The sequence below is a fragment of the Ammospiza caudacuta genome, chromosome 4 (assembly GCF_027887145.1).
Source record: "Ammospiza caudacuta isolate bAmmCau1 chromosome 4, bAmmCau1.pri, whole genome shotgun sequence".
NCBI lineage: Eukaryota > Metazoa > Chordata > Aves > Passeriformes > Passerellidae > Ammospiza > Ammospiza caudacuta.
In genome coordinates this window covers 58624470-58696139 of record NC_080596.1, presented here as the reverse complement: position 1 = coordinate 58696139, position 71670 = coordinate 58624470, and the positions used below count along the sequence as shown (strand labels likewise).

General features: G+C 43.0%; 2 protein-coding genes across 3 annotated transcripts; both read right to left on the bottom strand.

Moving 5' to 3' along the window:
• Positions 1–9938: 9938 nt before the first annotated feature.
• On the bottom strand, positions 9939–13774 carry LOC131557265 (coiled-coil domain-containing protein 42-like). The gene is made up of 7 exons (XM_058804336.1): positions 13698–13774; positions 13251–13356; positions 13022–13126; positions 12325–12522; positions 11360–11581; positions 10508–10666; positions 9939–10061 (listed from the first exon to the last, which is right to left on the bottom strand). Exons 1-7 carry the CDS (start codon positions 13772–13774, stop codon positions 9939–9941), a joined length of 990 nt encoding a protein of 329 aa, XP_058660319.1.
• Positions 13775–43232: 29458 nt separating this feature from the next.
• Positions 43233–70466, bottom strand: LETM1 (leucine zipper and EF-hand containing transmembrane protein 1). Of its 2 annotated transcripts, none has more exons than XM_058803281.1 (14): positions 70284–70466; positions 65941–65998; positions 62326–62782; positions 57607–57750; positions 56797–56934; positions 53673–53876; positions 53101–53220; positions 51901–52032; positions 51114–51284; positions 50331–50486; positions 49437–49571; positions 48683–48870; positions 46680–46818; positions 43233–45850 (listed from the first exon to the last, which is right to left on the bottom strand). In XM_058803281.1, exons 1-14 carry the CDS (start codon positions 70360–70362, stop codon positions 45701–45703), a joined length of 2271 nt encoding a protein of 756 aa, XP_058659264.1. In that variant the 5' UTR covers positions 70363–70466; the 3' UTR covers positions 43233–45700. The 2 variants fall into 2 exon arrangements, with proteins under 2 accessions (XP_058659264.1, XP_058659265.1); XM_058803282.1 differs by lacking the exon at positions 70284–70466 and adding an exon at positions 67946–68068.
• Between the last annotated feature and the right edge of the window lie 1204 nt (positions 70467–71670).

Sequence of the window (71670 nt, the reverse complement as noted above, 5' to 3'; positions counted from 1 at the left end):
GTTCCTGTGTGTCTGTGTCCAGACACACTCTCAACTCCTTCGCCACATAAAGGGACATGAAAAGAGAAAACCAGGTAATGTTGTTTTACAGCACTCCCGCAAGCTTTTGCAAGGACATGCTGTAAGTGACTGTTAGTTTGGATTAGTTCATCAAAAGACCTTTGTAAGGTGCCCATTCTTTGCACATCAATAAAGAGTGGCAAGAGGTGGATTATTTTGATGCTGTGTTTGTTTCTGAGTTTGATGTTTGTCCCCCATGAGCACGTAAGTATGGTAGGAGCTGCAGGTTCAGCAGGTTTTCCCACCTTAGGTAGGTGAGTAGGTTGTCAACTATCACCCAGCCCACAAATGCCTTTCCTTGCTGCCTCTCAGAAAACCACATCTGTGCCTTGTCTCCCTACAGTGTCTTGCAGTGATATCTCTGACATGGTCTGACTGCAGAAACAATTCTGTCCTTTCTGGAACTCCATATAGCTCCACATCCATTGCCAAGCTCTACACAAATCTTGCTCCAGCATTAATTCCACTAGAAAATACAATTTTCTGTCTGCTGTCAAGCTAGGAAGTTTTACCTTGGTTTTGTCAGGAAAGTATTTTCCTTCCATCCATGGACTCCATCCATTGCCAGCCTCCCTGCCCTATCCCATCCAGGGAGTCCTCTCCAGATCAGGAAAGATATACAACATTCACAACTGGAATACTTGGGGATTTTTTCATGCTCCACAGTTGCCAAAATAAACTCTCCATGAGATAGAGTCAAAAAAATTACTAACAGAGTGAGTTATGCTCTGATTGCTGCATTCCTCTCTGCTTTCCCTGGGGCTTGCCTGCTGCACAGCCCTTCGAGGAAGGGTTCTGCAGGCTGGGTTTGTTTGTGTACCCTTTTCAGGATTTAACTCTAGCAGCACCTTAAGGCAGCTCATGAATGAATGGGTGGATTAAGGAATACAAAATATGAACAAACAGTGTTCTCAGCACAGCCCCTGATGTGCTTTATCCCACACTTGTTGGGCCAGGCTGAGGGCAGGGGGATGTATTTGTGACCCACCAGGCTCATGCTGCATGAAAGCAGCATGTGTTTTGAATTCCCCACTGTTTCATTTTACTGAGTTTTTCCTTCTCTTTCCCTGCACTGAGAGGAAAACCAAAGCTCTCTCATGGTCATGATGTTCCCTTTTCTTCATCCTCCTGAGTCCCCTCAGCCCCTCCCGAAACATGTGGCCTGCAACCTGAGCTGTGGGCTATATAAGGCCATGCTACTCATCCCACTCAATTTTCTGCCTTTAGTCTCCACCCCATTCCCTTCCCTCACCCCTATTTGTTTTCCCAACTGATGACAAAACCTTTCCTCACCTGCAACTCTTTCCTGGTCAAAGCAGTCACTGAAAACACTTTACATGACCTGCACTACCCAGAGCTTCTCACATCATCATATTCAGCTTTTTCATTCCTGTGGCTTTAGTCACTTTTTCAATAGTTGCTGCACCCCTTTACACGTGTAGAGACCTGGCTGGCTGGTTCATTCATTCCCTAACCATCTTAGTGGGTTTTTGGTGGAGTCTGGGCCACACTTTGCCTCTCTGGGGTGACATGGTGAAGGACCCACACAGTCTCACTGCTGTTGGCATCTCGCTCTCTGTTCCCCTGGGAACTTCCAGCCATACAGGGGCTTTTTGGACAGCAAATTGTATTTCAGTGGCTTGAAAGACCATCCTATGGAGAGATGTCCCAGGTGTTTCTCTCTTCCACACGCCTAATGTCCGGTGCTAGACCAATCTTATGACTCTATGTTCATTATATTTTATGGACATCTCCTACTAAAGTCATGATTTAAAGCCTAAGGATTGACATCACTCCTCTGTCCCTTCAGCAGGCTCAATACAGGTTTCAAGTTTATAAGGGCAATGCCCTAGCATCAAGTAAATACTAAAATCTACTTTGTGCTGGGCAAGAATAGCTTGGTGCCACATGGATGTGACAGTCACTCCCCTATCATGGCAAGGTGATCTCCTTAGCACTTTAATGCACCTAAATGTGGCACCATTCCTTCTACAAACAGCTCCAGGGGCTGACTGGAAAAGCATCTGCTTCCTGCTGCCCCATCTCCATGCTGTGGCCAGGCTGGGGGCACAAAGTGCCAGCTGGAGTGAGTGGCTGAAACAGAACCTGGAAACCAGGAAACCTGGGACTCTCTGGGACAGATCCCTTGGGAATACTCGTGTCAGGCACTCCTCAGTACTGCTGCCTGCAAGGAATGACTTTTGATGTGTTTCACAGCACAAACTCGCATCTCTCCATCAGTTGACCACATCCCCTACCTCCCATTCTTTCTTCCAGCTATTTATTTGTCCCAAATAACTTCCATGGCTGGTAGAGTAAAGGTGGGACAGCTGTGGAAAGCAAATCCCCCGTGGCACACTGAGAGGGTGCAGACCTGTTAGCACTGCCGGGAGCTCATTTCCACAGACTGTGCACACTCCCTGCCCAGAGTCTGCCAATTTATGAATTAACACCTGTGTTCTGCAGAAAACATTGGTGTTGCAGCTGGGATTGGAACCCAGGCAAGGCCCTGCTGCCCCACACAGCCCAGCTTCCCTAGCAGTGGACACTTGCTGAAGCAGAGAGGTGGATTACCCTGTCTAAGAATGAAATTGCAGCTCACCTCTTTCCAGGGCTGGTTTGCATGGAAAAGTCTTCCTTTCCCCTGAATTTGCCTTGGTTTGCCTGCTTTAATGGGAAAAGTGCTTTTTTGTTTTAATGGGTCATGAAAACAGTTCATGTCCTCTAAAGTATTAGGGCAGTTGTAACCTCAAACAATGATATTTTAGTTTTCCATTAAACACCTTTATGTGCTGTTTTTAGGAATGGACAGTACAACCTATATAAAAACTTAAACTACACAAACATCAACTTTCAGAGTGGAAAGAGGACAAGTTTCTAAGCACACCACAAGCCAGAAAAAACACTCTCAAATTAAATGGAAAGACACTGGATTGTGCAAGCCCTTGGGAATATCCTGGATATCCAGTTACCATAAGGTAAATATGAATTGGAACCAAGATCAGGTTTACCTAATCTATAAAGATTAATCAAATGAACTCCTGAAATAATTCTGGGCTTTGAACATGGGATAATTGGAACCAAAGCAAGCATTTTGTTCCTCAAAGCTCATTTCCTTCAGCCAACAGATTTTCTAAGCCCAGGAGCAGAGTTGTGCCTGTAGTGTCAGTGGCTTTGCTAACAGCATTTGGGTTAAGAATCCATTTCTTGAGAAAAGAGCAAAAAATTTTGAGCTGATAAAAAATTTCTGCTTATGAAAAAAGTATCTCTGGCAACAGCAAAAGAAGCTCTGAAGATCAAAATAGTGGTTCAGGAGCCTGATCTGTCCTGAAGCAACTCTTTGAATAGTCTGAGGATTCTAAGATTTGCAAAGCTGAACTAATTGAGGTTTGTGACAGCACAGAGAGGCCAATCAGTGTCACTCCAGTGGGCACACGAGGGTTACCTGAGGTGTTGAAATGCCTGAAACTGCCACTGGCAGAGGACAGAATACAGTTTACAACCCTGCATTTTCATCCATTAAATAGAGCAGTCATGCCACTACCCTGGCTCTCTCTGGTATGAGAGTTAGACTGTGATATTTGCTAGTGGACCTGACTTCAAGAGGGAAAATACATCCCAAGTTTCCAGTTGTAACTATTTGCAATCTGAGATCCAAGCAGGAGCCCCTCAGCAAAGCATCTTCCTACAAACCAAGCAAGAATGCTCCCACCAAGTATGTTTAACCAGTGTGAAGGGACTCTATAAAAGGAAAACTAGAAATTTAACCAAGACAAACAAAATGAATGGCAGATAGAAAATAAAAGCAAATATGAAGGTCTAATTTTATGTATCACTGGAAAATTCCACCAGCTCAAGTGTCAAGATCTGTGTATAAATTCAGTGTAAGCAACAAGAGGCTGATTTTCAAGGCTGCTCTTGCTGTTTTTACCATTGCCATTTGAGCATCTTTATTTGGTTTAAAACTATGACACTAAGAATACAATAAGCCCATGAAATTAATTTTGACTGGATTTGATAGATTAGAAAATATACCTCGTGCAGACATAAATCTGTTTATTACAGCAGAATGACATTAATTTTATTTTAATGCACAGACACACACACCAGTGCCTTGCTGAGCCCCAGAGCAGGAGGTGAGTTAATGTCAGTTCTGATGCACCCAGGGACACAGGCTATTATACAACTTTTTACACCATGTGACCCAAATTCACCAGCCACAGAATAGGTCATAGAAATTATTTGGTTTGGAAGGGGCCTTTAAAGATCATCTCCAGTCCCAGCAAGCAAATTCAGTTCTGCGTCTCTTCTTCCATACTGACTGGTAGTTACAAAGGAAACTATTGGGTTCTGCTGCCAGAATTGAGCTTTACCAGTGCCACAGGGCTGCCAGCCCTCTCTGAGGCACCACAGAGCAGGTCCTGTCTGAGATGCATCCAAAGGAGGAGGAGGCACAAGGAAATTGGGTGAGAAATTCCCGGTGTTAGTCTTTCTAATATAAATTATATCAACTTGAAAAATCCTGAGCAATTGATGCAATTCTCAAATCAGAGTTTTGGCATATGGAGCTTGCTAACTTTGCAAAATAATAAGATAAAACCTTCAAAAACTCACAAAATAAACAAAATAATAAGATAAAATCTTCAAAAACTCACAAGGCCAAAAAGAACAGCAATAGCTCATGCTATGGCTATATGAAGTGGCTCACACTTCAGTGTGTAAAATCAGCTGTGTCTGCTCTATCAACATTCATTGAAGGAATCACAGGAAGTAAATAATGGGAGAAAAGTTTCCTATCTCTCATTAAATGCAAAGATTATTTAATAATATTTGTCTTAAACAAGTTTACACACATTTGTGTGGGTCTTTTTCCCAGTTTGAAAACTGCCCAGAAAATTTCATCCCAAAAGCTGAAAATTGTAACAAATTGCTACCCAAGTTAGAATGAAAACCATTATACAACTTCATCTTTGTTATATTAATTTACAGCTCCTATTCCCTTAGGCCTAGCAGAATGCCAGAGTCTGGTCTCTTATCAGTCTTTCCCCAGGACAAGAGGTTCCTGTGGTCCCTCATGTTTAGATATAAAACAAAAGTGATGTGAATTTTGGTTCAATTTTGAAATCCTGTGTGTTCAACTCCTCTTCCTGTAGCATGGTTAAGAAAAGCAAGAGCCACCAGACTGGCATTGCATAAAAGTTGTCTTTGCCTGCATTCATGAGCCTTGAACAGATGTGTAGGCACATCGAGGCATGGTATGAGGAGCTGCGCACAGAGAGAAAAACTGCGCCATCAGGAACATACAACGTGCTATGGATCAGCTGTATACTTTATATTAACATTTTAACAGATAGGTCTTGTGACATGAACTGCAATGAGGGAGAATGGGAGCTGGTTAAATCTACCCAAGGTACCACGTTCATGGAGAAAAGCAAATTCTCACAAGCTTTATCAAAAGCTTTATCACAACCCTACTGGTGCACTCCCAAAGACATCCACATCACCCTTCCCTGAGGGAATTTCTCCGTGCACATCTTCTGAGCTTCTCTCTCCTTGTCCACCAGAGGCCTCCTGTCCCACCCTTCACTGGCAGCAGCAGGAGCACTTCATACCTCTGAGATTGCTCCAGGTGGAGAGTGCAACAAAGATGTACAGCCCCAGGGCTCTAAGATTTGCCCCAGGTGGAGAGTGAAACAGGGATGCACAGCCCCAGGGCTCTAAGATTGCTCCAGGTGGAGAGTGAAACAGGGATGCACAGCCCCAGCCCCACCCTCAGCCCTTTGCCCATCACCTACACCTGGCAAAGGTAAAAATGCTCTGGGTTCACCATCTTTAAGGCAATTCTCCCCAGAAGCTCCCACCAGGTGTTTCTAATCTCCTCCTTTCCCCACCATGCACTTTATGTGCACACATTTGAATTAATGAAAAATGAATCAAAGCATCTGCATTGAGCAGGGCATGAGTGAGAGGACTGGGAGTGGGGAGAGAAGGGCAGGTGTGGAGCAAGACTGCAGTGCTTCCCCATCCAAGGGGGCAGAGAGTGAGTGGTGACTTGAACATCTGTTATTCAGCATTGTGGCTTCCTCCTGAATCTGCAATTCACTCAGTCTTGTGTGGGAATTCCCACAGGACACATTTTGGAAGGGTTAGTGAACAAGTGTGAGCAGCTGTACATGCTCACTTTGAAAGATTATCCTTTCCTCTCCAGGACTTTACACATATTTAGATTTAACTCTATCTCATCATCAACTTTCTGCTATACAGGCATCCCTCTCTGGCTTTAAAATAACCATTGGCTGTTACATAAACACTGGGTTGATTTTTTGCAAGCAATTTAACTTGTTTCCCCCCACTTTCCCCCTACCTTTTAGAGTTACCCCCTATGTGCATCTTCCCAGCAGGTGCCTGGCCCCATGTGTTTGCAAACCCACATTCACAAAATCCAGCCCACATGCACTCAGCATTGCTCCAGCCAACACCTCATGCAGTCTCTATGCTGAGTATTGCTTCCAGCTGCTCCCCCTTCCCTTCAGCTGAGGCACAGCCTTTTTTCTGCCCTTCACAAGGAGCTCTTGTTGCAAACTGGCTCATCAACCAAGTACTCATGCTGCTGGTTGCCCCTGAGTAGCTATGTTGCCAAACTGACCGGCAGCTATTGCTCATCCAAAGCATGTCTCTCAGGTAGCCATCAGAGACCTCCAAATGAAGTTTCTCCACCCAGTACTCAATGCCAGATGAAGGGTTGGGTGTTTTATCTTCCCATTTTTCAAGGACCTACTCAGGACCACAAGTGACCTTCAGCTGTGATAGTGCCACAATAATGGCAGCATTTGGAACTGCACACATCTTAAAAGCAAGGAAAGAAGACTTAAAATTGACTTGATTTTTTCACACTGCTGTAATCACACACATATCTCAACAACAAAATATCAAACCCTAGATGTTTTGAACAGTACAGACTATTTCTGTTGGAAGGGACCTTCAACAACTATCTAGTTCAAGTTCAATTCAGAGCAGATATCTGATTGGGTGCTTCCTTTTTTTCCTTTAAAGCCACTTGAACAAAAATTACAGCACTGTGCTCTCTACTACACTCTGATCTTTCAAATACTTCACAGCCAAGCCCAAGAACACTGCAATTCCCATCACCATGTGCTGTGCCCACAGTGGACTGAATTTCATACAATCATAGAATAGTTTGAGTTGGAAGGGACCTTAAAGATCATCTAATTCCAATCCCCAGATATGGGCAGGGACACCTTCCACAAGACCAGGTTGCTCAAGGTTCCATCCAGCCTGGCCTTTGACACTTTCAGGGATGGAAAATTCTCAAGTTTTAAACCAAATTCTAAGCAGGAGTCATCCTGTCTCCCTCACACACATCTATCATTCCATTTATTTTTACTATTTTTTCTTCTGCAAAATATACAATAAGGCAAAAAAGTTATAGAAAGAGGATTTTCTAAAGAGACCAATGCTGTGTCATTTCCTAGATTGCATTATTTTCTTTCTCTGTCCTATTTCAGAGAAAGCCACTTTCTTATCCCTGCTGCTGCCAACCTCCTACTTACAAGAGAATGAATCCAAAATAAACTCATTAATTCCAGTGAAGATACATTGGAATTATTTCAATATAACTCCAAGAATATTTTTTTCCTGATACTCCTTAACCACTGCACGGATTCCTGTTATGCACTCAGATTTCAGTTCCAGTCTGTGTCCAGCACTCTTAGTAGCCCAATTAATATAAAAAAAACCTTAGTTATACTAGAAATTAAAGAAGAAACAAAGGCCTTTTCTCAGTTAACAGTTGGTCTTCACCTGAAAGAAAGAAAGTGTAAGGCTTTTCTTTCCTTCAATTTTTTAATTTAAAAAGAGGCATTCATTAATTCATTAAAAGCCTCCCCCAAAAAAAACCAAAAAAAAAAAAAAAAAGAAATCCCTAACCACCAAATTAAAACAAAGAAATAAGATTCTCTATAACAGCCTTAGATTTCAGCTTTATTTCCTAGCTCATGGCAGTGTGATGTGGGGAGATGCAGGCAACCGGACCAGACTCATGTGAGGATAGGAGGATAGTGAAAGAAACATTATTTTTGGAGGGGTAAGTTCTACATTTCTGTAACCTCATTTTAAAAGCATAACTATAAAATGGAAATATTTCCATAATAATCATATTCCCAACTAGGAGGATGTTAATTAAAGGCTTTAATTTCTTGGCTTTAACCTTTACCATGAAAATACATTTTTAAAAAATCAAAGGTAATAATCCACATGATCATTCAATCTAATATATTCAATTTACACCACTCTGAAATTTCCTGTAAGAATATTCAAACATGTTATTAATTCCAGTGTTGGCACAGGGCTCTGAAGTCCCCAGTTAGTTCTCTTCTGTAAAAGATTAGGTGCTGAAATTTGTCCCACTTTTTATTTATGAGCACAATGCACTGCAAAGCACACAGGATAGCAGCAACAGCTGCATTTCAGCCACATGTGATCCCTATGGAAATTGGTATTGCTCAGAAGGACATGTACCAACACACAAAGAGGATTTTTTCTTCCTAATTACCCACCCGCATGCGGGAAGGCAGGGTGTGTATATCAGTACATCTCTGAAGGTTGGAGGAGAGGTAATACCCAGGATTAAAACTGTTACAGACACGTTATTTCTTGCCATACAATGTGGAAATATCAAAGTTCACACCCTGTTTTTTTGGAAGATCAAACCGAGTGGATGGCAGAACCTGCCTGGCTGAAAAGAGCCAGTTTGGGATTCATGCTCACTCACATGCTCACTACGCTGAAGAACTTGAACTGCTTTTTGAACACCAATTTTTAATTCTTCCAAATTATCTTTAGGCTATCACCTTACAAAACCAGCAATTGCAAGGACACTGCACCACAGTGAGGATGAGGAAAGTGGAAACATCCCTCTGAACAAGTCACCACATTGAGGATGAGGAAGATGGAAACATCTCTCTGAATGAGTGGTGGGTGTTTTGGGACATGCCCTCAAAGCTCATTCCTATGCTCCATTTCCAGCCCTGCTCCTCCCAAATCCCACCCAAAGCCTGGGGACAGCTGAGCATCACACAGCATTTCTGCATTGCACATTTCCCGTCTCAGAAGTTTTATTTCCTCTTCTTCCCCCAGCTCAGGACAGAAGAGCAGGGAGCAAGAGCATGTGATCACTGGCCTCTTGCCTCAAAATCTGTAAGCTCATGTCACTGAGGCCTTGGTGCATAAAAAGGTTGTCCCCAAAAGAATGTGGAGCCTGACTGACCACCACAGTGTGTCCCCAGAGCCACTGTTAGTCCTCTTGTTTTGCTTTCATCTTGGTGGCACACATGATGAGCAGCTAAATGCTCAGCTTTGGCTCGTTCATCTGTCACCTATGTCCATTCCCCACATTTTCCCTAAGATCTTGAGGGGGAAGGTGAGCTTTAGTCCATAACACAAGGCTGTGCAGAGAAATCCACATCCATGGACGTGCTGGGTGTGGTGGTGGGAACTCTCTGCAGCTCTCCTGAAAGTACAGTCTCCCCACCTCGTTGTGACATGTCTCTCAAATATCTAAGAGCTTAGGTTGAGTGGGATGCCCACATGTGAACATTAGTGCTGATCCCTGTTTGAAACCATACTCCTGTCCCAGCCTGCTCTCACAATCTTGCCAGCTTTGCAGGAACACTGTGTCATACAGCCAGAATTCTAAGGAAGGGCCCCCAATGGTGCCTGGGGTGAAGCTGTGCGATCGAGTTGCTCTGATGTGTCCAATCCTCCCAGGAAATGAAGGGACTTCTTTATTATTGTTTTGAGTCTAGGTTATCTGTAGGGTTCTCTTGCCCTCCTCTTTCCCTTCCCACCCCACTGAACCTTCACTGGCTGGACAGGTCATGATGCCAGGTCCCTTTTGTCTTCAGAGCTGTAGCAGCCCTCTGGTGCTTCTGCATCTTGATATAGAGCTGGAAGTCTTTAAGGTCTTGGATAAACTGCTGTATCTAGGGTGGAAAAGAGAGATGGCAGAGCTCAGGGCAGGGATGGGAACAGGAGTCACAGCGGGGGTTGTTGGCTCTTTCAGATGGCAAATGCCAACTATCAAACTGAGCAGCAAAAAAAGGTATTTCCCTTGCTTGATCTGCACCACCAGAATGGACTTTTGTGGGTGAGCTTGAATTCAGGGCAAGGGTGAATAAAACCAATGCTGGCCATCGCTTGGTCTGCATCCTCTGCCTCAGCCTGCCTGGTTCCCACTCCTTCTGCCAGGCAAGGACCCTGCCCTACATCGTCAGAAGAGTCAGGTTTGCCTGGTGTGCCCTGCCCCTGCGCCATGCCTGAGAGAGAGCCCCTCTCTCAGGAAAAGGAAGGTGTTTGTAGGGTCTGGGGCTCTCCCCTCCCTTGGGGCAGTGGAGGCTCCTTACTGCTCCTCCTTCTGGCTTGGCTTTACCATGCTGAGCTGTAAGGAGCTGGTACACTCCAACGCACTCCCCTGTGCTTGCAGCCGCAGGTTGGCGGACTGGAAGAGGTTGTGGATGGCCAGCTTGATAGTCCACAACTTCCTGGTTTTCTTGGAGGTCCTGTCCTGGATGTCAGCCCAGCGAGCCTCCTGGAAGGAGAGGGCACAGGCAGCATGGGGACATGCTCTAGAAAGGTAATGCTTTCAGCACCAGAGACCCTGGCTTGGAGACACTAAGTTCTATACTCCAGACTGGTCTGCCATTTTTCCTTCTCCAACCCCATGGAGGGGGATGAAATTAGGGATCTCTTCCAATCCCAGAGTGTGGCAACGTTCCTCACTCGGCATCACTAAATGTGGTGTTCACAGGAGTCCCAGGACAAGGAGAGAGATGAGTATCTTGACTCCATGTTTCAGAAGGCTGATTTATTATTTTATGATATATATTATATGAAAAGGATATGTTAAAATTGCACTAAAAGAATTGAGCAAGGATTTTATCAGAATGCTAGAAAGGAATAGAAAAGAATGACAATAAAATCTTGTGACTGCTCGCAGCCTCAACACAGGTGGCTGTCATTGGTCCTCAAGTAAAAACAATTTCACATGCTGGGTAAAACTCTCCAAATCACATTCCAAAGCAGCAAAATATGGGGAAGCTGAAGCTTCTCAGCTTCTCAGGAGAAAAGATCCTAATGAAAGGATTTGTCATTAAATATGTCCGTGATACCAGAGACTGTTACTGGACTCTGCTGTGACCCCATGGCTGCAGGGTGAGCCATCAGCCAGTCTTGACAGAGCCAGGCTTGGAGATCTCCCCCTGCTCACCCCACAATTCCTTACCCAGAGGGGGATGTCACTTTGAGCCTGATAAACACGTAGTTTGAGCTGCCCCAGCTCATTTTGGTACTGAAGCATCTCAGCTTCTTTCTGTGCTTTGTACTGCTCCAGGAACACCTTGTCTTGCTCAGTCAGCTGCTTGTGCCCCTGTTGTGACTGCAGAAGGTCCTTCCGTGTCCTCACCAGCAACACATACTCTGAAATGACTTCTGAGATGTCCTCAAACTGCAGCACAGGGTTCCTGGTGTTAGTGACGCTCTCAGCTTGCAGCTCTCATGTCATTTGGCACCCTGCCTTTACTTGGGCCAATGCCTCTCCCTCCTGAAAGATCTCCCACCTTCCCCAGCCCTAACTGTTCTGGGATTCTGTCCTTCCCAGTTGGTTTGTTGGGCATTGCTGCATTCCAGGTGTGGTGGGCTCCCACTGTGCCACACCACAGCTGTCACTGCCACAGCAAGGGGATGTGCTGCACCTTTTCCCAGGTGAGCAGTGCTCTGATAAAGCACAAAGAGCAACTGCAGTGTCCAGAGCCACATCCCCAGGACTTGGGAGGCCTCAGCTGGGGTGGTTGGCATGTGAGTGATGTCCTGACATCCTCAAGAGAGAGCACAGCTTTTTGGCAACTGCCTGGGGACACTTTCTGGGCAGCTTTTCCTTTCTCCCAAACAATTCATCTGACCTTAAACAGTGACAGAAGGGTGTCCCCATTCCCCTCAGCCTTAAGCTTTCCCCCCTTCTCATGGCTTTTCTTTGCTTTTCTCAATCTTCCACTAGCTGTTCTGACTCTCCTACTGTAACTCTGCTCCCTGTGGCTCACCTTGGTTGCAGGCTGGTTTTTCCATCCCATCTGAGGTCTCTAGTTTGAGCAAGTGTCCAATGTCCTGGACTTACCCTACCGTCTCCAGTTTTGGCATTTATCTAAGTCTCTCCCCAAGGCTGTGATCTGTCTCACTTATGTCCAAACTCACCTGTGAGACCTCCACCACATCCTCCAGATATTTCTTGAAGATGGAGTACTTCTGCACTTTTTTGCAGAGTTTACAGTGTCTTTTTCTGAGGGTTTCCAGTTCCATCTTGGCTCTCAAAAGCTCACCATCGATTTTTAGGTTCTCCTCTCTCTGTTTTCTGTCTGTCTTCAGAGCCTGGATTCGTAACTCTTCACATTTCTGGTGGTTTCCCCCAGCCCCACACATGCACATACAGAGGGAGGGAAAGGAAAGCAGGGTAAGATGGAGCTGGATTACTCACCAGCAGTGGTAGGACACATCTTCAGCGAAGAGAGGCCAACTCTGGACCACCCTGTAAACATTTCCTCTCTCTGTTTCACAGGGCCATCCCTCTTGCATTGACCCTTTGGTCCTGGAGACCAGTACCCAGGATGGCAGACTGACTTTCAGACCTGCTTGGATCTGCACCCTGGAGACATCTGGATGTCAGCAGTGGGGACAAGGCTTACACCCTTCCTGGGGAACATTTGGGGCTGGCAGAAGATCTCACTGGTACAGTACAAGCTCTTTTCCACACAAGATTTCTCAGGCCTTCCCATATCCGTGGTACAAAACCTTGCGCCCTGACAGTCCTGTTCCTCTCAACAGGAGTGCAGCCCAAAACCTTCTTCCCCAGGGGAAGGGAGGGGTTGTGGTGCAGCTCAAGGATCTGGTGTACCTGCACAACACTTCCAGATCTCTCCACGTGGGCTTTCAGCTGGGCCCTCCTGGCATGCAGGTCCCTCCAGCGGTCAGCAATGACTTTCATCTTCTGCCTGAAGGCCTGACAGCACCACAGTGAGGGTGACATGGCTGCCTGCACCCAAAATCTGCCACCTGCCTCCCAAAAACTCCAAAAAACCACAAACCATCCCAGCCATGCACCAGTACCCACCCATCTTTCTCACCTCTTCTTTCTCTGCCATGACCTTTTCCATCTCTTGGACTTCTTTCTTTTTCCTTAAGAGCTGCATAAGTGAAGACTGGGAGTCCTCCTCTGTCACTCTGAGTTCCCTGCAGGAGGAGTTTTCCTCGAGGTTACACACTGACTCGAGTTCCTTGGCAGGGTGGATTGCTTGGATCCTTGGATTGCTCTGTGTCCCAGGTAGGGTGATGGGGCAGAGCCCCCCAGCACCACCTCAGATCCCATCTGGCAGCACAGCATCCCCTCCCCACCCCAGCAAGCATCCCAAGGCAGAGCAAGGGGGTGTTACAGGGAGGAATAGAACTGGGGAAGGGGGTACAAGAGGAGGCAGAAGTGATAGACATAAGGCATGGGGGTTTCCCATGGTGAGGGACAGAGGCATGGAGAAGGCAGCAGAAGAGGATGCAGGCTGGAGGAAGAACCCCCTCACCTGAGGAAGGATGGGAGTTTCACCTTGCACATCCTGAGGAAAAGGGCTGACATCTCCTTTTTGCTCCAGGTCTCCATTGCTCCAGCCACCAGCAGGAAACAGAGCCCAGGTGCTGCCAGCACTGCTTCTCTGCCAGCTCAGCTCAGGGGCTGCCCCTCAGTGTGGGAGGCACCAGGCAGGAATGAGCCTGGGAGCCTCTGGCCTCTGCTTTCCTGAGACCTTCCTTGGCCTGTGCAGCCCTGAGGCTACCCCAGGCCTGGAGAGAGGCCCTGTGGCTACTCCAGCCTCTGGGATGTTTACTTGGCAACTTCATAGTTGCTGGGCAACAGAATGTTCACTCAGAGTTAGGGGGACTGACCACCCTGTGCAGGACCAGGAGTTATTAAATTCCCTTCCTCACATCTCTTAGGGTTCTTCCTCTGCTATAATTTGAGCTCTGCTGCGTGTTTCAGTCCCCTGACAGCCACATTCCTCTGTCCCAGCCCTCAGGGCACAGGGCTTGCTCCTTCTCTCCCCAGCACCAGATGGAAACACCATCTACAGGCACATCCTTGGGGATGTTTGACCACTCTACTGCCATGGTGTAGTGCCCTTCCCTCATAGCTCAGCTCACTGAGATCAGCTGCACAGCATTTTCCCTCTCCTAAGCAAAAAACATCCCCTGGGCCCTTCCTCTGTTGGGCCTGGCAGCTCCTGTGCATGGCTCTATAAACAGCAGCTACTCACTTCATAAAACCAACAAATTTCTCCTGCCTGCTCCCTGTGGGAGTCTCAGCTGCTGAGGTACCAGTCATTGGTTTCTCTGTGTCTGAATTGAAGGCACTTGAGACAGTAATTCATGTTCAGACTCAGGTGTTTATTATTTCTTATCAGTAAAACAGTCTCACAACTATGAGTTCTGCAGTTTTTCATTAGAAGGCACAAAATGACCAACAATCTCTTGTTACAAGGGCTTTTAAGACTAAACTATCCAATTAAGAAAGGACACCTAGATTATTTTCCCTTTTAACCCAATAACTGATCCCACAGATCCCACAATGCAGACTTTCCTGCCCAATTACAAAATGCCACCCAAACCCAAGAAGAAGAAGAAGAAGAAGGAAGAAGCAGCATGAAGAAGAAACTCAGGACAGTACCCTGTGCCCTCCATCTTGCTTCCATCCACAACATACTAAAAATCCCAAAACCTAAATTTCTCACCAAGTGATACACCTACACACTTTTGTGGATTCTAGGCCATCTTGAAGTTTAGGAAATTTTCTCCATGAATGGGTGTCCAAGTCAGTGCTGCCCTGGGGGTCAGGGCACCCCGGAGCAGACAGAGAAATATTCCCAGTGCCCTGCATTTCCCCAGCTCCCTTATGGGCTATTTAAATCCTCCTATTCAAGCAGGTCAAACTACCACTCCCAGAGGCTGGCTTTCAGTTTCCTACTTCCCTTCTTCCCCTTCCTGAAGCCCAGGCCTTCCTGCAGAAGGGTGCCCAAGCTTTGGTGTGTTGATGCCTGTCATGCATCGGGCACACTGATACAGCCAAATTAAACAGATTTTATGAGTCCTGCAAGTCCTAAAGTCCTGCAAAAGCACCAGGCCCATGTGCACGTGCTTCACTTTCAGAATCTAACAAGAAGAATGCCTCTTCCATTCAAAAGGACTTTTTTTTCTCCTGTTAGTTAGGATAAAAGCTCAACCTAGAAATGAGTTACAGGGATTGGGCTGGATAGTTGAAGGGCTGATAGTCAGATTGGAGGAGTTGCTTCAGCTGGGAGGAACCTGGGAGGAACCAGCACAAACAGACTCTATCAGCCTGTCCTGCAAGCTCCTCTTGGAGGTTTTACTCTCACTCATCCCAGTGCAACATCTCTGCCTCCGCCAAGATTTGCTCCAGTGACAGAAAAAGATGTGTTTGAGCAGAGAAGACATAGGAACAGCTGGGGACATCATCTGGACCCCAACACTCTCTGCGAGAAGTGCAGTTTCTAACCTTTTTTTGCACTAGGGTTGTGGATACTGGAAGAGGAAAATTCAGTCTTGGAAGTCTTCAGAAATATTACAGGATAAAGATCACACACCAGCATGTTGTGAAGGACAAGCTGTAGCTCCAGCCTCAGCATGGATGACTGGTAGGAATGGTGGTGTCAAGAAACTCTGACCAGTGTCAGGTTTTGGGTTTTTTTAATTTAAAAGTCTATAAATCTTCTCTTCTGCCTCTAAAACACCACTTTTTTCTATCAAACCCTTGCAGGCAACCAGAAGAATTAAAAGGCATTGAAGAGACACAGAACATGACTGAGCTGCTGATGTGGAGCCTGTGTGATGCTGTAAACATTAAGGTCACTGCAATGGGATGTCCCATGCCACCACTGACTTTGCAAACTTCGCTAAACATCAGCTTTCAGTTTGCTGATCCCATCTGTCCCACACACTTTAGATCCAGAAACTTTCCCCTGAGCTAAGGAAACTGCCCTCTGCAGCACCCCAGAGCACCTTCAAAGGACACTTTCCAATCTAAGAAAAAACTTACTCCTTGTTAAAAGCAAGCAAGCAGTATCCCACAAGCTGCCCACAGAACCTCAGCCTATTTTATTACCTTCCTAACAAGTTTGTCTGCTCTGGATAAATAGAAGCTCTCCTGACAAGTGGAAAGGTGTCTGGATGGAGAGAACAGGTTGTTCCAGGGACCAGCTGGTCCCCCAAGTCCTGGTTCTCTCTCCCATGTCCTCCAGCATCTCACTGGGAACTTCCCCAAGTGGGACACAGTCTGCTCTGCCAGGGGCTGCAGGAGAAGCTGCTCGCTTGCAGGTGGAGGCATGTCAGGAGAACTGCCAGCAAGGCATTAAGCAATGACCAAGAAACAAACAAGAGTGCAAAATGCCCACCAGCTGCAGCAGGAGCAGTGTAGAGGAGCCAGCTAATATCCTACATCTGCTGCGTGTTGCAGCTACCCCAGCTCCTCCTCTGCTTTGCTCTGCCCACATCTCACACCTCCATGGGGCTGTGGCTGGGATTTGGAAATCCAAGAGGTGGGAGTTTTGCCTTGGTTTGCTCTGGTGTGTTATCACAGGCCCCTGGGAATATTTGGCCACAAACAATGACCAGCTGCCCTCGCCCAACCCAACTTGTGGCTGGCAGGCAGCATGACAACACATCGCCTGCAGTAGTTCTCACCATCACAGCCTCTTCCTGTAGGGAGATACAATATAAGAAAATAAAGGCAGTATAGTAAGTAATCTTACCCCATTAAGGAGTTGCAGCTGAGCCAATTATTAGAGATTGGGAACAGGCCTGATGTTAACAGGCCACAGCTGTAGCCAGTCAGAAGAGTGTTATAAAAGAGTGGATTGGTTGGTTGGGGGAACTGGAGTCAGAGGCTGCTGTGAGGACAAGGAAGAGTCAGTGCCTGGAGGAGTTGCCTGCGAGAAATATCAAGGAGGTACAAAACTCTGGCAACGTGGAACCCTTGCCATGTAATGACAATAGAACCCTTGTGATATATATGACAACATCTTCCAGTAGCCAAAATCTCAGCACTGGCAGAGACAATGAATGGAAATCAAGCTCACACATTCCAGACACATGGTCAAGCAGCCGGGGGCACCACACCATGGAGGAACAGGTATGGGGACACACGAGTGGCCACAACCCTGCTTTGCCCACAAGCCCATCCTGATGCTGTGGCCTCCAAGGAGAACCAGTGTGAAATGGGGCAAACCAGGCTCTTCTCTACTTTGAGCTCTACTAAAGAGCAGATTGAGCCTGATTCAGTTGTTCCTGCCATCTCTTCCTCACACCTTTTTTGGACACTTCTAGGGCAGACGAGCCCATTGAATTACAGACTTAGTGTTGATCCTGCTTGGAGCTGGAAGTCAGAGTGAAAAACTCCAGAGATCCTTTCCAGCAGGTCCCCTAAATTATCCTACAATTCTGATAACTCCCCATCAGTCTTGCACCCCACAGTGCCAGCCTTGGCAGGAAAAGCCCACCCCAGTGAGGACAGGGGCACTTGGCAGTCCTTTCCACAGTCTGGGCATGTGAGGCAGGGCTTTCTTCTCAACCCCTGGTACTTCTGGAGTCTCATGAATTTTTATGAAAGGCTAATGATTTAAATCCTTCTCACATATGTAGAAACCTTGCCATGAGTCTGAGCTTTTTGGAAGGGTTGTTTTGGGTTTTTTTAACTTTATAATAATTTTCATTTTACAAGTTCATAAATAAACTCTTCTTCCTTGCTCTGCTCCACCCCTCCTGTCTGGGTGTGGCTCTAAGCAAATGAGACCCTTGAATGAAAATTCACTTTTTTTCTTTTCTTTTTTTTTTTTTTTTTCAAGACTTGCTCATGTCTCCTCAGCCTCAAATATTTCATGCAGGTTGTGCCATGTATTTCACAAGCTAAGCCAAGCAAAACACTGCCTTCCATATACACAGCAAAAAAAAAATGTTTTTCAGGCTCAAAGCATTTCTGTCTTTGGCAGAATCTTTTCTCAAAGCATACCAAAGAAAAAATATGGAAATGAAATACAAAGAGTGGTTAAAATAATATTTTGTGTAGAGATGAGCCCAAACCAAACCCCAGATCAGAAAGCCAGATACCCCCCTAGATACCGTGCCTAAAATGAGGAGGTTTGTTGTGATACTTGGAGAACAACTGGAAAGCATTGCAGGTCTCCCAGCAAGTTTAATTTCCTAATTGAACTTATAAAAGACTTAACCCCTACCAGACCTCACAGCTAACACAGGTCCTTTTATATTTACACTGTAGATGATATTTAGGCAGGCTGGCCCTGTGTGGATGGACTGTGGGGAGGCAGATGGGGGTCTGGCATGGCAGAGAGGATCCACAAGGCAAAGGGGCTCTGCTGAACCTGGGCAGGGGACCCAACGCTTCCCTGGATTTCAGTGTGGTTATTTCTGCTATTTGGATCCAGCCCTCCGCTGACGTGGGCACTAGCTGTGGTGTAATTTGGGGTTTCAGACCCAGCATTTAGGACTGGATCCAAAACTCGAATGGAAGAAATTTGGGAAAGAGGCTTTTAAGAGTTTAATTTGAAACAGAAAACCCAAGAAACTATTTTTGCCCTGGTCTTTAATTGAACTATTTTTTTAATCCCCTAGTATGCCTGGGCTCTTCAGGCATCCAGCAGCAATGTCTCAGTATTAAATAGGACACTTTATGCTATAGGAGTGATGGATGACTGACAAACTCAGCTCCCTGTGAACCTACTGCCCTGGAGAGGTGAACAAAAAGCATGTTACAGCTCTGTGTGTGCACTCAGCAGCAGCCACAAGGAAAGCTGACTGTAAGGAAAGCCTATCTCAACAGCAGATTTCAGGAGGGTAATTGTACCTGCTAATCTATGAAGTCTCTCAGAATCTGACAATGCAATTACAGGCATCTTTACTTTCTGTATCCCAACAGAGAGTCCATGTATATGACTGTAAATAGGACAGTTTAATAAAGTGTGTTTTACTCTCTAGTTTAATATTTTTATAAATCTTAAAATAACCTTAAAAATATTTGTCCTAGTACTCAACAGGATTTGGGCTTGTTTTTCTATCAATTTAGTGGTTGTAACACAGGTCTTAAAATAGAGGGGGAGGGAGAGTGTTGTTTTGCTCCAGAAGCTGAGTGTGTACCCAGCACGTCAGCCCCATTGTACAGAGCTCCTGCCACCATCAGCCAAAACCATCCCAGCTCCCTCCCAGATAAGGAAGGACATGTCCTCTGCTCTGTTCCATCCTATACTGTGCCAGGGCTGCTCCTGTCTGGTACCCACAGCACAGGCATGTGTCCAAATCCTCCCCCCATCTTCAATAAGCCAGGTAGCTGCGCCTCTGTTCCTAAAACAAGGACTTGGCTGAAATGCTAAATACTCAGTGAAGCACCTGCTGCTAGGCAAAAAGAGACCTCTTGGGCATGAAGGGTCCACAGTGCAGGAGAAAGAACTTATTAAATTATTTTTTCATGTGAAATATTGTGGTTTTAATGTTTCAGGTTGTTGAATCCTATCCCAGCTTGACACTTGTTGGCTGCAGGGCTCACATCCCACCTCTAATGCATGCAGCTCACCCAGCACAATCCCAGCTCTGCCCCTGCAGTGGTGCCAGCATCTCCCTGCTCCCCTCACCAGATTCTTGCTGCCACTGATGCACAGGGACAGATTCCTGATCCCCTCAGCCTTCCCAAGCAGTTTTGGGAGCTGCAGGCATCCAGGCTCAAAAGCAAACTCTGGAAGGTGGTTTTGTAGCAGAGCATGTTCCTGGACTCCATCAGCAACATCCTCAGACTCAGCCACCTTTCAAAAAGACAAACTCCATGAACGCTGCTCTCACATACATACATGCACACACAAAAACAGTTATTAGCTTAATAGGGTGAGTATCAAAATGCAACAATAAATTATCTGACATCTTTACTGCTTAGAATGACAGATTCAAACAAAGCTAACCCTTTAATTATGTTTATATAATGTAATTTGGCAGAAGTCATAAAGCACCCCTTTGGCAATGCCAGATTAAATATTTTACATTTGCTTGGGCAGCACATTATAAGACTGGAAGCAGTATTTCTGCCCAGTGCTCTGCAGCAGTGACTGCAGCAGGGTGGATAAGAAGGCACAGAGGTTCTGGTCCTGAGATCAAGGGACCCCAACCCCATATCCCACTTTGTAGAGCTCCCCTTCCCACCCTCGCATCCAGGAGAATGGCACCACTGACATTTGCCAAGACCAAAACAAAAGGCCCTGCTGATGCCAGGGCACCAGTGGTGCCTCTGTTATTGCTGCTGGGGTTTCCCGGGCCCCTCACCTCTCTGCCCACTGCAGCTTCTCTGAGTCCTCCTTCTGTGTACAGCAGGAGAAGGGGTCCCACATTATGCCACAAACATTTTGGCCAATGGTCCTTCATGCCTGTGATTTCAGAGAGAGAATGAAGCACCGTGAGCTGCTCTGCAACAGGGCAGGGAACGGAGAGCAGTCTCCATGTCCAGATTCCCAGAGCCCATTTGCCCATCACTCCTAAGAATCTTCCCAAGAAAAGTGACTTCCCACATCAGGCTTCTGTAAGAAACTCCCCAAAGATCCCACATTTCAAGCTCCATGACTCTGTTCATCACTGTGGAACTAGAAATGCTTGTTCCCTCTTTCAAAAGGATGCAAATTAACACGGCCCTCCCTCCCAGAACAGGTCCCATGGAGCTGCCCCTCCACTGCCAGCACATCAGGAACGTAGATGGAGATGAAGCCAGAACAAAGCCCCTCGAGAACCAGGACAGCCACTCTGCAGGCTCCCCTTCCCGAGGGATTTTCCACAAGTCGCCACCATCATGCTGGGAATCTCAGTTTTGACTCTCAGCCCTCTGAAATCCACATGCCTGCTCTGACCATGGCCACCTACTCCAACATTTCTAAATTCTCCACTGCTAAGGACCACCCTTCTTCTAGAGACGTTTCTCTGGCTTGGTTCTGCTGCTACAGTGGTATTCACAAAATTGATTTTCATAAGTAATTACAGCACAGCAGAATCCAGTGCAGGGAGAATGTGGTTGTGTCCTTCTGCAGCCAGTGGGATGGAAAGCTGCATTCACAGTGTGCTGAAGCAGCCAGAATAAATTTACTGTAGCCCTGCTACATTTCTTAAGTTCAAACTGTTCCACACACACACACTTTGCCCAGCATACTCTTTGTATAATGTAAAGTAGGTATCAATTTCAATTGCTCACTACGAACATCAATTTGGATGCTGTAAGAGGTACCTAAACTTCTCTTCACTGTTATAATTAAGTGATGTTTGTGAAGATATCAGTAATGAATGAGGATACAGGACAGATAGCAGGAACTTGAACTCCTTCAGTAACATGTAGAGCCAAAGAGTATAGACTAAGATTCAAAATTAAAAAAAAAAAGCCAACCTAAAAATAATTCAAGAGGTCCACAAAACAATGTATAATATACAATTCAGAACAGAACTTTGCCTAATGTAAAGAGACCTTTGGAGCACTAAGCAGAGCAGTTTACAATTTCTGGAGTATGTCATGTTTGCATCAAAGTTTTAATTACAGAATTAATAAATCCATCCAGACAAAATTTCTTTGGTTTCTTCAAAGACAGACTTGACTGCTTTGCTAAGGCACTTTCCCCTTTTTGCCTTCATATAAATTACGGTGTGCAAAAAAATAAGTCAATTAAGAGAGAATAGGCATTATGAAATACTTCCCTTTGCACAAGCACACAGGCTTGCAAATCTCATTGAAATTCTGTTGAGTTGCATTGCCCACACAACTTGCAATCTTAGCAAAAGCCACACAAAAGACTTCCCTCTTCCCTCCCCATTGTTTACAAGAGCGTTTTGGGAACGGGGCATATATTGCTATGCAGGAAGGGAAACAGGGACAGGAGTGAAATGCAGTTTGTTGAGCTAATAAAACAGCAAGCCTTCCGTTTGTTTCCTCAGTCCTATAGAGTTGTTCCTGTTTAAGACTTACACGCTCCCCTGTTCACAGAGCTGGTGACAAACATTTTCACTGCTGACTGTTAAAGCTTGTGGGCTGGCCATGTTTTAACTATGAGAATGTTTCACAGCCGTTATTAATGGCAGTGGCTTAATTCATGATTTAAGAGGTTGATATATGACAACAAAGGGACAGAAAGCCCTAAAGAGACCTGCTGTACCTAACTTGCTAAACTCCTCAAGAGATTCCAGCAACCCCAGAAAAACATGAAATTCATCTAAATTCAGGGGACTCTGAAGTTTGCAGGGCATTTGGCCAAAAGCAACCCAAATATTTTCATATTCCTTTACATAAGGTTACCAGTACTGCCTAATTACATGAGTAATAAGAGACAACAAAGTCTCCTTCTCACACACTCAGAACACTCTTTCATGCAGCAAGGAACAGTATATATAAAATAATTAGGACGGACATCAATGAAAGCAAGAAGGGGCATGAGCTTGGAAAATCTGCCAAACCATTGGGGCTTCTGGCAGAACACCCTGAGTGTCTGGGATGTACTTATTCAAATGTGGGCATCAAAGTTTTCCAGGGAGACAGCCCATGCAGGTCAGCAGTCATGCAAGAGCACAGGACAGCAGCTGCCTCCTGCTGCCCCTGCAGGTGAGCTTCCCACTCCAGCTCCAAGGCAGCTGTGGCAGAGAAACTGAACACAGATGAGACAAATTCTGTAACAAATTGCTCAGGACAAAAGGTATCAGAGATTCCCATGCTCATGTCCCAGGAAGTGGAGTTGCTCCAGCTCCATCCTGACACTTCTAGGGGGGCCATAGACAATTTCTGAAAATGCGGGTATATACAGATGGGAAGAAAAGCCCAGGTGTGTAGGAGTTCATTGTTTCCTCCTACACCAAATATTCAGATGAAGTGAGTGAGGAAAAACCTAACTTTTCTTGGTTGTGACCTCAGACTATCAGCTGTGTAATGATGCTCCAGCAATTTCCAATGCCAATTCTCTGAAACCCATTGAAGGCTAAGGATACCTTCTGCTCAGCAGAAAGGGCCGAGTGTCACCTCCAAACTGCTTTTCTTGCCTCTTGGAAACCCTAGTTTAGTACTTCAATATTTTCAGTTTACTCCCTCACTCAGCTCCTGTTGAGGAGGAAAGAGAGAAGGGATAAAGAGTTCAATCTGGATCTTCAGCTGATTTCAATAGGACAGGGATAATTTGCAAGAGGGCATAATGCCACCAACAGGTGAACTCAGGTTTTTCCTGATTTACACCAGGGATGAGATTCACCATCAGCAGGTGCCCTCCTCAATTACCAGGTGACTTCAGGGTGGTTTATTTCTGAACCTCACATTTACACCAGAGTAACAGGAGAAGGTGTTCTCTTCTGCAAAACCTCATCTTTGTGTGGTTGTGTACCTGGGGACTTGGTGAAGCCTCTGGAAGGTTTTCAGGAGAAGAACCAAGAAAATAAATTCTCTTTTCCACAAGAAGTTCCTTTCCACAGGAGCAAGACTTTGAACACAGCCCCAGGTAAGAGGAAGGTGTGCTGAATTCTGCAGCTGAGCTGGTGGAGGTCACAGGAGGAAACTGGGGTACTTCTTTGGGCTGTGCATTCCCTTCCCTAAGCACTCACACACCACCCTGGTCTTCCAGGGCAGCCTCAACAGAAAGACGTCCCGTCCAGCAGTACTCAGAGCTCGGTGTCTGAACAAACTTATATTTCTTTGTTCAGTCCTCAGCTCAGTCAGACCTCCCTTGCCCTTTTTCCTCACTGACTGGCACCGTGTGCCCAGCTGGTCTGGCTCAGGGCAGGCTTAGGTGGGTGGTCACCCCCTGGCTGAGGCAGGGGTTTGTTCCCATGCCTGCAGCCATGCCCAGCCCCAGCAGCTCTCTGACTGTCAGGAAATTTGCAAACCAGAGAATTGTAGGACCTCTCCAGGGAAAGCACTTCTGGCACACCCACACGCTCTCTACGCAGCTGGAATTAAAATCAGATTTTATTTCCCTGTCTGGGTCAAGCAGAGTAAATCATCACTTCCCTGGTAAGCACAGAGCCTGGGCCAGCAGTGCCCAGCAATGAGCCCTAGTGACAGGGATCTGTATCCACAGCAGTGAAAGATCTCCTTTCACCCACAGTGTGTTTTAGCCTGTCTCTTCTTCCCCCACCCCTGCATGTTTTCTGCTTATAACAATTAATTGCTTCATTGCTGAAGGCAGCGTTTAATCCTGCAAGCATAAATTCTCACGTACAGTGATGTGATCAGTGAGGCTTGTGGGATTAAATCCTTGGGTCCACCAAAAATTTTCACAGGAGTGTAATTATAATCAGACATGCAGCTACATGAGTGTTTCAAGAGAAGCACATGTGCAATTGCTGGTGATTTGTTGCAGTTTTTAAAACCAGAAAAATTGTTCAGGATCAAGTTGAGTTGCCTGGGCAGAAGTGCACAGAATAAAAGTGCTTAGAGAAATCACTTTTAGGGATTCTCCTGTTGGTCCTTTACCTAGTGTGCCTTCAGACCCCAGGTCCTTTCTGAAGAAGTGCCCTTCCTCTACCAGGCTTTGCCTTGTTGCTTTCCTGACCTGAGCCCCTCCTGCCACCTCCTACATCAGTCCAAAACGTGAAAAAGACACTAAAACTTTTATCTGCACATCTCACTGTTTTTTCCTTACAGCCCAAAGGACAAATAAGCACAAACATGAAGTTAAAGCTTTACTAATGGCCTGTGTGTTCAACTGAAACAACCCATCAATGCTAAAATTGGGAGGTAAAGATCCTCATGATATCTCTGAGATCTCCTGCCTGGGACAGTGCTTCCTGTGGCTCAAGAAACAGCTTCTTGTCCTCTCCTGAGGGCACATATCTCCCACACTTTGTTCAGATCCCTTCTGATTCCTCTGAAGCTGTTTCTTCTTGGGGTGATACCCCAGCCTGAGGCAGCTCCCTGCTAACTACAGCCCAAACAAAAGGCAGTCATGGCAGGAGGGAATGCACAGGAGGAATTCCCACCAACAACCTAGTTTTTCATAGCAAGAAGAAACCACTCATGAAAGATGTGTTCCTCACAGCAGAGCCTTTTGCAGAACCTCTTCAGCCAGTCATTGTCCCTTGTTGTCCCCTGCATCCCCAGCAGCTGCTCCTCACCCACTACCCAGCTCTGCCACCAAAAACTTCCACATTAACCTTCTCCCATCACTGTCCCAACTCCTGCACTTACAAGAACCTGGCGGTGCCAGCCCATGCTGTGCCTGGCCAGGTGCCTAATGCTCAGGCAACCTCCCAGATGCTTTTGATCCACATTTGCAGCTGCTTTAGAGCATTTCTCTGTGAGGGCAGCTCTGCAGAAGCAGCCCTGACTGCACCCCTGGCGCTCTGGGGTTTGGGGCAGAGCTTTCTCCAGGTGAACCCACTGGGGATTGCTGGATGGATGAGACATTTCAGCTGGGTAGAGCCTCACTCTCTCTGCTGCTGCTGAGAGCTGCAGCTCTGGTGAACACTTCCTGAGACCTGTAGCTATTGTTCTGGGCTCTTCTTCAGCTTCACAGAAGGAGTCAGACCCTGGGGGTCACTCTTCCCCCCTAACCCTGGTGTTGGACCATCAGATGTAAGCCATGGACTGGGCAGTCTGCATTTTGGCTCCCTTCATGAGGCCACAAAAATAATCAGCTGCACCAAGCTATGCAAAAATCTCACTAATTGATGAGCTACTGCAAGTGGTGACTTCCAGGTAAGACAGACCTGTAAGGGGCTGTAGTGAGATGGGTGTTGGTCTCTTCCCTCAGGTAATAAGTGACAGGATGAGAGAAAATGGCCTCAGGTTGTACCAGGGGAGATTTAGATCAGATATTAGGAAAAATTTCTTTGCTAAAAGACTTGTCAAACATTGGAACAGGCTGTCCAGGGAGTGCTGGGGTCACTGTCCCTGGAAGCATTTCAAAAAGCATTTGATGTGGTACCTGGGAGCCTGAGTGCACAGCCAGCTGCAGATGGACTGAAACTATAATGAGAATAAGGGGAAACCTCCCTCCATCACACAGATTTTGCACCCTGCTGATGGTATCACCAGCAGCCTGTTTCATGGACTATGGGTAAAATCTTCAAATCAGGCAAGGAGCCAACTAAGTTTGATTTAATAGCAAGCAATTTGCTTAATGAAACAGAGTGACAAAGCAGGAAATATTCAGTCTCCTTACTAGAAAGACAATACTAATTAAAACAAGAGTATTGAAAGAGGAAAACATATTTAATGTTTCTCCATCAGTCTGAAAATAATTTATTGTTTAGATGCTTTTAGAAATATTTGTTCCCTTCAGACCATGCTGGGTTTTGAATAAAAATGGACTGAGATAATCAGTATTTAAACCTTTACATAGAAGGTTTAATTCCAAATGCACAAAAATACGCTTAAATATCACCTCTCCAGTGATACATAAAAATTTTGCTTTCTTAAAAATGGAATTATTTCTGTACTGAGTGGCAGCTGCTTGCACAGTTGATTCTACTGAGGATTTATGCCTGGTCCAGGCAGAGGAAAGGAGCCTGGAATTAACCTCTTGCTCTCTGCTGCTGGTAATTACCTTTGCCACAGAGCAGAGAGCACCAGGAACAGAGATTCCAAGCAGGGCCCTGCCATCAGCAGCAGTGAAATAAATCAAGATGTGACAGCATGAAGGGACAAATAAATCACCAGGAGAGAGGTGACATGGGGAAGGACAAGACCTATGAGCAATACAAGCAGATGAGTCTGTGGCCAACACCATCTGTGCAGGAGCTGCTTTGGTTGGCATCAGATGAACATCTGGATTTGGGCTGGGTTTGAGGTACAACCTGTGCTTTGAGGACAGGAAAAATGAGACACAGAGAAATAAGTTTGAGTTCCCAAGACCTCTGAGGGAGCAAGACACCCTGTCCTTTGTCTAAGCAAGGTTCCCACAGAGAGTTAATACCAGAGCTAGAGACAGCTCAAAGGCATCCCAGAACTTCCTCTTCTAACAGGAATTTATTTCATCCTTTACCTTTCAAATGTATCAGAAACATTTATACAGAAAAAAACTTATTTTTGAGCTTCTGCTGTACTTTTTGAAGAGAGAAAGAAGTCTCTCTTAAGATGTGTTACAGATATTAATAAGGAAATGTCCTAAGAGAAGCTACTTGGTTGGAAAGTAACATAGAGAAGGCATATTCCACTTAAAACAATACATTGGGTGTGGGGGAAATAAAGAGAAAATCTGGTTGTTTGATTTTTTTTTTTGATTGGTTGGTGGGTTGGTTTGATTTTTGTTGTTGTTGTTTTATTCTCTTTTGTTTTGAGGAAGAGAGAAGGAAAAGCAGAGAGGGATTTGGCTGTTGAGGGTATCTCATAGCAGTAGGTGGTAAAGATGCCTCAGTGCTCCTCTCTTGGTTTGGAAAGACAGGGGTGTGCTAAGGAAGGCAGGAGACTCCCCTAAAATGGAAAATGTAAACCCCCTCCCTCCAAATTGCTATAAATTTTAAATTAAGGATCTCTCAGGCAAAAATATGGGAATTAGAGTTCTTTAATAGGGAAGAAAATAAAAAGATAAAATAAACAATGCAGTAAACCAAAACAGCACTGACAGAGTCAGAATACAACCTGACACCCTGTTGGTCAGGGTTTTGGTAGCATCCAATTGGAAATGTGGCTGCAGCCCTCCTGGAGTGTCAGGGGTGGATCTGGTGGAGCAGGGACCCTGTAGAAAGGTGCAGTCTTCCTCTGAAGATCCAGTGGAAGAGGAGCTGTTCCTCTGGGAAATCCAGTGGAGAAAGCCATGCTGGTGTTCCAGAACCTCAAGATTATGTCCAGGTAGGAATGCTTGGCTCCTCCCTCTGGGCTCACATCTCCCAGTGGGATGCTGTAGTTCTTATCAGTCATGCAGTGACATTCAATAGCCTGTTATCAGCAGATGTCTCCCAGGAGGGAGGAATGGTTGTGGAAGAGATAAGGGAAACTGCCCACTGAACAGAAGACAATTGCCATACAGATGGCAAATAGAATATAAATTGTTCGGCAATCCAGGACAGCTCCCTTGTGACATTTTGGTTAGATGATGTGTTTGGAAGGAAAGTGGAATGAATGAAGCTTCTTCCCAGAACTAATCTCCCAAGGTTTTGTCTTTAATCTCTTTCTGTCCATACTGCAATACAAACTCTATGGAGAAAGTCCCAAGGTCAGCACAGCAGCTTTTGGCTGATGCCACGGTGTGTAACCACATCCCAGCCCCACTCAGCAGAAGCATCTCATTTCCTGCAGGATCTGGAGCAGGCTCTGGCTTCACTCATGTCCTCCTTGCTGCCAAGCCACGATGGAAACACTCACACTGGGCTGCAAGTTTCTCCAGCAGGAAGGACACAAGCACAAGGCTGGGATATTTTAGCAGGAAGGGGCAACTGCCAGGCATCTTGGTAGCTAGAGAAGAGAAATCTCTTCTTTGCTGGAAAAAGTGAACATGCACAAATGGGCTTGCTCAGCTCCTCTCCCCTTATCCCACCAAGGCAATAACTGGCTATTTTTTTGTACGACCAAGATGTTTGTTTCTGGTTTGGTTTCTTGTCAAGCACTTGAAGACCATGACACACAAATGTGGTGAATAGCAAATACCAATGATCATTGCAAGGATAGAAGCCACATAAAACAGGGGAAGGAGAAACATGGCAATGACTGAGTGAAGAAAAACCATTCAACACCTGGAAGACAACAGAGCCAGGATCCATTAAGAGGCCAATAGGGGGCCAATGTAACGTAAAATAAAAAAACAAACAAAAAAAAAACAACCCAAAACCAAATAAAAACCAAAACAAACAAACAAAACCAAAAAATCAACAAAAAACCAACAAAACAAAGCATTGAGTATTTTGGGCAAGATTCTCACTTTGGTTTTTGTGCCACAGCACTATTGAGATTAACATCTTTTAAAGTCCTAAGCAGCATCCAATGATTTTGTCAGTATTAGGTCTTGAGAAGAGGTTGTTAATGAGGAATGGGAGGATACGGTATTTTAAATTATTATTAGCTTTTTCTTGTAGCTACTTTGAAGAATCCATCTCTAAGTCACAGAAATCCCCCTGGAAACTGGTATGAGCTAAAAGCCTTAGAGCCAAAATCACAAGATGCTTCAGAAAACTGCCCATGAGGGACACACACTGGAGAATATACCAACCATTAATTATGGACAAAAGAGCATTCAGAGGTAAAGAAATCCATCTCACTGACCTGCTGCCCTGCTCCAGGAAAATATTTCTTACACTCTCTCCAGCTTGCATTTTGATTTTGTGGAATCAAAATCCTTCCTGACTCTATGCCCTTCTATGCCCTTCCTCTTGGTTTTTTTGGACAGAATTACAAAATGATGGGGTTAATAGAGCACAGAGCAGCTGCAATCTATTTGGATTTCACTGAAGGACTTGATACCGTCTCCTGAAATCTTATGCTCCAAATTAATTCAAGTTGGCTCAGGCAGGAAAACACTGTCATGCCAACCAGAAGCTGCCTGAGAGGACTGTGAACACAGGGCAGTGACAGGCAGTGATGCTCTCACTGCAGCACCAAGGGGCTAAAGGCTCCTCCTACCCTCATCAGACATCCAGCAAAAGAATGCTCCAGCAAAATCCAGGAGCACTGGCAGAAAGTCCCAGATGAAGTTAAAACAAAAGGAGGCTGCATCCAATTGAGCAGAGGTCAAGGGAGTTAAGAAATGCTGATAAAACAAGTCAGCTTTTCCATGGGAAGAGGAGGGGAGGAGGGTTGCATACCTATGCTAGGACAGAGGAGTTCATAAGTAACAGAGGGAAGAATCCAGCAGGCAGCAGTGTTAATGTCACTGCAGCCACCCAGCTGCCTGTCTGCCATAGTAACACTCATTTTAGGATGGAATAATCACTGCTCACTTCCAGAGTGAAATAATTCCTCTGGATTACACTCCCTCAGTTGGGTTCAGAGGTGCAGCAGCCCCAGAGCAGCTCTGACAAAATAGAATATTCCAGGCAATTTTGCTTGGTAGACAAGACCCAAAATTCAAATACTCTTGATCTATAAGGCAGAAAATCCATGTGGGAACAAGGAAAAGCTGATGCAATCAGTAGTCTGCTCTTCTTGTTGGTGCCAAACTCTACTGATCCATTCCACTGCTCCTAAAATTTAGGGAATATTGCTGCTTTGACAGGGGAGGATTTGCTTATGGCCAGTTGCATGGTTTTCAAGGGAAAGGAAGGTTTTTTTATATGTTCTTATATGTTTTGTATGTGTTCATCACACAAAGTTTCCAAATTCTCCAGCAGAAAATAAAACTACAAGAACTTCCCAGGCGTGTCCTGCCTGCTGTTTTCCAGGCCATGTACAACAATCTCACCTTTAGACTTGGTGGTATTTCAGTTTTACAGTATTCCATGTGAAGTTCTTCATCATCCTCCTCCCTGCCTTTCAGGAGAAAACCACTGCTGCTCTGGAGGAGCTGGAAACATTTTCCTGATTTGAATATTCACACAATGCAGTGACAGGCACTTCCCAAGGCACCCTGATGGCCGAGTCAATTGTTCAGACAGCTTTAAAAATGGTTTGGTCAATGAGCCATTGGTGTTCTTCCAATAAGTTGTTAATAAATAAATTCTCAGCTCCATCACCTCCCTGGATGTGATGGAGCATTGAGCTGTGTGTCCTGGAGGAGTTTTGGTCACCTGTTACAGGAGACTGCTCCCATCATTACTTTAAAGACTGAGCTTAAGCCTGTTTGAATTCACTGTAGGAGTAATTCCAGTTTCTCCTTCCAAATCCAGAAGCCTCCTAGCCATTCCCTTCAATACCAAGGTAAGAAATTTGGATGAGGCAGAGCTGGGATGCAGGGCAGGGTGGATGGCCCCTGGTGGAAAAAAAGCAACCTTAAAAAGAGCCTGATTTTGACTTAATTCCAGCTCCATAACCAGCCAGTTACTGGGAATGTGAGACTCAGCCTTCATCTCTTCCTGCCTAATATGAAGCAGATGTCTCCTGTTAATGAACCATTTGCTAATTAGTAACCACTTCATTTTCCTTCCATCAGTTTTGTTCTCTAGCTCAGACACAGAGAGGGCAGGCTGTGTAAACAAGGCAGTTCCCATACAAATGTGCTGCATGTAGAGCAAATCAAAGGCACTGAGGTAGGAAGTGAGCAGGACAGTTCCTGTTAAAAGATGGGACACTTGACAGGCATGTGGGACATGTCATTCACCCCTTTGCATGTCTTTTGACTCACTAAGTTGTGTTAGCCTCTGTATTTTGAACTCAAATCCTTGCTCATGCCTTGTCTGTTCACATCATAAATGCCACACAAGGGGCATGTCTCCAATTTCAGTATTTAGCAGGAAAAATTTGTGATATTTTCTACCACCAGTGAGACTGTAATAGGGCAAAGCTTCACAGCAGTGACTTTACACACCTGTGACTCTGGATAGGTGGTAAAATTCAGGCTCCAGAGATGAAAAATTATTCACATTAAATGTCCATTTTTCCTGGTGAGGGTTGCAGTGGATCTGGGACAACCCTCAAAATTGACAAGCTGCAGCCCCTGATGTGTTCTGGATCCTCAGGATCCTCATCCCTTTGCTCCTGAGATGCTTGAGTGGGAATGCAGAGCACACAGCAGCTGGGACACACCAGGACCCCTGAACCTGGGACCTCTGAATTCCAGTCCAAAATGTTGCATCTCAGTTCAATCAAGAGAGATTGTTTTCCTCTGAGCTCTGCATTAAGAACACAATGATGCTTATTAATTATTTATAGGAAAAGGATGACATTTAAATTCTGTCTGGGTCCCAGCCATCACATTGCATCTTTCTAATAGTTTCCCAACAGAAACAGATTCCTGTTCTGGCTGCCTTACTCTCCTTTCCCCTTTCCCCCTGATACTAAGGGGTCTTAAAATCTTAGAAAGCTATAGCCATGATGATTTTGTAATACACTGGAACTCTCCTTTTGCATCATCCTAAGGGGGACTTACACTAATGTGATTCTTGGAAATAACTTCTCCCCTCATAAAGCACACCAAACTGTAAACCTTCCAACAAACTCCTTACATTAAGGCATTTTAAAGTTTTATTTCAGTAATCACCATATTAAACAACTCTAGTCTTTATAGAGCTTTTCATCCCCAAGGAACCCAGAGTGCTTCAAGCCACTGCACATGAGCTACAGGCAGGGATGAATCCTCTGCCCTGTGAAAAGGTGGCTGCTCCCAGGGCTCCAGCCAGCCTGCCATGCTGTGGGAGAGTTTTGATTCATCTCTGCAGCTCAGCTGGTGCAGAAGTCCTGTTTGGATGCTCAAACAAAATGTCCTCCAATTCTGCAGCATGGAATGGAACCAGAGTCCAGTAGCTGGTTACCAGGAAACAAGTTATTAATTGTGGGACGTAATAAGGAACAGCTGAGAGTATTGATAGGAGAGAGAAAATGGACACAAGTTGCAATGTGGGAAGTTACAATTAAATATAAACTTTTTTAAAGTCTCTGTAAAGGTGGTTTAATGAGTTGTCCAGAGGGCTTGTGGCATCCTTATCCTGCAGCTGAGTCCTTGAATTCAGCTGGATGAAGCCTTGAGCAGCCTGGTCTTGCTGGAACCTGCTTTGTGCAGGGCCTCATCCCAAATTCTTCTGTAGTGCAGCTCTGGTGCAATACCTTAAAGCATGAGTGGTGTTGGTTTAAATTAACACATCAACTGCTGAGTTGCAGCAGCTGTCACAGCTGTGAGCTACAGGCCCAGCAGCCTCCAGCCAGCAACAGAAATGGCAATGCTTCAAGTTGTGCCAGTGAGAGTCTGTGGAAACCCCACTGTTCTGGCAATTTCACTGAAAATTAAGATGATTGCTCCTGTCTCCTCCCAGCAGTTATTGAGGAGAATGGAGCACCAGGCCCATGCAGCAAACATTTCCAAATGTGGGTGTTCCCTGCCTCCAGTCCTGTATTTTCCAGATTAAAGCCATTCAATGCTGTTCACTCTTCCTCACAGCAACCAACTGCTCTTTAATCCAGACCCGCTCCAGTTCACTGGGTCTAGGGGTGAGGAGCAATGCCCAAATGTGGCTTCAACACACTGTCCTTCAGACCTCATCCACACCCAGTGTATCTATCCCCCTTATCTCATACCCAGCTTTCCCAGGATGTGGCCCCAAAAGCTCTTTTGGGCAGACAAATGGTGTCACACTGTCCCACTTGGATTAGAGAATCCCACAGCTTCCAGATGTTTCCCCATCACTTTGCAGCCTCACCAGCTGCTGCCTCCTCTAGGAATTTGTGTACTGGGTCATACCTTCTTGTTCACATCTTGCTGATGGCAGGTTTCTGGTTAACCCCTGACCAGCAGCGTTTCCTCCCCAGGGAAATGTGCACCCCATGCAAGGAATGACAACTGGACCTCAGGTGGGAGACAGCAAAGCAGGGAGATTCCACCACTGCCTGGGGGTTATTTCAATAGTTAACTTCCAGCTAAGCAGTTTTCAGCTCACACTGATGCCCAGGAGGTTACAGCATGATGCAAAGACTTGGTAGCTCGACAGCAGCTATAGGCAAAATCATTGCAAAAACTGAGTCTTCCGGGGCTGGGAGCCAGGGAGTGAGTGTGGAGCTCAATATGGAAGATATCAATGTATTTTTTGTTGATATCATTATGTTTTATATTCTGTTTCATTACAGTCTGAAAATACTTTTTAACCCACTGCTCTCACTGTGATCTGCAGTCACCCAATTGCCTTGTGATCCTCATCCCTAAGAAATCCTCACTAGGATCCAGGCTTGTACTGGATTTACTTCAAGGGTTTAGTAATTTTTTTATAAACTTAAGGTATCACTGGGAAGCAAACAACCCAACAGTCCCTATGGCTGTGAGCCCTTTTTAACAAACTGCTTCTCTGAACTATTGAGGCAGCATTTAAATCTCTTCTGTAGGGCAGGTAAGCCCTACAAGAGCAAACAGTGTAAATATCTATAGATCAAACAAAAACCTTGGAACTCACTGACTTTGGACAATGGTCTGGCAAGTTCCAGCTCTCCTTCACAGCATTTTCTAAACTGAAGTTACCAGCTCTGTAAAATAAACAGAAAAATCTTGTTATAGTACATATCTAGAAAACAAATAGGACAGAAAACAGAAGTGGAGAGTGAATTGAAGAACAAGCCTTTTTTTAAAGTTTCATTCCATGTAGTGTAAATAGGGAACAGGGCATTTTTAACTTGTAAGATCAGTATATACAAAAATCACATAAACTTTTAAACTTAAAACATTCCATGGTGATAGGAATGTCATTGCTGTTATCATCATAGCAACTGAACACACACTACTGCTTAACAGAAATGGGGTGGGGGAGAAGTAATGAAAAGAAAGCTAATACAGGACTTCCAAAAAAAGTTTTTGGACTTCAGCCAGAAAGCTTTTTGCTTGGACCTGGTTAAGTCTTCCTAAGGGAAGCATTATTTTTTTGATGCAGAGGCTCAAGTCTCTATTTTTAGAGCACATCATAGTCGATGAGTTTAGCACTTTCACATTTGAACCAACAGTTTATTAATATTTTTTTCAGGCCTTCTGTAACACCACATGGTAGTTTATTCACTTAATAATAATTTTGTAAATTGTCATGCCTGTCATTAAACAGGGTTTACCCCAAAAAACCTCTTATATTTGGCAAGTAAGACTCACTTATTCCACATTGTGAATTAACTGTGACCTCCTTGTTTCCTTTCAACCCCTCCTGTTCCGTGGAGTGTTCAGCACTGTGATCAGAGGGTCCTTGTGTGGGAGGGGAGGGAGAGCTGTGTGTAGGGGAGCTCAACAGGCTGGAGAACTGGCTAATGGGAACATCGTGAAGTGCTGGAAAGGTGAATGCAAAGCCCATCAGATGGGAGGAATAACCCCATATACCAGCACATGATGGTCATTGAGCAGCCAGGCAGAATGTCTGCAGAAAAGGCCTGGTGGAGGTGCCATGAGCTGGCTGTGAGCTCTGGCAGCAAGGAAGGCCAAGGAAGGTCCTTTCCCTCTGCTCAGCACTGGCAAAGAACACCTTGAGTGTGGGGTCCAGTGCTGGGCTCCTCAGCAGGAGGAGATGGGAACACACCAGGGTGGACACAGCAGAGGCCACCAGGATGGCCAGGGGCTGGAGCACAGAGTACGTGGAGAGAGGCTGAGCCACATGGGCCTGCCAGCCTGGAGAGGGGAAGGATTCAGGGGACAGCCTGGAGAAGGGAAGGGGAAGGCTTCCGTGGGATCCTGCTGCAATCTGCAATGAGGAGTTGTGGAGAAGACGGAGCCAAACTCTTCCTTGGGCTGCACAGAAATAGGACAAGAGGCAGCAGATATAAGGTTATAAGGTGCAACATAGGACACACCCACCAGATTTCAGGAAAAAAGTTACCACCCTGAACATGGTCAGACACAGGGTCCAGGAATCTGTGTCATTGTCATCCCCAGAGACAAGCAAAACATGACTGGACAAGGCAGGAGAAACCTGATCTAAATTTGGTCCTGCTCTGAGCAGAAAGTTAGGTGACCCCAGGGATCTCCTCCACGCTGAATTATTCTGACTCTCTGATTCACACCTCTTTACCAAGCTATGGATTTTTATAACATACCCAAGTCACTTGAAGCACTGCATCCAAGCCCCTGAATCACATCTGTGTAACCTACTCTAACCTGACCTAACATTTGATCCTAAAAGTGCCTCAAAGCTAAGAAAAGGGTGTGGATTTTCAGTTTTTGGTAACTAAGTGTTTATAGCACTGAGTATTTTATTTGTTAAGAGTTGAATCTGCCTTTGCACAGGAGCGCTCAGCAGCACTGCTGCTTTTACAGCAATGGGAAGGTGCTGGGCTCTGTGGGGAGATGCAAATCCAGATGAACACTTGAATCCATCACAAATGGGATGGATATCTTCCTGGGGGTTTAGATGTCACCTCTCAAAGTGGAGTCACGTCCACTGCTCTGCAATAAGGGCACAAAACCCCCCCAGGTACAACTGAGCCCCTTGCTCTCAGGACTGAAGAGTTAATAAGCAAATGCTACACACCACCAGCACAGAGGGAAGGGCTCTAGGGAGGGCAGGACACAGGTCACTGATGACAGAGTCAGGAAAGTTTTGGAAGAGCTGAGCAGCTCTGGTAATACAGCCCATAGCGGCCCCACAAAGAAAACATTGTCAGGGGCTTTTCCACCAACCAGCTGAGGCCAATATAGAAATATTGAATAAGAAACCAGTGTTAGACAAATTCACTGGAGACAGTTTGGCTTTTTGTTATTTGATTTTCCAAGGGTGGGGAGTTAATTTATTTTTCTATTTTTAAAGACTTTTTTCCCTCTGCAAGAAAACCTCCACAAACCACAGAGTGATAGCAATAGCAACACATGAGCACAAGAGCTCACCAATGGTTTGTGGTGGATTTCCTTTCACTGTCAGATTTTGAACTGAGATTGGAGAACTTAGAACTGGTGCTGTGTTTTAAAGAGGGATTAATTCTGGGAAGTCCAGTGTCTGATTATACCAGCTCATTTGACCAGATAGCAAAGATTTATTCAGGTTCACAAGAAAAGGTTAGCTTGTTGACAGAGAGATGAAACATGGGAAGAAGGAGTGTGGGAGCACCAAGCACTGAGGCAGAAACAGCCACACATCCCCTTGAGAGAACAGGATCCTTAGGGGGAGGAATGAAAGATTTGAGAACCAAGACTCTGCATTTACAGCCCAGAGGGCAAACCATGTGCTGGGCTGCGTCAGAAGTGGTGCAGCCAGCAGAGCAGGAGAGGTGGTTCTGCCCCTCTGCTCCTCTCTCATGAGCCCCACCTGCAGTGCTGTGCCCAGCCCTGGGGTCCTGGCCAGGAGAGACAGGGATCTGTTGGAGTGGCAAACACAAGAGGCCACAGAGATGCTCCAAGGGCTGGAGCACCTCTGCTGTGGAGACAGACTGGAGGGCTGGGGATGTTCAGCCTGGAAAAGAGAAGGCTCCAGGGTGACCTTGGAGCACCTTTCAGTACCCAAATGAAGCTTACAAGAAAGATTGGGACAGAATTTTCAGCAGGGCCTGCAGTGATGAGAGAAGGTGTAATAATTTTCAATTGAGAGTAGATTTCAATTTGATATAAGGTTGGTTTTTAGCACTTGGTGCTGCGGTCTCGTTGAGAAGGTGATGACTGGTTAAAGATTGGACTTGATGGTCCTGTAAGTCTTTTCCTACATAAATGACTGTGATTCTGTGATACCAGGAGCGTGGTGAGGCACTGGAACGGGTTATCCAGGATGCCCCATCCCTGGAAGCGCTCAGGGCCAGGCTGGACGGGGCAGCCTGATGCAGTGACGGTGATCCCGCCCGTGCGGGGGAAAGGAACGAGGTGATCCTTCAAGGCTCCTTCCAGCCGAACCATCCCGAGAGTGTGTGAGCAGAGCCCGTGAGTGTTGCACAGGCTCCTGGGGACGAAGGAGATGCGGGATCCGGGCAGGATCCAGGCGGGATTCAAACGGGATTCAACGGACGGGATTTGAGCAGGATCAGACGCGTGGGATCAGACGGGATCAGGGCTGGGATCCAGGAGGGATCCGGGCAGGATGCGGGCAAGATCCAGGCTGCATCAGACGTGCAGGATCCGAGTGGGATCAGATGGTATACGAGCAGGGATCCTGGAAGGATCAGATGGGATCATTCGGGCGGGATCCGGGTGGGATCAGACGGGATCAGGGCAGGGGTCCGGGTGGGATCAGATGGGATGAAGGCAGGGTCCTGGGTGGGATCCAGGCGGGATGAAGGCAGGGACCCGAATGGGATCAGATAGGATGCCGACGGGATGAAGGCAGGGTCCTGGCTGGGATCAGACAGGATCCAGGCGGGGACCTGGGTGGGATCAGACGGGATGCGAGCGGGATCCGGGTGGGATCAGATGGGATTCGGGTAGGATCAGATGGGATCAGTGCAGGGGCCCGGGTGGGATCAGACGGGATCAGGGCAGGGGCCCGGCTGGGATCAGACAGGATCAGGGCAGGGGCCGGGCTGGGATCAGGGCAGGGGCCCGGCTGGGATCAGACGGGATCCGTGTGGGATCAGACGGGATCCGTGAGGGATCAGACGGCGGGATCCGCGCGGGGCGCTGCCGGCGGGCGGGCGGCGGGCGCCCCCCAGCGGCCCGGCCCGGCGGTGCCGGTGCGCGGCCGGGTCCCGGCGGGATGCTGCTCCCTGGTCCTGGAGCTGGGACACGCCAATTTATTCTCTCTCTGCTCTCCTGAAAATCCCATTGGTCCTGTCTGCCTCACGCGCGCCGGGCATCGTGTATTCAAAGCGGAAATGAGGTTTCAAAGCCTTTCCCTCGCTTTCTCAAGCGTCCAAGTACCAGCACCAGCTTCAGGGAGAGTATCATGCTTGATGGTACACATATAAGTACATCAATGATTTTCTATTTCTCTATATCTTATATTTATACTATATTTCTCTTGATTGAGGATGTGTTTATATCCACAAAAGTAAGAGAAATTAATATTATAACCTCCCACTCACTCCAAGGAAAATTACACAGAAGGATGAGCAACAAAAATGCTACAATCAGCTCTCCCTGCATATTTCCTTCACTGTTACAAATCTTCCTTGAGCCTGGCTAGGTGAGCTGTTTTCCACATCAAGTTTCTCTTGAGCACAAAGCTACAAATTATGCACCAAAAGGCACAGAAAAGGTACAAATAAGGGATTTTCTGTTAGTGCTTTCTCCCCTGTCATTACTTGAAAAGGGCTTTTGGGTTGACACCAGTCAATCCTTGAATTTGAAAGTCCAAAACCTAGATAGCCAAAAGGGTCTCACTTTCAGAGTACAAAGGATATTCTGGGAAGAAGATCCTAAGTGGTTTAGGTAAAATTCAATTTAAATCACATTTAGGGATGGCAGTGTTAGTTTAATCACAGAATTTGATGGTTGCAGAAGGTAGGTCTAAAAACAGCCATGTGCATGGCTTCCTCTCAGTGTCAGTCTTGATCCTGAAGACTCATCCTAGGAACATATTTCCCACTATAGTGTTGTGGCTTATACATCTCATGATGATAAGAGCATGCAGGATTGGAAGGGAGGGATAAAAGCATCCTGCTCTTAGGAGCAGAGACTGCACAGGGCCCACAATGAGCTGGGGCAGTCATGACTGAGGAAGGTGAGAGCAGAGCTTGATGAAGGATGCTGGTTACTGGAGTTTGCACAGACCAAGCACTGAACACCCCCCAGTTCATTGGAAACATTAATATTTTAACTCCATTTCCACCAGGGCAAAGCCAGATTCTGAGGAACTGATGTGCAACAGGGACTCCATTTATCTTTTCTAATTGGTCCTGCATGTTAAAGTAAAGGATAGAGAAAAGGAAAAGTTGGGAGATGGGAAGGATGGAGGAGAAACACCTGCTGATTTGCTCACTACTTTGGGATTACATCTGTGGAAGAAAACACTTTTACAAGTCTTGAATAGGCTGCTAAGATCCCTGGTTTTCTTCACAACAGGTTGTTACTTCTCATCTTTAGTAAGATTATTAAGACTACTCTCTCTTTTTTTTTTCTTTGTTTTGTTTTTGTAATTATTTTTTGTTGCTCATCTCCCAGTTGCTCTTCAGCTCCTTGCTGAAGCTGTCCTTGCAACAGAGTCTGAAAATCTTGATTAATCAAGGACCTGAAAATGCAGTTAGAAAACACTATGAAAAAACTTGGATGGCTTTTGGGCTGGAGCTAAGACAAAAGGAGGGATGGAGAATCCAACATGCACGGGAGAGCTGACATCTCAAATTGCTGGCTGCAGCACTCCCTGAGCCATAAATCAGGCTGTTCATGAAGGGGCTGCTCTGCCAATATACACAGAGAGAAATACTAGATGGAAAGCAGCAAATCTGTATTAGATCCATCTCTAGCATAGCAGAAATCCTTTACACCACTTAGATGAGAGAAACTGATGTTTGCAAACCACAGAAGGTTTGGCAAGGGTAAAATTGTACATGCTAATGAGCCCCCAAAGAATTTTGACCTGTGAAGGATATTTAACTACAGAGAAAGATTTATATCCAATAATACACAAAAGTGGAAGTGAACACAGGGTATGGGGAAACTAGAAACATACTACAAACATCCTCCTGCTCACATCAGCATTGAGAAATAATTCAAGAAAATACCAAATATATAAGCAGTGAGAAAAGTGAGAATCCTTAGCCAGAGAAACTCTCTGGTATGATCTGTCACTGTCTGCATTTGGTATTTAAAATCCTTATTGCAACAAAATGCTGTGCTAGGTCCTGACACAGACTCTGCTCTGGAGAACTTGTTGTCTGCCCAGTCACTGTCAAGGAGGTTTTATGTTACAGTGGCACAAGAGCCAAGTGATGGATTATTGATAGACTGGGCATTAACTGAACACAGATTCCTCAAGCCTCAGGTGGATGAAACAACCACAAGGCCATCAATCTCTCACCACCACTATGCAGATGTGTTCACCCTCTAAATGACATATCACCAAAATAGTTTGCAATAAAGCTTCCCCATTCATCCTTTTCAGACCACGATGTCCTGAATTCAGAGGTCTTCCAACCAGTTTTCTGCCTGCTTGCAAGACCAGCCTGATGCAAAAGAAGATTCCATCCAGTGAAGTCACAGCAATCTGTTCATTAGCTGCTATAGAGCAGGCAGTTGCCATTCCCCCCGTGCATGTTTGCAGACAATGCACAAATCCATGTCTGTAATTGCACTGAGCCTGGCTGAGCTGGAGTTCATTTCCCCTCAGCAGTCCTTGCCCTGGGAGCTGGAAAGGTGTTGATAACACCCCCATGTTTTGGCTGCTGCTGAGCAGGGCTGGCACAGCACCAGCGCTGTCTCAACATTCCCATCATCAGTGGGCTGGGAGTGGGCAAGGTCCTGAGAGGGAACACAATTTACCAAAGGTATATTCTAGAGCCTGTGATGTCAGCTCAGATATAATGCCAAGGAAAGGAGGAGGGAGGAAGGACATTTGTTATTTACAGAGTTTGCCTTCCAGAGCAACTTCCTCACCTGCTGAAGCCCTGCTTCCCAGGAAGTGGCTGAACATCACTTGATGGTGGGGAGAACACATTTTTTTTTCCCCTTTGCTTGCGCATGCACAAACTCTTGCTATTGCCTTAGTAAACTGCCTTATGTCAATCTACAAGCTTTCCCCCTTAGATTTTAACAGTTACACACCATTGTTACCAAAGTGTCATAAAGATTCATTAAAGAGTGTAATAACCAATACATCTCAGCAAAGAGAACAGTGAATCCAGAAGTCAACCTCTTTCTTAGGAGTTCAGTAAATATGATCAAGGACACTTGCCAATGTCCACATTTAATTCACAAACTCAAACCCCAATTCCTCTGCTAGCCAGTTTGACCATTGCACACCACACCTATTCACCCCAATTAAAGGGTCATTAAAGGAAATTCTTAAAGCAAAAGCTTAAAAGGAACAAGTTCTGCCACTTTTAAAGCTTTTTATTAGGTATTTGGCTTTAAGCAGAAGAAGGAAAAATTTGCAACACAACCTTGCTTGTTATTATTTTAAAAGCATGTCAAGGCAGAGGGTTGTCTTCAGCCACCTGTTGAAACACTTGACACTAGAGAGCAGATTGAGCATTTGCATGTTCCCAAATCCTGTTTTAAAGCAGACAGGAGATTACTTTCATAGACACAGCTCATCAGCATCCAGCCCTGTGCCTGGCATCTCATCTGAAGAGCAATAATTCAACACTAAACAATCAAAACCAACAGAAAAATAATGGAGAGATTAGGTTTCAAAATGATACTTTTATTGTAACTAAACAAAGGACACAAGCTCCAATCAAAATAAAAAATTTGTACTGAGTTATGGCAAACACAGGACCAGTATGCTCAGAGTACAGACAAATGATTTTCAACTTAAATTTGTAACACAGGCAGAAATTCATCAACTGAAAAGCAAAATTTGGAATACATGTGAAGAACAGAAAATGGGATTATTCTTTCAATTAAGTACACCCAATTATTTGATATTAACAATTTAAAAGTATTTAAATACATGGTGAAGTAGCTAAAGTTAAAATTATTAGCAAGGTATGCAGATATAAAGTTACAAGAAGTATTTTGGAGTTGTATAAAAGATGTAACTTTTTCCCCCTGGACAAAGCCTATGTTAGTGTAAGGTACAATCCTGGCAAGAGATATTCTCTACCTGCATGCAGTCCTGCTGACAAACTGACAGAACCAACCTCCTGGCACTTAACCTGCAGGCAGATTGACTCTCACAGTAGGTAGTCAGGGATGAAAATCTCTGTGAAAACCATCTTTTGGGCTAAGATGAAAAAGAAACAAGTTTTTCAATAAAATAGCTCCTATAACTCACTTGTTTTGAAGGGGGGAAAGAAATCACATCCTACTCTACTTCTCTTTCCTGTTCCTAAATGGATTTTTAAAAAAGCTTTTTGCATGTTTTATTTTCCCCCTGAATAGTTTATAGTCAAAATTTATTTGAATCTGCAACAACCCCATCAATGGTCTTACCAATAACCTAAGTCTGAACTCAGAGGCTTTGCCTGTGTAAGTCACAAAGTCATCGAAATCTCACATATCCTTTAAATTATTTAAAGAAATATTTACATCTCCTGATTAAATATTCACTCAGGAATAAGCTCTGACCAGTTAATGTACACTTGTACACTCATCCTTTCTCTGAATGTGCTGCAGCTCCTGGTTTATGGTCAACACCAAAGGCAACCAAGCACATGAGCTGGAGCTACTCCACTCTGCTGCAGTTGCCTGTATCACCAGTACAGAGCTGCTTGGGAGGTTCAGTTGGGGTAAAGTGGATCACGAAGGGCTTCCCTAATCTTTTAGAGCTTGCAGAACACGTGTTGTTCAAGTCCAGCTGTCATGGGTTTGCCTGCTTTCAACAGAAAGAAGGAAGGTATTCCCCATGAAAAGTCCTTCCTGTGGTTGGTGCGCATGTCCTGTCATCGCTTCAGGTCACAGCACAAAGCTGCCATTTCTGGCTGGCCTTTAAAAGAATTTTATGTAATCTGTAAAGATTTCACAATATGGCAAATTTCATGCAAGTCCAAATGTATTCCAATTACTTTAATCAGAATATTCTTCATAAAATAAAAAAAGAATCAGCTATTTTTGGCTCCCTTCTTATTTAATCCACAGAAAAATTAAGTGAACAGTAAACATAGAACTGCAGCAAAGTGTTTTAAACTCCCAAATACTGCAATCAGTCAATTTACTTTCAGGACAGTTAAAACTCTGTAAAACTTTAATCAATAAATATTTAAAAACAGCTTTTTCTGCTACTTCCCCTGGTTTAAATCTGCATGCATTCAAGTGAATACAACTCTTAGGTTTTTGATATTCCATGAAAGGTAGCAGGCAATTTTAGAGTATCTTTACCACGTTTCAGGAATGTCCAGTAATATTCTTATACATTGTTTTAAAATTGAAAATATGCCACTGTAAAAATTGAGTGTACTTCAAAGCCCATAAATTCTAGCTGTAAATTATAAAATGGAAAATTAGTTTCTAGATCGCATTTTTGTGAAATCAGTTTTATTCTTGAATTTGCATCTAACACAAGCATTGGCCTAAAAAAAAAGCACATAGTGAAGTCAGATCTTCAAAAATCTACAAAGTGACTTCCTTGCTGAAATCTCCAAGGTAATCTTGATTTATGAGGAAGAGAACAGCCCCCTTGTTTTGGGATACATGAACCATAAAGATTGTACTGATTTGAAATTTCAGCTTCACCACAGCAATTTCACACTTCAAATACAATTACAGTAATTCTCAGGAAGATCTTGCTGTAAGCAGCTTTCTTTGCAAACTGTACAGAATATGAACTCAATAGTTGAACTAGACACTGACTTTTTCTAGAACTGTACATCTCACTGTACATATTGCTTTGGAAACAACTAAATACAATGGTCCATATCATGCAAGCCATGAGACTGTCAAAACTTCTTTTGTTCCACTAACTTCAAATAAGTTTGTACAAATAATTTAGCCAATCTAGATAAATACTGCACATGGAATTATGCTGAAATATGCTTGGGAGTTGGCATTTTCTACAAAAATATGCTACTATGACTAAAAGCATTAAGTACTAACTGCCCACCTCAATATCATCACGTACAGTGCCATTGTCAGATGTGCTCTCAATAATGTACACAAAATCAAGAATGGTTGTACATTTTATAATACTGGGTGCAAAATAAAAACAGAATAAAAACCCCAAATCACAACCCTGCTGGTTCAAGCCACACTACATGTATTTCATAACAGATTTTAAGAAAAGTGTAAAATTTAGGCTACCATGAATTATGGAGCATCCCAGAGTTAGTATTTTAGTTTTAAAACTTTAAAATTTACTGCTAAGAAGAAATATTAATGAGAAAATCTTGACCTACTGCCAGTATGTAGTCACACATTTAAAGACAATGACTATAAACCAAGGATGTAATCAAAGCACTGGCAATACCAGAAATGACTTGTTGACTGCACAGTAAGCAAAGCCATGAGATGAACATATTTATGTACTCTGACTACACTTTGTTAATGACTTTATACCTGAGATGAAAATTGAGAGGTAAGAAAACTAGTTATGGTGCAAATAATTATCAGATGAAAAACAAGCACACAAAGATAGCTACCTTTTTTAAAATATATGCAAAAAGATCACAACTGACATTTTCCCCTTTTGATTATTTTCATCCTGCTATTCAAACAAACACTTTAACTGAGTTTACCATGTGACAGATTGTGTTCTGAAACTATTTTAAAGGCTCCTGTGATTCCAATGCTTTAATAATTAATGGAATTTTGAGTAGAAGCAACATACTCTACTCTCTAGTCCTATGAAATTTAAGGCACCCATAAGTAGCAAACTTCATGCCAAGTTTCCATTCCAGGGAAAAATAAATCTGATTTTTCCCCTCAACAGAAAAGAATAATAACCATGAATTCATAAAAGTGATCAGAATGCCACATTCTCTGTCAGTGAGGCAACAGCTTAGTGATATTTAGCTTAAAAACCCCTAAATCTACAAAGCTACTACTGAAGCCACAGAATCTTCACTAGCAGATTAGAAAATGTGTAATATTGTGATGGAACAGAAAGATTGTATTAAATTTTGAAAAAGCTAAAAGGTAGAAGCAGAGCAAGGTTGGGCCCCATGTAATGATGGAAGAAAATAAATGGGAAACATTTTTCATGATAGATACACTGAATTTATACAGCAAACTTCCAAGTTTAATGGATCACTGTACCACAACAATGAGTGCAAATACATGTTTTTGTGGGCAGGAGCGCTGCTACAGAAGCCTACTCTGTTTTCATCAGTATGGAATGACACTAAATCACTTCTTGACGAACGGAAATTACATTCCATATGTCAGAAAACTTATCTACGATTTATTACCAGAATCAGCTCAAAACACTTCCCATAATCACAAAGCTCAAGTAATATGTAGCCATTAGACACAGAAAGATATACAAGATTTTGGTTATAACTGCGATTAGCTTCAGATTCTGAAGCTTAATTCTTTGCTTCCGCAGCTTCCTTATCATGCTTTTCCTTTGCTTTCTCTTTCTCCTCCAGTTTTTCTTCTTTTTGAAGCAGTGACATAATCTCAGCAACTTGGCTGGTGCCAATATCAATATCTTCTTTGTCAATCAATTCTACAACCTACACAAACACAAAATGAAATTGAGAGCACATTTAGGTTTTACGTGATGGAGGCATTTTCCTACAATAAATTTTGTTAAGACAACAAAAGTATTCAATTCTCTTGTTCAAGAAAAACAGCATTTTCTTTCTTACATGGAAGACAAATTCAAACCACAACCAGTACCTCAAACACATCCAGAGTACTAAAAAAAAAGCTCAAATGTATACTAAAAGACTTAGAACTACTGACCTTTGTATGTGCAGTACACAAAGACATTTTAAAGCATTAGTAAAACACACCCATTTATTTTATCTGTTTCAGTGGAAAGCTGAGATTCAGTACGTGTTGAAAAAGTATTTAAGACAGTAATTTATAGGCTTAATTTTATTTTATTTAAGAATACCTAGTCTATCAGACAGGCACAAATTTAGAAAAACTTCAAAGTAGAGGGGGTGGGCCTTTCAAAAAGCAAACGAAAAAATAATCTAGTAAATGATTCCAAATTCCTTGAAATAGTTTTTTGTACAAATGTATTCTTGGCATATCTCCTCAAGTTCCTAGACTTATTGTGCAACATATGCAGAATTTACAAGTACACTTTATCTGTGTTGCTAAATGTGCAACAGCAGTTTAGAGCAACAGGGAAGATAATCACCACTGGGGCAGCAGAGAGGAAAAATGTGTTTCAAAAGGCTGATACTGTATTTTCTAGCTGGTCATAGTTTAAACCTCACTGGCATCAAGTAAAGACCCTTGCAAAAGACTGCACTATGAATTTATGCCCAAACAGGTGCAATGTTTGAAGGATGGTTAGCCTTATTTTCTTTAAGAAGTCCACAAACTTACCTTAACAACATTATCTATATCAATTTGGCCATCCTTATTTTCATCTAGTGCCTCTGCAATCCTTGTTAGCTTCTCCTCTGGAATCTTCTGAATTTGTTTCATTGCATTAATTAGCTCAGTAATGCTGATGAGATTCTTCCTGAAGAGAAAGCACAAACTCTACATGACAAGCAGTTATTCCAAAGGGAAAAGGTTGATAAAAGGCAGTACTGGAAACTACTGCACTGCAGGATGCTTGTAAAATTATTAATTAATTATTTATAATCCTGAACAGAATGCAAAAAAACAAAAAGGAGTTACTGATCAGACAGCAGATTTTTATCTTATCATCAAATCTCATGTTTTTAGTTTCCACATGTTTTACTAAACAAATATAAGTACCCAGAAGCATTTGAAATAAAGTTTTCTGTGCTTCCCAGACTATGTATCTAATGCCCTTTGTCCCTTTACTCTCCATTTACCAAAGATATAATGCCATGTTTCTGACATCCTTTTACATATAGGGGCTGGCTGACAGAAAATCAATGAGTCACAGGAAAACAAAAGCTGAGAACTAATCACTTGAGCAGTTGAGCTGTTTTGTTAAATCAGCTTCCCTTGTTCCTGTCAAGGACCAGACTCTGGGGAAGGAAGGACTAGCAGGTTTCAGATGTTACTCTCTTCTCACTGATCTCATGATTTCTGTATGTATTTTGCTAGTTTGAAGAAACATCTTCCAGCACAGATCCAGCTGAAATGCAGGAGACAGTGAAGCCAATAAATACTAAACAGAAGGGTTTTATCAGTGTAGTCCCAGCTCTTCTGGGCACAGACAGACTTTTATGAAGGAGCATTTCTCCTGCTGCTGCTCAATGTCCTGGACATGGCTTGATAAGGACTGCCCCATCCCGAAGGTTAAGAGACAAGCCTTTGACAACTAAGCAATATTTAAACTAGTAATTTTCAATCAGCCACAATCACCTACAAAATTATCCAGAAAACCAGCCATTACAAAGTATAATTACATTCAGTACAAGCAGATTCTGCATTGTATTGTTAGTTTACAAATTCAGATGGTTTTGATCAATGACTTCTCTGTAGCACCATTCATATGGCTGCCTTATTACACAAAATCTGCAACAAATGACGGTTTGCCCTGGGGACTGGAAAATACAGAGCTCAGAAGCAACAAAAGCAGAATCCCTATTTCAGTTTAGCTATGCTCTTTGGGAGCTGCCATACTCTCTTAATGAATCACACAGAATGGTGCAAGCATAAACCAGATTAATACAGCATTCATGATTACAAACCATGAGAGTTTGTATAACAGTTTCCAAGTATTTCAGAGTGTGTAACAAGCAGTGTATGACCATTTAACATAGGATAGCCTGATTATCTCCAATAATATTAAGACCTGGATAAGTGTTGATAAATGAATTTTGTAATGAAACTATCAGGAAAAGATCTTTCATTGAAAATCTGTGTGTTAAAAAAATTTAAATGAAGTAAATCTTTTGGAAAGGGAGTGTGTAAAATGATCTCACTTCCATTAGACGCATTTCCCCACTTGTCTCAAGACACCATAGACCCTTGCAATTTTTTTTCCTCAAAAACACCTTTGTTACTAAATAACAACAAATACAGACTCTTGTGCACCTTTTCAGTCAATGGCACAGGGCAAAATTCCTGTGTGAGGAGCCTGACTAAGGGGATGATTTCACCTGTAATCTTGTCAGTGCCAGAGGCATGGGCAAGACAGTAAGATTCTAATCAACACTGACTTTCAGAACACCCTCAGGATCTGGGGAATTATACATCCTTTTTTTATCTCATCAGTTCAACCATACTTAGCCTTAGAAGAGAGAAAATCTGCAGCACAATTTTGTTAATTTTATTTTTTAAAAATCAATTATCTCAATATTCTAAACAAGTTATTCACCAATTCTTTTCTAACCATACATCAGACAAAAGCAAGAGTGAAGGTGAACAATCAGAGACACATCCAGTAATCCCAGATCACTTACCCAGCAGGAGTATCCTCACCATCCAGCTTTTCATCTGATGTCTTTTGACTTGTTTCTAATTCTACAATAATTTTGTCTATCTGACCAATCATTCGGTTCACTCTCTTTGTCAGTCTCTTGCTTGCCTTTGACTCTTCCACTGCCTCTTCCTCACCAGTTTTAGAAAGCTCCTTTATCTCTTGCAAGTCCTAGAAGAAATTGTCAAGAGAGAGAAAAGGTTTTGCTGGTGTGAATTTGCAACAGCAGACACTACTGACTTCAACCAGCATTTCAAGACGGAGCCATTTGTAGATTAAATACAAGTTCTAGATATATATAAAACTAGATGGAATTAGAACAATAAATTTTAACACTGCTGCCTTTTTTATGCACCTCTTAAATGTTATTTTCCACACCTTTCATAAGACTGGATAAGATTCATTTTACTTATCTTGGAAATTTCTGTAATACTGACATCTACACTTGCTAAGAAAGAACTGCAGCACGCAGCAGTCAGGCAGCTCCTGTTACCCCAGTCCCTGGGAGCAAGAGCAGGAGCGGGAATCTCATCTGCTGGGAACTGCTCTAGTGGTAACAATTAGGCTTTGAACATGTTACACAAATGAGGCTCTGCATTGTCACACACAAAGTTCATTCACTCAGCTTCCAACTTCAGACTAACAGACAACCAAGAAAGATAATCTTTAAATTTGTGGATCGCTTCTGCTAAAACTAAACATGAACAGAAAAAGAACTTCCATGCCCCATTCTTCACCTCATTATATTCCTGGATATCATCCTTTAGTTCCTCAAGCTCCTCCTTTTCTTTTGTTAGTGATTTTTTCTGTTCCTGTAGCTTGTTGCAAGCATCACTCAGCACATCAATCTCTTCCTTGGTGATTTCCTCACCCTACAATAGAAAACATACACAAATTAGTGAAAGGTACATTTGTGATCTTCCTGCAAGATTTTCTAGCAGAAAAGAGAAAACACAAGATTGGTTTTTTTACATGTTTGGAATCACTACTATCACATTTTGAGGCTAATACAAAGATTTTAAATGGTAAGGCAGTTAATTTGCTATGGTACTGTTTTTTGAAGTGTACCAGTATTAAGTTCAGCTAATGTGATTGATTATGTGAGTTTCTGAAATTCCATACCTGATCTAATTTAAGAATGTTTAACTTCATTCTTGGGCTAAGCAATTAAAACAACTGAGAAACAATTTACTATGTATGGGAAAAGATAAATTACACGAAAAAAGAGAGCAAAGTTTGGAAAGCTGAGAAAGTTTTTTACAGCTGAGAAAACTTTTCTATCTTCAATAACCTTTGTGAGAATGAGGATGAACATCCATAGTAAGTACACCTGTCTCTTGAAAAGCGCATAATAAAATATGCACAGACCCATTCCATCTACAGAGAGTGCAAATGCCCCCCCAAACAGGTATATTAATTTCAGTAATGCAGAGAGATAAAGGAGATGTTTTGTGCTAACTTCAGCTTCTGCAGTGGTGAATTTTCAATCCACTAAGTAGTTGTTCATAACTGACAGAATGTGATGAGAGGGTTAAAAGTGAAGGGCAGACAAGCAATTTATCACAGTCCTCACACAAATGCTCTGAATCTTTACATTCAAAAGTATGAAAATGTGTGGTTCTCCAGATTACCTTAATGCCTTCCAGCACTGGTGCTGTATCTATCAGTGCCTCTGAGTGCACTGCTGCACCTGCCCGTGCCAGTTCTGGTTCAGTATCCATCACCACCTGGCTTTTTTTAGCTTGCAGAGCAGTTGCTTCAAGATCTGCTGCTGGTTCCGCCGCTTTCTAAATTTAAAACACCTCATTAGGTTGCATTTAAAAAACCCAAAACATTAATTGTATTAGCTTCAGTAAAGAATGACTTGTCAAAATAGAAATAGTTGCCAAAGTAGAAACACACATTTTTATGAGAAGAGGTTAAAAAACTGCAGCATATTAAGTGGTTTCACATTAACATACACACTTGTATTTCAAGAACTACTTCTGTGAGCTCCTGAGGCTTAATTCACTAATGAAGCAGGCCAGCAGCTTTTACAGTCAAATACTATACAGTAGCATTATCAGGTTAATGACAAATAGAAAGAGCCAAAGACAAGAACATTTAAAATGTGGGCTGCAGAAAATTAAAAAAAAAACAACAAACAAAACCACTACCTTTACTACAGAAAAAGAAGTCTTCTCTTACGGCTTTAGTTAAGAAGGAAGAGAAATCAAAGATAAGTAAGACTGAGCCAATATTTTATAGTAAACTTCTGTATTGCAGTCAGTTTAAATATTCTCTCACAACTTCCACATGTGGATTTAAAGTCCAGTTTCTTGCAGACAATACCCAGAGTAGAGGCAGTAACTCATAACATGCTAGTGTTCACATCACTTGACATTTACTCCTCAGTAGTTGTGAGCAGAACTTACCATGGCTGCAGCCTCAAGGGTTTCTTTGGCTTTCTCTGCAGCTTCAGACATTTTCTTTTCTTCATTTTCTTTTCTGATGGCTTCTTCTTCCTGAAGCGTTGCTTCCAGTCGTACTTTGTTATCTATTTTTTCACCTTCAACTTCTGCCACTTTCACTTGAGCCTCTTTGGCCTAAAAATAACAAAAGTAGCTAATAGAATTGTTATACACCTACAGGTATGGCTGCATAATATAGGTTTAGATATGCTGATTGAGATGGGTAGTAAAGGTATGCTAATGAATAAAGTCAAAACCCCCACATGTTACCCTATTTCTGCATTTCTCAGAAAAAGATGACTCTCTGTCTTGAGAAACTTTTCGGTTTTGGTGGAAAAATGAACTTTTCACCCTGAAATTATACATGTTCTTCATTCTCTTTCTCTCAAGACTACCAACAATCCACTCTGATAATTTCTCTCTCTGCATAACATCATGTATTTTTAAGTATTAATGTTTTTCTATGGCCTGAAGCATTCATTGGTTTTTTTAATGTGAAAGGTGTATTCTAAATCTGCTTATGCTATTACTGTCTCCTGTCATGTAATCCAATATCGCTCTGTGTTTGCTTTATCCTCATATCTCTCCACATACAACACAATTTCTGCCTGTGAAGGTCACACAAATAAACCTAGCTATGATTTAGTTTTTCAAGGAAAAGCAAGGAACTGAGAAGAACATCTGCTTTTGGGGATGGGTTTTCAGTCATGACACTGAAAGTTAGTTACCCACTATGTCCATCAATACTTACAGCACTGTCTGGTAGTGTCTGAAGGGTTGTTTTGAGCTGATCAGCTGGAGAAAGGGTATCTGGAAGATACATGGCTCTGGATAAAATAAGCAAGGAAGTAGGAATTTCCTGGTTGAGATGCAGATCTAACCACTGTAAGTGCAATATAAAAAACAAGTCTTTAATTTCAGGATGTTTTACTCTTTTTTACAAACAAAATCAAGCTAAAGTAAATACAATTTTTTTTACCACTACTTATCAGTCAATATCCTAACACAGGAACTACAAATTATAACCAGCAAAGAATTTCAGCAATTGCAATGAAATATAGGAAGAGGTATTTTGTTTGAAGAAGTATTTCAAGAAATACTGAATGAATATTTGAACAAGTGGTTTGTTTCACATGCATTTTAAAATCACAGAACCATTTGGGTTGGCCTAAAGATCATTCATCTAGTTCCAACTCCCTGCCATGGGCTGGGACACCTTCCACTAAACTGTTCCTCAGAGCTCCATTCAACCTGGCCTTCAACACCTCCAAGGATGGGGAGTCCACATCCCTGGGCAACCTGTGCCAGCGTCTCACCACCCTCACAGAAAAGAATTTCTTCCTCATATCTAATCTAAACCTGCCCTCCTTCAGCTTAAGGCCATTCCCCTCTGTCCTATCCCTACTGTCCTTGTGAAAAGTCCCTCTCCAGCTTTCCTGTAAGCCCCCTTTAGCTACTGAAGGTGCTATAAGTGTCCCTGGAGCTTTCTCTTCTCCAGGGTGAACAACCCCAACTTCCTCAGTCCATCTTCATAACAGAGATGCTCCTGGCCCCTGTAATCAACTTAGTGGCCTCCTCTAGACATGTTCCAACAGACCTTCCTCTAAACCAGGCAACATCAAGAGACAACTGATCTACTAGGTGAAAACTTCCTTTGAGCAAGATAATAACAGACAAGACAAACTTTCAAAATTGCAAACATATTTCAGATATGTTAAATTTAAAGTATCTGTCTGCATCATCAAAACATCATGGTCAAAAGGCAGCAACCCACAGCTACCAGATACTTACAAAGTACATGTGACAAAAGCTTATTAAGGAGAAAGACTGTTTTAACCAAGCCTTTAATGAGAACAGAATCAAAATGACTTCTCTGAATCAAAACAAAAACCAGAGCATCAGAGCTAACAACTGGAACTAGGTTTGTGTACTGAGTCTTGCAAAACCATACCTGTTTAAGCTGTTCCTTGAGACGCTCCTCTGTCACACCAAGAGCTCTCATCCCTCGGGCACGACAAGCTGCCTGCAGTTCTTTAACAGTCAGGGTATCAACCCCTTCTTCAGCAATCATCTGCACAATGGAAAGGAAACCTGACCGTGTTAGAGCTCAAAACAGAGGCACCACCAGCGCTGCACAGCCACGTGTTACAACAGCCACTAGAGGCTGCTGTGCTAACACAAAACAGCCTCAGCTGCTCCCACAGCTCCAGCATGCACAGCCAACCCCTAAGCTGATACTTCTACCAGCTCCCTTACAAATTATAATTTCATAGAAGTGTTTTTCTTTGTGATATAATTGTTGTAATTTCAATTAATGGTAGATTAAAAAAAGATCATTTTTTTCTTAAAAAATAAGGACGCTTCTCTTTTAAGCTCTTCAAGCCTTTTTGTTTAAAGTTCTCCAACAAGACAATTAAAACAGAAAAGGAAAATGCCTAGAAAAACAAACACACATATATCCACACACATTCCTTACTGTTATGTGTCAAAATTATTACCCAGTGCCTATTCAGAATGACTCACCTTGTCATCTGCTTTTATGCTCCTCAACCTCATTGTCAGCTGGAAGCGGAGAAAGTTATTTGTCCCAATTGACTGAAGTTCCAACAATTTACAAAGTGCCACCAGCTGAGGCCTGGTCAGATTGTCCAGTGTCAGCTCATCTTCAAAGAGTTTAGAGAACCTTAAGATCTCCTCATTACTGGGTCTTTCACCAGTTTCCCTGATCTGTGAGAAAAAACCAAACACACACAAAGCTTTTCAAAGCACATGTCATAGTTGGGCATCATTTGTCAAGCACTTTGCAACAGTTTTGGGATAAGAAATAGCATGTAAGGAAGGAATGAAAGAAGTTCTTAAAAAACAAACAACTTACTTAGGCAAAAGAATTGATAGTGCTGACAGTTTCCAACAACATTGCATAATGTACTTGAGATAAAACCAACAAAACAAAAATTAGATGCACCTGTACACTAAGGAGCAGGTCTAGCTGAATTGCGCTGCATGAGATACCTCCTCAAGAAATATATATACACCTTTGAGTTACTAAATAGTTTTTACAGGAGTTACACTGGCAGATATTTGTTCTGGTACCATATTTACTAAACACAGAAACACATAAGATAAAGACGGGAAGATAAAGTAAGAATGGCAAAACTTTTGCAACACTGGTGTCTCCATGAAACACAGATTTGGATATTAACTACCTACTTCTCTTCATTTGTTACAATACTCCGGCTTTCAATTCCTAGATGTTCTGCAGCACCTCAGTGCAAATGTTTTTGCACTTGAAGTTATTCCAAAGTTTAAAGCACTGTTTGGGAAAGGACTCTGCATCTTTGCGATGGCAGGTTCTATGTAATTGTTTGCACAAATGCAAAGTTAAGCTTTCCAGTGATGTGTTACCAATGAATTCCCAATCACTAAATCCAGTTACTGGAAGCTGAAATAACAGTTCAAAGAAGGAGGAGAAAAATTCCCTGATCTCATCAGGTCACAGTAAAGCATTATCACCTGTATAGATGTTGATTTTTCTATTTCAGGTATGCTACCAAAAGCTTATTAGTGACATCACTACATCAAAATCTACAGAACTTACAATTACATACTCCCAGTCTTAACATCTTCAGTCTAATCACAGATATAAAAAAAAAAATTCCCAATACTTCTACTTTTTTTTAACTCTTGTAAAGAAAACATAAAACTAGGTGACATCAAGTACAGTTTGAAAACCTAACATTACCTGTACTGCCTGACTTATCATGCCTACTTGTTTTATCTGCAAACTCAAATATTTTAGTGAAGAGCTACTGAGTACAGAAAAAGGTAAAAATCAGGAGATGAGATGGCCTTGAGGCCATCAACCTCCAGGATACTTTTATAGCAGAGAAACCATCTTGAAGAAAGAAATGTCAAAGGACTTGTTATTCCACTTTGCCAGTGCCTTCACCACGGGAGCCAAAAATGGCTCTTCAAAAACACAGGAAGTATTTCCTCCCTTGTTTAAAGATGTTTAAAGATTTTGACAGAGCCATGCATGTGTTTCTTGAAAGTACAAACTGAAGCTTTCTAGTACATCACTAGCTACAAAGCAACAGAGACAAATTCTGGAATTATGCAGCAGATACATTAAGCCTGCAATCAGTGGCTCTTGCAGTATCAAATACTTCACCACAGAAGCCACTGTTAGAGAATAGCAAAAAGGCAGGAAAGAAACATTGAAGCTGTTTCTTGCTCTGACATTTATTATCCGGTACTACGAAATGAGATCAATGAAGTTTGTCTCTGTGGCACAAATGAGAAATATAAAGTTCTAAAAAGCACACCCACACATATGAAATGCAGGGCTTGAAACTTCTTTTTTAGTCATCAGAGGAACTTGGGACTTCCTCCAGCAAATGTGGAGTGAAACATCATTTATTTCCATGAAAATTAACGGCCAAATGTAAATTCTCAGTAGTAGTTCTTCCAGAAGAAGAAATGTTCTGAACATGAAGCATGAGTGGGCAAGTTCCCAGAGCCTGCAGGGGCAGTGCCTCAGCCACTAACTGCTGTAACTAACCACTTACAATGTTCTGCACATTCAAAAGAACAGAAACAGATGACTGCAGAGAGGCTTCAAAGTACAGGGACTTTGCAAGAAGTTACTGACTGGCAAATTTACCACTATGATTATGTGAGGTGATCTACATGGCACTATCAACATCATCTTATCACCCCACACTTCATCCTTAGTCCTATCAACATCATCTTATCATTCCACACTTTATTCTTAGCCCTGACATGCAGGAAAATCTTAAGCTATTTGGAAGAGGTTGTGAAGTTCATGTCTGAAACCCCTGGGCTTATGTGCCTTTTTCTGTGCAAATACACACTCTCTCCAAAGGAGGGGACCACTGCCTTTCTTTCAACAAACACTTGGTCATGCTGTTGGCTCCACAATTAAGAGAAATCAGAGCTAAGGACTGTCCTGAGAAGACTAAAGAATGCATTTTTCATCTCTCCAGGGAGTACCTTATTCTCACCTACAGTTTGGTGAAAGGAAATGCTGTGAAACCTGAAGGCCATTAATGCAGGTGGCAGATGTCTGACATTTAAGTCTCTCTGTCAGCAACTGAACTTAAATAGGAAAATTTTGCACAGCAACTACATTCTAGCTAAACCTCAGATTATACCACATTCTAGTCAGCATACTGACTGTGCACTTAAAAACTTGTTTTTACAAGAAGAATTAAATTTGACCAAAAAAATTAGATTTCCCCCATTAAGTTTCAATCAGTTAATTAGGAAAGAAGTCCTCTCTCAGTTTTCATACTCTGTGCTGAAAAAAGAGGTCAAAACCTACATGAGTAAACACTGAGCACGCCATGTTTCGTGTTAGAGTTATTAACAAATAAGTGAACAAGAAAGAAATGAGCAGAAATATAGTGCTTCTAGAATTAGAGAGTAACAGCACCAGCTAGAACACCAAAGTTAATAATAGGAAAACTTCATCACACTGACAAAGAAGAAATTTATCCTAAAAAACTACTACGTGCTGTTTCTTCAAGTCCAAAAAAATAAGGTACGTGATGATTACCATAGACCAAAAAAATAACAAAGGCTTTTTTTTTGTAGGAAGAGAGAACATATTTTCCAAACTTTTTACCTTTTGAAAGAATGTTGAAAAATCTTTTGTAACATTTCCCTTGGCTGCTTTATTTTTTAAGGCCATCTCCTCAATGGTGTCTTGAAGGAATTTAGCCAATTCAAGCTTTACTCTCAATTCTTTCTTCAATCTTTCCTCCTGTTAAAAAAATATTTATTGATAAAAGTTCCTGCCAGAAACACACGGACTAACCATCACTTCTGCCCCCAGATGAGTTATGTGGAGTAATTCTGAACTTCTGCTATAATACACACACTCCAAAGGGGCTTTCACTTTTCCCAAAGATCCCCAAATCACACTGAAGAGCTCACTGTGTGCTCTGAAAGCAAAAACTTGTGGGGCTCTTTTGGTGGTTTTTTACAAAGCTCTTAACAATTCTGAGAAAACATAACTAGTAGAAATAAAGTTTAAACTAAAAGAAGCGCAAGAAACTATTTTAAATATTAAGTATACATATGAAAAACTTTGTATCAAGGTTTAAGACTACAAATGTTACAATGTCTACTTAATACAACCAGAAAAACAAAATAGCTTTAGTTCTCCTTTGTAGGAGTCATAGAAAATGGAAATGAGGACAGCAGAAAAGACAAGAGAGGCTTTCAACCCTGATAGCTTAGCACCTGCACATATCAAAACCAGGACAGCACTGGCTCATTATTACATGTTCAAAAGCAGGATCTTCAAAATAAGGAAGATAAAAGCATTACCCCAATAATGGACAAAAACTCCAAAGTTTTTCTAATTTTTTTACCAAGAAATTTCTATTTTTTTTAAAAAATACCACTGGATTATAAATTCAGACCTGCTTACCTTTTTAGACTTTGTCTCAAATGTAGAGGGAAGCATATTAGGGAACAACTTAAGAGCTACTGGAAGTAAAAATTCCATAAATGGGACAACAAGAAAAACCAAGAAAGGGACCAGGCGAAAAAGATCAGCACATATTCGAAGAAACTGGAAGAGAAAAAAAATATTGATAAGCTAATATTTAAAAACTTATTTTAAAAATACTTGATTTAATAATCTAATTGTCATTTAGGCTCACATATATATATTCATTATGAAGAAATTTTAAAATAACACAAGAAAAGGATGTGACAAAGTCAGTTTTTAGTGTTTTTTTTCAAGTTGCTACATACTAGAGAGTGCTGGAGTTTCACCAGTTTTCAACACTATAGAAAGTATTTTAAAAGCCTCACTGTGTCTCAATAGGATTATTGAACAAGTATCTCATTTAAACCTCTTAAAAGCACCTGAAAACAGGAGGTGGTCATTTGTTGTCATTAAAGCTGCTTAACTTCTTTTATGCATCTTTATTTGTGCTCCACCACTTCTTACATGCATGAGCTACTATGGAATAAGTAATCAAGAATAAAATGAAAGATCCCTCCCTCTCTGCCTCATAACAATTGTAATGTACATTTAAATCCAGGGTAATGAGCCCAGCTTGGTAGATTTTTTTTTTTAAACCACTGCATTTCCAGAGCAGTAATCCTCTGAAGCAGGCAGCATTCATTACTGAATCTTGAACTGCATGAAATAAATACTGTCCTTGTGATTTCTGTACACTCACAAATATATATACCAGGCTGTACAGTCTATTACTAAATCTTTCAGTAATTGTTGAAAGCTTCACAACTCTGTTTATATTAGGGAGTGAAGATCTTGCTTGACTCTACCTCATTTTACAAATGAAAAAACCTGGTTGTTGGGAATCCCATCAGCTCCTAAATCAGAGGTACACTCTGGTCTCCACTGCCACACGACTGTCATTCCACATCAAGACTTGATAACCACAGCTCTGAGTGGTAAAAACTGGCAGCATAAATGCAATTACAACAGTAAACCCATGCTGCCCACTCCCACAGTTCCTGGCAATCAAGGGGAACAGCAGCAACAACCAGCACAGATCCCATGTCCTCAGGACTGATTTGCTAGAATACAAAACATGTAAAACTTCATTCAGAATTTAACTGCCACAAAACCAGCCAAATTCTTAAGCACTACTGTATGTGGAAAGCACATGCTCTACAGATTCAAAGTCTGGCATTTTTCTTTGTATATAAAAAAATTCAGTTTCCCAGAAGGGATGCTTTGGTCCTTTGTTTTGAGGCTCAAGGATTTTTCCATTCATTCCAACAATGGAAGGCAAATGACTACCATGGAGTTAAAAAACAAAAAAAAAGTAAGAAAGTTTGGAAGAAAATTTTAAAACTCAGAAGAAAAGTAGACTTTTCCTTAAAAAAAACCCTCAAAAATTTCTATAGAATACAGAATTCCTATTTTTCCCCAGTCTCTATTCTTAGACAGTGCGTGCAAGTATTTCTACAAAATCCATATCCAAGGGAGCAGTTTTACCACCGGATTAAGGCAACTTAATGCTAACCTGAGACGAGGTATAAGGAGCCATGAAGGTGCACTGGCAGTCACAGCACTGATCCAGCTAAAACTGACCCATAAATACATACATAGACGGGGAAAAGGATCCGTACACACCAAGCGGGGGTGGGGCGGGAAAACCTGATTTAAGCACCGAGCTTTTCACAGCAGCACTGGCCTGGATCAGCTTTCACAAATCACGGCACTGCACCCTCGGCTAACTCAAGGACAACAGCTTTCTGCAGGAACCTAATACAATGGGGTACGATTACACACACAGTGTTTGGCAGCACAGCAGGAGAACCTTGTGACTCCCCGTATCTGCTGCTACAGCTGGGCGTTCCACTCTCCCCTCCTCTGCAGGGAAGGGTTTGTAAAGCTGGCAGACCTGCCACAAACTCCCTTGGGTTTGCCACCCCACTGCCACACCCTGAACCACCCTGCTGCAGGAGCCAGCACCAGAGCACTTAGGTTTTTCAAAGTCAGTACCATGTTTTACTTCTTCCTGCCTTCTCTCCTAAATGTAGATCTGTGACCCTGCTGAATCCAAACACTGACAGAAATTGCAGGCACAGAATTTTGGAATTGACTTGTAGTTTAGATAAGCAAGTGGTCCCTTTGCATTAGCCATGCTGCAATTGCTTGTTCATGTGGTTAGATTACTTGGATATCTTTCCATTATTGCCTCCAAAGAGGAAGGAAAGGGCAGGCAGAAATAACTCATTTGTCAGTCTGCAATAAGATAAGATTTCTCTAGGACTGTCAGCTCATGTGCAGCTTAATACTTTTAAAGCAGTATATACATCAATTTTTATTTTATATTTTTTAAAGTTCAGGAGGTAATCCAGCACCAAAATGTTAAGACTTCTTTAAATCAGTCAGTATACTACAATTTAAGGTTGAACTGATAAAAAAAATGAGCTGTGTTGAAACAAACTTGAACTAAGGTTTTAAAAAACCCTAAAAGGGTTTTTTCAGCTGCAGCCTGGATTGCTTTTCAGTGACCCTGGGTTCTGAACCTACCATGCCCTCAACTCCAGAGACACAATGTCCACTTCCTCCAAATACAGAAAACAAAAAACTTAGATTGAGAAACTAATATTACTGTAGTCATTAAAACTATGTTCTCTACATCTCCTACACTGGATTTGCATGCATATAATCACATACATACATCATTAGATCAGGGACAGGCTACACCAATGTAAACACTAATTTATATCTGCAAACAAATAAATAGTCATTTCATTTAAACAGAGAATTAATACTCAAAGTAAACATTTGCACAAAAAGCAAATGTTCTAGGAAGGCCAAAAGCCAGACCACTACTTAAACATGAGCAAGACAGTTCTATCATAACTAGATAACAAAATCAAAAGGTAATCAAATGAATAAATCCATCAATTGATGTAATATTACTGTGTTCATATAATTTCTCAGAAGTATGGCTCAGTAAACATGAAAGAGGCAGGAAAATCAATGGTTCCAATCTTCCCCCTGGAGAATTTCCCATTCTGTTTTAAACCATGAATTAATTTGTCTCGCTTGGCTTTTCAAGTTCCCCAAAGCTCTCAATAAACCAGTCCTGCAGTCCTCACCTTCCCCTATCCTCAGTTACTCTTTCTGGTACTCCATAATCCCCTCTCACGTCAGCAGACTGTTTTATTTATTGCTGAGGCCCGTCTCAGCTGGATCAGCTGCCAAGCACTCTCTTGTAGCAGCCAAGAAAGATGGCAGAAGTGAAGCAGAACTAAAGGCAGAACTGAAGATGCTGAGACCACGGAGCAGAGGAGTCTGATAGGAAACCACACCCACCCAGGGACAAAAACAGCTGCAGGTGCCTGTAACAATTTTTGCTACTTGTCTAACCTTGTGAACTTAGGAAGAATTTTCATACAGCATTTAAGATGTGATGGGTGATGGGTTTTAATTACACACCAAATTGTTCAAACGTGACCAACTTTGATCAGGAAATGATAAAAACAATGAGTAGATACTTGTATTTTTGATCATTTACTGGAAGTTTTGAGGGCAGAGATGTGAACTCAGCACATTGTGTGTGCAGGTGTACAAACTGCAGAGAGCCACACTGCCCACAGGCAGCACTGAGCACTTTGCCCCAGAGCACACACACCTTCTGCTCTCCAGCTCTTCTTCTGGAACATCTTTCCAGTAACAGCTGAAATGCTTTTTTTTATAAAGGGAGGAAGACAGACTTGAATTTTTAATCTATATAAACTGCTTAAACAGCTTGTCCTTAAAAACAGTAAAATGAGAACTGTCAAATCACAGCATATTTGATATTTTGCCAATGAACTGAAGTTGAATATCAATGTATTCTTTACAAAAAAAAAAGAAATTAATGACACCAGCTTAATATTTTGCAGTCTTTTTATAAATGAACTCACATCCAATGTTTTTAAATACCCATATAATTTTCCATTCTAATTAAATACACCTATTTCATCTAAAACCTGAAATTACTATTGAAATATATATATATTATCCAAATTTGAAAGCAATCACATTTTGCACTCCAATTTCATTTCCCTTTTCTTTAAAATTATCAGTTGCATTTTTAGTTTCATAAATGTAAGCAACATGCCATAAATAAAGGAATATATCTGGGCTAAAATTATTTCAGATACATTTATAACTGAGATAGCACACCATCAATCATGCATTTCAGCCTGCAGCTTTTAGCCCATTCAAAAGAACCCCATTAAGCAATAAATGGGAACTGAACTGGCAAAGATATAACCTTTACTAGCAGTGTTTACTGGGAGTGTTTCCTAGGAGTGTTTCCAACTATTTTTCCAGCTGGAGTGAAAAAGCAGAGAAAATTACTGTATATGGCACATGGCTGGGAACTTGAGAACAAACCCCAATTGCTGCCCCTGTGAGAAAACAGAATCGTACACATCTGCTGTTCCAACAAGAAAATAACAAATTTGTCTTCAATAATGGGGAGCATAGAAAAAAAGTTTTGGGTAATACCCAAAAATTTTAGCGTCCACATAGTGAAGAGGAAGGAAACACACCGAGGAATTTTAATTCTAGGAACAGAAGACAAAAAAAAGCAGTAACTCAGTTCTAACAAGCAGAGCAATCACCGAGGACACCCAGAGGAAGGTGGTCTGCACTCAGTACCTGTCTCCGCTCCCGACGAGACAAAGTGTTCCCGTGCAGGATTCTCCAGAGCATCCTCGCAGCTATTTTGGTGTCAATCCACAGCAAGCGAAACCCGTGGTAATAGTGCTTCAGTTCATCCACAATCCTCTGCCCAAGAGATTTCTTTACAACTTCCACTTCTGTTGGACTATATACAGGACCTCCTTCTTCCAGCTTCTTGTTTTTGTCCTTTAAGGACTTGAGTGACTTTTCAACTATGGAGTCATCTTGAAGGGGACGTGAAGAATGCCACCACCTAACTGGAAGGTACTGGGGACCTAAAACACCCAGGGTTGCTAGTGGCGTCCATGAGCCAGAGGAGCTCGTGAGAGTGAAGTGCATTTGCTCAGATCCTTTAGTCCAACAACAATAGTGAGCTTTTTTGGAGTAGGCGTAAACAGGAGGGACACTAGTGCAATATTTAAAGTGTACAGTCCTTCAAAAGAAAAAAGCATTCAAGAATTAGCAACAGATCATCAGCTATTTCTAGACATATATTTGCACAGATATAGATATTTATGTATTTATAAACCATGAAATTTGAGAAATATCTACTGCATATTTAAGGGAAAAATATTTTTTTATTATTAAAACTAATGTCTATACATGAAAAGAAAATTTGGCTTTACTTCATTACAAAAAAAAAAACTAACCTGCAGGGAATTTTCCATTATACAACTTTGAAAAGGTAGTTTATTTCACTCCAATTAAATAAACAGCAGCCATCACATATGCTTTCCATTTAGAAAGCTACACTTGAAAATTAATTGTAATTTCATAAAACTAAATGTAAAGTCATAAGTAACATGAAGTCCCTTCTATTACTTCTCCTGTTTGTGCAAAACAGTCAAGACAAAATGTAAGTTGTATATTTGGGAGAGGTGCTGAGTCAGAGAATTAGTAGCAGAGGAATCCTATTTCATTTGAGTTCCTCTCTTACTACCTCCATGCATCCAGTTTTCCTTATTCAGCAGAACCTTTTGCAAAAACTTCCATCACAGGACTGATCTGGGACAGAAAGAACCAACACTTTTCTACCTTGTTCAGAAGTTTGTTCTTTTCTTTAATTAAATGTAAACTGAAGTTAGCAGGGAAGCACTGCTTAAACACCATTAACACTCCTTATATACACAGAAGAACCACTCATTATATGCAGGTAGGATTGTACATGCTTTTAATAAAAAGATGGGACAAAAATAAAATAGTAGATAAAATATTTCATATAAATGAGTTCCATTTAGTGTCCCTCAAACTGAAATAGCAACAGTAAGACATCTACAGGAGAGAACTGACTGAGGTGTTTTCTTCATGGAGCCAGTGAAAAACAAAATCCATTAAATGCAAAATCAGAATGTGATTTTGTCTTCAGTCAATGAACAGAAAATCGGTTCAAGTGGCTTTACAGGTCTCAGTAACATTTTAAAGAAAAAAATGTTTATCATACACTTAAAAGTGCTAGCCTCACTCAATTTTCAGACAGAAACACTTTTTTAATTTAATTATTACGCCCTCAGCAGAGTTTTAATTTACTTTAATGGTTCTGTCTACCCAATGTTATTCAAATAGAGCTTTGTACAAAAAAAAATTACTAAATTATTACTTTTTAAAGACACACTATTTTCTAGTTTAAACTGAAGTTTTAGCATCTGACCATTCAGTGGTCAGACAACTGCTGGAACATATACAGCCACACAGAACAGTCTCTTGGCTAGCTGAAAACTACATCATTACACAGATATTAACTAATAAGAACTACAGTTTAATTACTTTAGGAAAATAAGCTACATATTCAAACCCAGATTAAAACACCTGCATAAATCAATCCACCCTGACTCCAAGGCATCTCCCAAAAGCAGAGCTCCAGGCCTACAAGCCAAGTTCCACCTACATACATTGACACTCTTCTGCATGGAGAGGGGAAGAAAGCTCTGACAGCAGAACTGGTTCTGAGTCTGCAGGGAATAAAAATATTGCAAGAAATGTGCCTCTCTGAGCACACTTTCATAAGAAGGATGTCAGACACACAATTCCTGTCCCACCTGTCCTCAGTACTTATCACTAGAGTCCCCTGCATTCAGATCTGTGTCATGTGGGGTGTGGGCATTAGTTTGTTATATTTTAAGTGACATCATGATATTAATAGCAGCTTTGGTTAGGGAAAAAAAACAAATAAACCAACAACAAAATAAACCAAACAAAATCAAACCAAAACAAACAAAAAACCCCACCCCAAACCTTCTCAATAGAATAAGATTTTCTGTTCCAATATTCTGCTGCTCATTTCATCACAGAATCATAGAATGGTTTGGGTTAGAAGGGACATAAAGATCACACAGTTCCAAGCCCCCTGCTAGTGGAAGGCAGAGATTACTTCCACTATACCAGGTTGCTCAGAGCCCCATCCAGCCTGGCCTTGACCACTTCCAGGGATGGAGCATCCACAAATTCTCTGGGCAACCTGTTTCAGTGCCTCACCAGCACAGAGCAAAGAATTTCTTCTTTATATCTAATCCAAACCTACTTTCTTTCATTTTAAAGCTATTCTCCCTCACCTTGTCACTCCATTCCATTGACAAAAGTCCCTCTCCAGCTCCCCTGTAACCCCTTTAGGTACTGGAAGGTGCTGTAAGCCTTCTCTGGAGCCTTCTCTTCTCCCCAAATTTCTCAGTCTTCACAGGAGAGGTGTTCCAGCCTAACAGATTTAAAACCTTAATTTTCCAGCTTCCCGAGAGAGGTCTCATACACTAACATACTAAAAATAAATATTTGAAAAGGTTTTATGTATTTAAAAAAATTAATCATCATTTTTTAAATTAATTAATTAATTCTACAGCAAGTGATGTAGAAGTAACATCACTAAAAAAGAATTGGTTTGTTTTGTATTAGAGGGTTGTGTCTAGGGACACATCCTTATGTTAAAATGAAGACTCAGGCAATCAAAGAATAGATCCTGTATCCTGAGCAGTTAGTTTATAAATAGAGAACAGAACCAGTATTTTAACATTCCAAGGAAAGGCGTTAGGAATTTCTTCTCTACAAGTATGCCTTGTGAGCCAAGTCAGGAACAGAGAATGGATTCTGCCAATATTCAACTCCTTCAGCTCCATAAGAGCACACAACAGCTGGATTTGTTTTCAGAAGAGGACACCATCACCCAAGGCTGCAACATACAATAAACTCCTTTCTTTGGTTTATCAGAGATCCCACTCAGATGTTCTGCAATCTTATCTGTCAACTGTGATTTTCAACTAGCTGCAACTGAATGTTTACTCTGTGGAACTCCATGGAGAAAGTATGCAAGAAGCTCATCAGATCCCATTATGACACCTGGAACCACCCAAGACAGACACTAATATTGTACTGCTTTCACATTAAAAGTGAAACAAAAAGGGAGAAAGTGGGCAAAAGGGAGAAGATTTCACTTTCTTTTTCCCACATACAACCAACCAGGTGAAGAGAGTAATACTCAGACTTCCTTTAATCTGTCATTAACACAAACTGGAGCTAACATTCTAGTACTTTGTCTAGATTTAAACCTACATTCCCTGACAGTATACTAACTGATAGTTCAGAAAAATGTTCATATTTACTCACATTTTGTTTGCCAGCCTCAGGGATGTGCAGCTAAGACACGCCCGATCTCCCAAGTTACCTAGAAAAATACCAATAATTAGCACCAATTCTGAAATTCAGGAAGACATTTATCCATGTAGCGAACTGCACACAAATATATGTGTGAAAAGATTAATCTTTGCATAGAAATGACTACGTTTGAAAGCACAAAAAAGATGTTTGAAAGCACAAAAAAGAATGTTGCTTAACATTCAGAGTTGAATACTGTGGATGTGTGATGTTGGTTTCCTCTTGTTCAACTGTCTCAAGACAGGTTTCCAAGTCCCTCAGGCAAGAAACTGTATTGCAGTGGAAATTCACTGAAAGCAAATGTAATTTTTTAACAGCTCTATGACAACATAGTATCAGATGATCCAAATGGAGCCCCTGCCAAGTGTTTCGGATTAAAATGGCTTTTTGGTTTTAAGCAAAACAAATAAAACACAAGCAGGAACCTAAAGAGACTTCAGTAGAGAGGTGGAAGCACAACACCATTTCAATACATTGCTGCCCATTTTGATTAGCACCTGGTAAAAATAGCTCTACCCCATGATCTGTCTGCAAAGGAATACAAATTGTCTTGAAGGGAGGGGTGAGAGCCTGACCCAAAGCATGTGAAAACACTGTATCCCTCAACATGAACTTTATTTGAAACACTACCTCAGGATGAGTTCTAATAGTAGCTAATAAAGTCCCTACATATGAGCACCCTCTATCCAGCTACACAGACAAACAGCATCCATTCTGGAAATAAATTGAGAAGATCGTCAAATCATGAATCATCTAAGTCACGTGCTGCAGTAAATGGCCATGTCTGAAAGTCTTCCAACCACAGAAGCATAAACCACATAAAATGCTAGTAGTCTACAATCACTGAAAGTCATCCCTGATTTCACTAGAAAGGAATTCATCTTCCTAAAGCAACTTAAAAAAATGAATCTTGTATTAAGACCTTGCTACAGTAACTCAATAGGTAGCTACCACCAGGACCAAAAAGACTTCTGGACAGATCATAAAAAAAAAAAAAAAAAAAAAAACAAACCAACAACAACAACAAACAAGCAAGACTTCAAACGTATTGATGCTTTTTGGCCAATCTTTCCAGAATTCACTGTAACCTAAGTAAAACTGGAAGGCTGGATAGAGTAGGCATACTGTGGTTTGCTTCTCCTATCTGGAACCTACCATTTCTGGTCAATCCTAAGAGCCAGCAGGATACAAAGGTTATTTTAGAGATCCGTGGTACCCTTTCCCACCACCAAAGACAAGAAGTGGCCTATGACAGAACATAAAGTAGACACCTGTATCACCTGTGAGACACCTATGAGAAAACACAGCTCCCAGTGCTGATGGCCAAAAGCCCTCCCCAACAAAATACCCTAATTATTAGGGAAACGAGATGCTGCCAAAATCAGATGGGATAATTGGAAGGTATAGAAGATAAGTGAACTTCTCTGAAGAAAATCTTTATAATCAAGGGATGTCCCATGCTAAGTAGGCTCTGAAGAAATTACAGCAAAAGCTGTGGTATTACTAAGTCAAAGGATTTACCCACATCAAGTGAGTAAACACACACTGTCATGGCAAGTAGAGCCAGGGAAAAACTGTCTATTTCTGGCTCAAAAAGCAAGCCCTGAGAATCTGTGAGGCACTCTTCAATACTCTCCAACATTTACAGAAAGAACAGTAGGTACATAACAACCCAAGAGGCCAACCCAGAAGGACATCCCTGACCTCAAGGAGCAGCTGAGCAAAGCAGAGAAGTGTTCAGTGTCTGGAGGGACAAGTGACAGCACAGTAATCTGTGTCACCCGGGTGCCAGGAAACCCACAAAGCCTAACGTGCCTAAAGCAAGGGTCCTGCTAGGAAAGGACATTGCCTGCTATGGACAGTGCCCCTAGAACTAGGGGGGATGATCTGGAACTCAGCTGGCTTGGAGTTTCTCAGATAAAACTCCACAGCAGCAAGACACTTTCACTTCACTTACCTTCTTTCCAACCAGGCTCATTAAATGTTAAGGGAGGGGTCAAAGAACAAAATTCCAAGGTTACCATAAGAAAACATGCTGAGCTTCTTGCTGTACAGCACGTTCAGAGTGAACAGGCTAACAGAAAATGTTAATTCCAACTTTGCCAGTTCTGGCCAGAGCTCTTTAGGTTTTGCAGTGTCTCTTATAACCATACACCTATGAGTAAACCAGCCCTGAAATAAAAGATATACTTCCTTCAAAAAGGGGCAAAGTCCATAATCCTTGCTTCTGGGATAATACAGACCTCCAAAAGCATCTGAACAAGGTGAACGTTGCTCAACACTTCTTATTTAAGAAACCTGCACTGGCTTAGTAAGAAAGAAGGGCAGTAGTGCCAGAGAAGCTGTATGTTAACATGTTCCTCACGGAAAAGTAGTCCGTGAGGAACACGTTAACTTCGGAAACTTCATGTGAAACTTCATACTTGAATTTAATGAAGCATGAAACCCAAAGTTTTTAATGTAGAATAGCCATACTGTTACTATGTTTAGACTTTTTAAAAATAAAATGCTATCATGAAGTAATTCCCTAGAGAAGTATAAGCTTGCAGTACTTAACAGTCTGATCTTCGCAGGAATAACGTTTAGGATTCTTAGAAGCACTTAGCTTTAACTTAATCTTAGACTACTTACACGTAAAGCAAAGAAGATGAGCTAAGTAAAGCAAAACAATACAAAAAAAATACAGCATACAAGAATGTGTTAATAGATTAACACCCCAAATAAAAGTATTAATTGTATCATAACCACAGTGCACCACAGCACATTAATTATTTGATTCTATCACAGCATTTCAGCTTAGGTTGTCTAAGATTTATAATAACCAAAATTGCAGCAATCATTAGCAGTACTTTTTACGCTATGCCACAAGAATAATCAAAGCTCCCATCTAATTTGAAGGTACATGGATGTGATTTTTCCCCATTTTAAATAAACTGGGTGGTCAGGATACCTCAGGTTTGTGTTCAGGACACTGTCCAGGCTTAACCTAAATAAATGACTCTACAACAGTAGCTCACAGAACCCACCAGTCAGAGGAAGATACCACACTTGAGTGACTATAGGTAACCAAGAGAACAGCTGTTCTTTGCAATGAACAAGCATCCCTGCAGCTCATCAGGTCTGCCTGGATGTACAGCTGCCCTGCTCTCAGTGACAGCACTCCCATGACAAGTCAGGGCTCTGTGTCAGGGACAGGCAATTCCCCGCTCACCCCCTGCCATTCCAGCCCAGGGCCCTGTATCAGGGACAGGCAATTCCTCACTCACCCCCTGCCATTCCAGCCCAGGGCCCTGTGTCAGGGACAGGCAATTCCTCACTCACCCCCTGCCATTCCAGCCCAGGGCCCTGTATCAGGGACAGGCAATTCCTCACTCACCCCCTGCCATTCCAGCCCAGGGCCCTGTATCAGGGACAGGCAATTCCTCACTCACCCCCTGCCATTCCAGCCCAGGGCCCTGTATCAGGGACAGGCAATTCCTCACTCACCCCCTGCCATTCCAGCCCAGGGCCCTGTGTCAGGGACAGGCAATTCCTCACTCACCCCCTGCCATTCCAGCCCAGGGCCCTGTGTCAGGGACAGACAATTCCCTGCTCACTCCCTGCCATTCCAGCTCAGGATGCAAAGAGCAGCCACAGGCCCCGAGTACCTCACAAGTTATCAGTTGTTTAATTTTGTTGCCACAAAGCTTCACCAACCAGATATTTAAACTGCCAAATTATCTTCATTATTAATCAGTATCACACGATACGCTTCCTTTTTATTTTCCTAAGCTTCCAAAGCCATTTGGAAAGAGGCAAATTCATATTTCGTCCCTAACACAGACTAAGAAAACGCCCCCTTGTGCTTTCATAGAGAGAAGAAGCACATGACCAGTGACAGCCCCACTTCACACCCAAGCCGCGTCGAGAGCAAGGCAGGCAGGACCGAGACGTAGTATGTAACGCGTTCCTGCACTTTAACAAAAAGCACGTGTGTTTCTCCCTTCCCAAACCAGCCGGCATTTCGGAGACACGCGTGTCCCACTGCCCTTAGGGTAACTCATCCCCTCCAACCACGCTGCCGCGGAAGCACATGCGAAGAGGCCGCAGCAGCCGCCAAGCGTGGGCCGGCCCGGGAGCAGCGCCAGCCCGGACGGACAGAGCGGCGGGGACTCGGCCGCGGCCCTTCCCTCCCGCAGCAGCCTCTCCGCCCACGCCCGGAGCCCCCCGACGCCTCCGGCCGCTCTCCCTCCCCGTTGCCCTCCCGGCCAGGCCCGGTGGGCCGGAGCAGGCGGGCGGCCCGCGGGGAGCCTCACCGGGCCGTGGCGGGCGGCGCAGCGCTCGGGGCAGGCGGCAGGCGCGCCGCCCGCAGCTCTGCAGCAGCATGGACGCCATAGCGGCGCTCGGAGGGCGGGCGGGCGGCTCCGGCCCCGCTCCTGTCCCGCCACCCGGGCCGCGGCGGTCCTCACACGCCCAGCAGCGCCTGGGAGCCGCGTTCCTCCGGCACCGCCCCGCGGCGCCGGGCACGTCGGGAGCCGTAGTCCGGAGCGCACGGTGAGAGCGGCGGTGGCGCCGGGCGGCGGGGATGGCGTCACCGAGGGGCGGGCGCGGCTGCGGTTCTGCCTCACGGCCGCCCGAGGAGAGCTGCGATGGGCACTGGGGACTGTCCCTGTGCCGGGGTTTCTTTCCCCGAGCGTGGTTCGCTCGCACGCCACTGTCCCGCCAGGCCGAGAAGGCCACAGGCCGTGCCCGCTGTGAAGGGCGGGCGCCGGTGCCTCACGGAGCCGCCCAGAGCGCCGTGGCCACACATAACCCCGGCGCAAAGTGCAGCGCTCCGGCAGCGCCCGGTGCTCTCCTCTTTGGCAGGGTGGATCGGGTGATGCCCTGAGGTCCCTCCCCGCCCTCTCGGCCCGGTGATCCCGCGCTGGGAGCGGCCGTGGGCCAAGGCTGGCGGCAGCGTTCTGCTGCACACACGTGTGTTGCTTGTGGGTCTCGGGGTGTGGCAGAAAAAATGGCTTTCTGGTGGAGCTGTGATGGTTTTTAATAGGAAATAGCACATAAATCGGTCAGTTGTCACATATGCCACGCTAGTGCTGGTTAATAGTTGGACTACAAGCAGTATGATATTCTTCACGTGCTAGTCGAGTCCTGGCCAGCAGTAGGATCTCTTAAAATATTTCAGTAGTCAATTAATGCAGTATTGTGTTGTACTGTCTTTATTTTTAACTGTATTGGTAGATGCAGAGAATAACAAGAATCAAACTGCAGAAATTATAATTTAATCTGAGAACAGTGACATTTTACAAACTGTACGTGAGGTTTGGGTGCTAATGCCTTCCTTGTTCCAGAAAAAATGGGGGAAAAGCTGCTGGGACTGTGTGTGGACAAGATGGCTGCCAGCCCTGCCAACAAGATGGCTGCCCCAAGGACAGGGCTCCAGGGGGACAAGGGAGCTGTGGGATCAGACCTCTCCTGCCTCACAGGTAACTCACAACACCAGGCACTAGGTCACCTCTACACCTACCTCAATCCCAAAGAAAATACATGGTACTTAACCTTACACATAAGGGGTAACAGAAGCGTTCAGGTTTGACCTAAAACGTGACTGAAAACAGTGTTTTATAGCAATAAAAAGCAAGTTAGTTTGCAGTTTATCTGTTCATGCTTACGACTAGGCAAATGCAGGAAATTAGTTAGTAATTT

Excerpts from the sequence above, each read along its gene's own strand:
- LOC131557265 (XM_058804336.1), bottom strand. The coding sequence starts at position 13,774 with ATGGAGACCTGGAGCAAAAAGGAGATGTCAGCCCTTTTCCTCAGGATG. Across the intron at positions 13,357-13,697 it reads AAACTCCCATCCTTCCTCAG|GGAACTCAGAGTGACAGAGG; the intron begins GTGAGGGGGTTC and ends CTCCTCCTGCAG. Across the intron at positions 12,523-13,021 it reads GATCTGGAAGTGTTGTGCAG|AAATGTGAAGAGTTACGAAT; the intron begins GTACACCAGATC and ends GGAAACCACCAG.
- LETM1 (XM_058803281.1), bottom strand. The coding sequence starts at position 70,362 with ATGGCGTCCATGCTGCTGCAGAGCTGCGGGCGGCGCGCCTGCCGCCTG. Across the intron at positions 53,877-56,796 it reads TTTCAACATTCTTTCAAAAG|ATCAGGGAAACTGGTGAAAG; the intron begins GTAAAAAGTTTG and ends TTTTTCTCACAG. Across the intron at positions 50,487-51,113 it reads CCCTTGAGGCTGCAGCCATG|AAAGCGGCGGAACCAGCAGC; the intron begins GTAAGTTCTGCT and ends TTTTAAATTTAG.